The following is a 72,089-nucleotide window of genomic DNA, read 5'->3' as shown; positions in this document are numbered from 1 at the left end:
GTTTCCAGCATACCCCGATTGCGTGTCATATAGTGGGTAATGGGTTGCCCTAAAAAATGATGACTCTCACTACTATTACCTCTACCTCTACCCCTTGTTCTCATTCTCTGACCTCCTCTCGCTCTTCTCCTATCCCCATGACCACCTCTCTTGGAATAATCGTAGGTAGAATGGTCACTTTCAGATGAGCTTAGTTCACTTTCTGTTGGTTGTCTCATCTCGTATGCCCTATTCTCTGTAAAGTCGCGCAGGTCTCTTTGGTATTGACTATGTTTGCGCTCCTTGAGGAAACCTGTGTATCTCTCTATTGTCAATTTTAGGGAGTTCTCTCTTTTTTCATAGTCCGCCTCAGAGGAGAACTTCTTTCCCTCTTTAATCAATTCCTCAAGGGCTTTGCCTGCTTTCTCTAGGTTGATTTTTTCCTCTTCCAGGAGGAGATTCATCAATTTGAGTGAGCTATCGGTAGATTCTTTCTCCCATCTACTCATAAATTCCATATTCCGCAATTTAGGGGGGGGGCATAATGTGAATACGGAGGCCTCTGGGAACAATCTTATTTTCAAGATAATTAGTGAGAGCCTGCACTTCCCACCAGACTCTAACAAAGTCTTTGTACGCTCTAGTGATATTTTTAAAGGCCTGATTTAAAGAAGTAATCTGTAATGTGGTATCCATTTCCCTATCTGAAAACACCATTTTCGCCTCCATAAGCCAGGAGGCCGTATTGATAGAACTAGATAGAAAACCTGCCATTTTTTAATCAAATATGTCACCGAGACAGAATAAATTCCCTGAAGGAATAACTAGGTCACCGAGGGAACCACTAACTGATAGGTAAAATATAACCTTTATTAAAGAAATTTAAAAAGAATTTTAATATATATACAAAAAGGACGTGTAGAATTTCTCGTAGGTAATGAGCCTGTCACGATCAATCGGCACTATTACCAATAATAATTTTCCTTGAAACACTAAATGTTAGATGGAAGCATTCATAATGTACTTGCGTATTAACATTCGGCTATATACACCAAACGATAGACACCAGTGTATATGCTCTGAATGGACATAGTCATACTCTTATCACCATATCCCCATTCCCAGATCGTGTGTCCCAATGGAGATAACCGTGGCATGAGATATATATCCCTTCTGATAGAGCAATGATAGAAATACGTGTTCAGTATTTTATGCACGATTTCTAATTTTGATAGAAAAAACGCTAAGTCAATTGTTCAAGGTATGGGTACATCTAGTATGGGATAGGTGGCTGGAATATACTGCACACCATATCCACTAGATTGCTGCTCACAATTGTAATCAAGAAGCACTCACTAATTATAGCTCAATCAGTGGTTATCCACAGTCATCTATATGGACTGAAAGAACCCACTTACTAGTGAGCTATATGTGACTTTAAGGGAAGATCCAATAAAGAAGGCTGGACTAATTCATTGTCCATAAGCAATAGCCTTATAATCGGACTTCTACCTGGTGCTAAGACCCGTGTAGATAGTACAAATAGAGTCAATGTCAGGGTCAGGACTGGTTATATAATGTCCAAAAACCTACAGACACTTAGTCTATTAGTAAATTAATTAGCTCACTTAATAGCAGGATGACCCCAGTAAAAACTGCGTATGGTCACACTACTAATCACTTAGTGAATAAAGGACACCATCTACGCGTTTCAACAGCCTATGGTGCTTAGGCTGTGTCATCAGGATGGTTTACTAGATTTATGGATGTCAATCACAAGATGAAGAGATTGCATCAACATAACTAACTAAGTGTTGCAGCAGTCATAGATAAAAGTGACAAAGCTGCAGCATTAGCTAGTATCAGCGTTTAGCCAGCAAAGTGTTGCAGCAGTCATGGATGTATGAGACAGCGCTGCAGCCCTTGGCTAATAAGAACGGGTAGCGATACGAACAGCCTGACCGGCTGTCTACAAATGAACAGCAATGGTCCGTAGCCCGACTGACAGGGCTTAAAAAGAGCAAGCCACGCCCCCCCTGTGTAGGGGCTCGTCCCCGCTCAGCCAATCGGCTTCATTTCCTCATCTGTCACTTTTCTTCTTGGGATCTCGCGATGATAGAGGTCCCGCGCATGCGCAGGACCACATAGCGTTAGCGGGTGCCAACCAACGCCAACCAGCAGGAAGACGTAGCGGCATCCGGACACTAAGCAGAACAAGCGCACGTAGTGTACAGCGGGATGCAGGGCAGCATAGAGTCCCCGAACAGGACGATAATTATGGAGGTGTAGAACAGAAACTTAGGGAAAAAGGATAAATTATCTCAACTGTATTGAGAATCTATCTGCAGCAGTAAAACTCAATAAAGGTATAAGTGCTTGCAACAAAAAAGGTAAGTATAGGTGTGTATAGTAAAATGCAACAAATTGCAGCCTGGTAAGGTTGTGTAATGAACTTTGGACGACTGTGACCACAATTGTCACTGTTCCTGGATATAATAAAAATAACAACCACTGCCAAACATCTGTCAAACATCTTCAGCTGCATTATGAATAACACAGCATCCTTGGAGATCAGTAAGAACATGGATTCATAAATGGAGGAAGGTAAGTATTAGTATATGTAGATCACAATGATTTCACTAGATTGCAATATAATAGAGCTAAATTTTAAGACTAGAAACTGCATATGGTTCTAGTATCGGGACAGAGTGTTTGTTAACGATCACCCTATTTTATCAAAGATACCCCGCAATATAGGCAAACAATTACCACAATGTAGATGGTAATGTATGTATCTAGTGATACCCCTAGATGCATATACCTCAAACATTTCACGAAAATATGACGGAATGTTGACATGCACCTATGTTATTACAAACGTTGGTGCCCAGCCTCTATGGTGCCTAAGGGCTAGGTAAATATGTGCAATTCATTCTACAGGACAATAGTGTCACTGAGAACCAGATATTCAACAACTGCTCAGTTCGATGGTGCAATCAAATAAATGCTGTAAAAGATAGTTGGTCATTCAGACCCTTAGGACTACAGCAGTCCAAACGATGAATCCACCGGGTTTCTTTTTGCAGCAACATTCTATCTATGTTACCTCTTCTTCCATTTGATCTAATGATCTCAACTCCCTGAAACTGGATGCAATCTGGATCGTTATTATGTACATCCCTAATATGTACTGCCAAACTTGTCTTATCACCTCGATTAACGTTGCCGATGTGTTCCAGTATACGTCTACGTAATTGGCGGATGGTTTTGCCTACGTAGTCGAGTGGGCACGGACAAGTGGCTTTGTATACGACACCACTGGATCTACAATTTATAAAATCCCGTATTTGGTAAGTCGTACCAGTGGAAGAGCTAGAGAAACTCCCTCCCCGTTTGATGTACTTACATGCCTTACATCCAGTACACCTAAATGTACCTTTAGGGAGATCTGAACCAAGCCATGTTCTTGTCGATGTCTGGACTGAAAAATGGCTATGGACTAATCGATCCCTCAGATTGCGTCCCCGCTTGTAGGTGATCAGGGGTTTTTTTGGAAGATGTTCAACAATATCTGCATCTTTACACAGTATATGCCAATATTTATTCAGGATGTGCCTGACTTCATAGGACTGATCATCAAAAGTGCCAATAATCCGGATTTTTGCATCTCCCTCCACTCTCTTTCTTGGTCTTAGACAATCTTCTCGTTTAAGGTTCTTAGCATAATTATCAGCTTTCTCTATTACCTCTACAGGATAACCTCGGTTGGTAAATCTCCTACTGGTCTCCTGAGATTTAACCAAGAAGTCATTGTCAGAAGAACAGTTGCGCCGAGTGCGAATCAACTGTCCCTTAGGTATTCCGCATTTAAGGGAGATAGGGTGATGACTCTCCCAGTGTAACAGAGTGTTTGTTGCGGTCTCTTTTCGAAATATTGACGTTTGCAAAGATCCGTTTGGCATCTTAGTGATGGTCAAATCCAAGAATGTAATTTTGGAAAGATCAATTTCAGCCGTGAAGTACAATCCTAGATCGTTGGTATTTAGATGATTTACGAACCGATGGAAATCATCAATCTCACCTGTCCAGAGAATAAACACATCGTCAATAAACCGGACCCAAAGATCAATAAATGGGGTCCAGGTCTCATTGTCCTCACTGAACACGGTGGTCTCCTCCCACCAGCCCAGGTACAGATTGGCATAGCTGGGGGCACACGGGCTCCCCATAGCCGTGCCCCTGAGCTGGTGGAAGTACCTCCCCTCGAAGAGGAAGTAGTTTTTCGTGAGGACAAAGGACAACAGAGTCATTAGCAAACTGTTGTGTTGTTTTAAGTGTGTGCCTCTCTGGCGAAGGTAGTATTCTACGGCTTGCAGTCCCCCACTATGGGGTATCGAACTGTACAGAGCCTCAACGTCGAGGCTTGCCAGTTTAGTGTTTGGGGACACGACGATGTCCTCCAATTTTTTAAGGACATCGGTTGTATCTTTGATATACGCCGGTAGAGACTCAACGAAAGGTCGTAATGCAACGTCTAGGTATGTACTGATTCCTTGTGTCAGGCTGTCATTGCCTGCAACAATGGGTCGGCCTTTTAATGGAGTAAGGCCTTTATGAATCTTAGGTAAACCATAGAATGTCGCTATTTGAGGCGTGGGAGAGAATAGATACTGAAGCTCTTTGTCATCAATCAAGTCATCCGTTTTAGCTTGCATTAAGATTTTTCTAAGCTCCGCACGAAAGGTGTCAGTAGGGTCCTCCTTCAAGATATGATAATTGGATTCATCCAATAGTATCCGAAGGCACATTGCCCTATAATCTTCACGATCCATCAACACAATGTTGCCCCCCTTATCGGAGGGCTTAATAATTATCGTCTCATCCTTCTCAAGCATTTGTAAAGCCGTTTTTTCACCAACGGTAAGATTTTGATGTTTATACTTCTTTTCCTTGGATAGCCTCTCAAGGTCCTCAATCACCATTGCTTCAAAGATCTCAATATATGGAGAATCACCTGATATGGGTGAACTCGTGCTCTTTGGTTTTAAACTAGTGAACGGGCCCTTGCTAGGATCTTTCATATTCTCGTTCTCAAGGGCTTCCAGGGCTAAAATGGCTTCTAAATCCTGATGGTCCAGACCTAAATCTGCGCATTTTTTTCTATCACGAATGGCAAAATGTTTTTTCCATCGCAATTTTCTAACAACTAAAGCGATGTCTTTTGTCCATTCGAACAGAGAGAATTTGTTGGTAGGGATAAACGATAAACCCTTCTTAATCACGGATTCTTCCTGTCTGGTCAAGTTTCTGGAAGACAGGTTGATGACTTGTAACTCATTCTCTTTAGTGGTTAGCTCAGCGACATTTTCGGTATTACCTCTTACAGGCGTAGATGTTATGGCTAGGTCTGGTGGTGTACTGATGTTTCCAGCATACCCCGATTGCGTGTCATATAGTGGGTAATGGGTTGCCCTAAAAAATGATGACTCTCACTACTATTACCTCTACCTCTACCCCTTGTTCTCATTCTCTGACCTCCTCTCGCTCTTCTCCTATCCCCATGACCACCTCTCTTGGAATAATCGTAGGTAGAATGGTCACTTTCAGATGAGCTTAGTTCACTTTCTGTTGGTTGTCTCATCTCGTATGCCCTATTCTCTGTAAAGTCGCGCAGGTCTCTTTGGTATTGACTATGTTTGCGCTCCTTGAGGAAACCTGTGTATCTCTCTATTGTCAATTTTAGGGAGTTCTCTCTTTTTTCATAGTCCGCCTCAGAGGAGAACTTCTTTCCCTCTTTAATCAATTCCTCAAGGGCTTTGCCTGCTTTCTCTAGGTTGATTTTTTCCTCTTCCAGGAGGAGATTCATCAATTTGAGTGAGCTATCGGTAGATTCTTTCTCCCATCTACTCATAAATTCCATATTCCGCAATTTAGGGGGGGGGCATAATGTGAATACGGAGGCCTCTGGGAACAATCTTATTTTCAAGATAATTAGTGAGAGCCTGCACTTCCCACCAGACTCTAACAAAGTCTTTGTACGCTCTAGTGATATTTTTAAAGGCCTGATTTAAAGAAGTAATCTGTAATGTGGTATCCATTTCCCTATCTGAAAACACCATTTTCGCCTCCATAAGCCAGGAGGCCGTATTGATAGAACTAGATAGAAAACCTGCCATTTTTTAATCAAATATGTCACCGAGACAGAATAAATTCCCTGAAGGAATAACTAGGTCACCGAGGGAACCACTAACTGATAGGTAAAATATAACCTTTATTAAAGAAATTTAAAAAGAATTTTAATATATATACAAAAAGGACGTGTAGAATTTCTCGTAGGTAATGAGCCTGTCACGATCAATCGGCACTATTACCAATAATAATTTTCCTTGAAACACTAAATGTTAGATGGAAGCATTCATAATGTACTTGCGTATTAACATTCGGCTATATACACCAAACGATAGACACCAGTGTATATGCTCTGAATGGACATAGTCATACTCTTATCACCATATCCCCATTCCCAGATCGTGTGTCCCAATGGAGATAACCGTGGCATGAGATATATATCCCTTCTGATAGAGCAATGATAGAAATACGTGTTCAGTATTTTATGCACGATTTCTAATTTTGATAGAAAAAACGCTAAGTCAATTGTTCAAGGTATGGGTACATCTAGTATGGGATAGGTGGCTGGAATATACTGCACACCATATCCACTAGATTGCTGCTCACAATTGTAATCAAGAAGCACTCACTAATTATAGCTCAATCAGTGGTTATCCACAGTCATCTATATGGACTGAAAGAACCCACTTACTAGTGAGCTATATGTGACTTTAAGGGAAGATCCAATAAAGAAGGCTGGACTAATTCATTGTCCATAAGCAATAGCCTTATAATCGGACTTCTACCTGGTGCTAAGACCCGTGTAGATAGTACAAATAGAGTCAATGTCAGGGTCAGGACTGGTTATATAATGTCCAAAAACCTACAGACACTTAGTCTATTAGTAAATTAATTAGCTCACTTAATAGCAGGATGACCCCAGTAAAAACTGCGTATGGTCACACTACTAATCACTTAGTGAATAAAGGACACCATCTACGCGTTTCAACAGCCTATGGTGCTTAGGCTGTGTCATCAGGATGGTTTACTAGATTTATGGATGTCAATCACAAGATGAAGAGATTGCATCAACATAACTAACTAAGTGTTGCAGCAGTCATAGATAAAAGTGACAAAGCTGCAGCATTAGCTAGTATCAGCGTTTAGCCAGCAAAGTGTTGCAGCAGTCATGGATGTATGAGACAGCGCTGCAGCCCTTGGCTAATAAGAACGGGTAGCGATACGAACAGCCTGACCGGCTGTCTACAAATGAACAGCAATGGTCCGTAGCCCGACTGACAGGGCTTAAAAAGAGCAAGCCACGCCCCCCCTGTGTAGGGGCTCGTCCCCGCTCAGCCAATCGGCTTCATTTCCTCATCTGTCACTTTTCTTCTTGGGATCTCGCGATGATAGAGGTCCCGCGCATGCGCAGGACCACATAGCGTTAGCGGGTGCCAACCAACGCCAACCAGCAGGAAGACGTAGCGGCATCCGGACACTAAGCAGAACAAGCGCACGTAGTGTACAGCGGGATGCAGGGCAGCATAGAGTCCCCGAACAGGACGATAATTATGGAGGTGTAGAACAGAAACTTAGGGAAAAAGGATAAATTATCTCAACTGTATTGAGAATCTATCTGCAGCAGTAAAACTCAATAAAGGTATAAGTGCTTGCAACAAAAAAGGTAAGTATAGGTGTGTATAGTAAAATGCAACAAATTGCAGCCTGGTAAGGTTGTGTAATGAACTTTGGACGACTGTGACCACAATTGTCACTGTTCCTGGATATAATAAAAATAACAACCACTGCCAAACATCTGTCAAACATCTTCAGCTGCATTATGAATAACACAGCATCCTTGGAGATCAGTAAGAACATGGATTCATAAATGGAGGAAGGTAAGTATTAGTATATGTAGATCACAATGATTTCACTAGATTGCAATATAATAGAGCTAAATTTTAAGACTAGAAACTGCATATGGTTCTAGTATCGGGACAGAGTGTTTGTTAACGATCACCCTATTTTATCAAAGATACCCCGCAATATAGGCAAACAATTACCACAATGTAGATGGTAATGTATGTATCTAGTGATACCCCTAGATGCATATACCTCAAACATTTCACGAAAATATGACGGAATGTTGACATGCACCTATGTTATTACAAACGTTGGTGCCCAGCCTCTATGGTGCCTAAGGGCTAGGTAAATATGTGCAATTCATTCTACAGGACAATAGTGTCACTGAGAACCAGATATTCAACAACTGCTCAGTTCGATGGTGCAATCAAATAAATGCTGTAAAAGATAGTTGGTCATTCAGACCCTTAGGACTACAGCAGTCCAAACGATGAATCCACCGGGTTTCTTTTTGCAGCAACATTCTATCTATGTTACCTCTTCTTCCATTTGATCTAATGATCTCAACTCCCTGAAACTGGATGCAATCTGGATCGTTATTATGTACATCCCTAATATGTACTGCCAAACTTGTCTTATCACCTCGATTAACGTTGCCGATGTGTTCCAGTATACGTCTACGTAATTGGCGGATGGTTTTGCCTACGTAGTCGAGTGGGCACGGACAAGTGGCTTTGTATACGACACCACTGGATCTACAATTTATAAAATCCCGTATTTGGTAAGTCGTACCAGTGGAAGAGCTAGAGAAACTCCCTCCCCGTTTGATGTACTTACATGCCTTACATCCAGTACACCTAAATGTACCTTTAGGGAGATCTGAACCAAGCCATGTTCTTGTCGATGTCTGGACTGAAAAATGGCTATGGACTAATCGATCCCTCAGATTGCGTCCCCGCTTGTAGGTGATCAGGGGTTTTTTTGGAAGATGTTCAACAATATCTGCATCTTTACACAGTATATGCCAATATTTATTCAGGATGTGCCTGACTTCATAGGACTGATCATCAAAAGTGCCAATAATCCGGATTTTTGCATCTCCCTCCACTCTCTTTCTTGGTCTTAGACAATCTTCTCGTTTAAGGTTCTTAGCATAATTATCAGCTTTCTCTATTACCTCTACAGGATAACCTCGGTTGGTAAATCTCCTACTGGTCTCCTGAGATTTAACCAAGAAGTCATTGTCAGAAGAACAGTTGCGCCGAGTGCGAATCAACTGTCCCTTAGGTATTCCGCATTTAAGGGAGATAGGGTGATGACTCTCCCAGTGTAACAGAGTGTTTGTTGCGGTCTCTTTTCGAAATATTGACGTTTGCAAAGATCCGTTTGGCATCTTAGTGATGGTCAAATCCAAGAATGTAATTTTGGAAAGATCAATTTCAGCCGTGAAGTACAATCCTAGATCGTTGGTATTTAGATGATTTACGAACCGATGGAAATCATCAATCTCACCTGTCCAGAGAATAAACACATCGTCAATAAACCGGACCCAAAGATCAATAAATGGGGTCCAGGTCTCATTGTCCTCACTGAACACGGTGGTCTCCTCCCACCAGCCCAGGTACAGATTGGCATAGCTGGGGGCACACGGGCTCCCCATAGCCGTGCCCCTGAGCTGGTGGAAGTACCTCCCCTCGAAGAGGAAGTAGTTTTTCGTGAGGACAAAGGACAACAGAGTCATTAGCAAACTGTTGTGTTGTTTTAAGTGTGTGCCTCTCTGGCGAAGGTAGTATTCTACGGCTTGCAGTCCCCCACTATGGGGTATCGAACTGTACAGAGCCTCAACGTCGAGGCTTGCCAGTTTAGTGTTTGGGGACACGACGATGTCCTCCAATTTTTTAAGGACATCGGTTGTATCTTTGATATACGCCGGTAGAGACTCAACGAAAGGTCGTAATGCAACGTCTAGGTATGTACTGATTCCTTGTGTCAGGCTGTCATTGCCTGCAACAATGGGTCGGCCTTTTAATGGAGTAAGGCCTTTATGAATCTTAGGTAAACCATAGAATGTCGCTATTTGAGGCGTGGGAGAGAATAGATACTGAAGCTCTTTGTCATCAATCAAGTCATCCGTTTTAGCTTGCATTAAGATTTTTCTAAGCTCCGCACGAAAGGTGTCAGTAGGGTCCTCCTTCAAGATATGATAATTGGATTCATCCAATAGTATCCGAAGGCACATTGCCCTATAATCTTCACGATCCATCAACACAATGTTGCCCCCCTTATCGGAGGGCTTAATAATTATCGTCTCATCCTTCTCAAGCATTTGTAAAGCCGTTTTTTCACCAACGGTAAGATTTTGATGTTTATACTTCTTTTCCTTGGATAGCCTCTCAAGGTCCTCAATCACCATTGCTTCAAAGATCTCAATATATGGAGAATCACCTGATATGGGTGAACTCGTGCTCTTTGGTTTTAAACTAGTGAACGGGCCCTTGCTAGGATCTTTCATATTCTCGTTCTCAAGGGCTTCCAGGGCTAAAATGGCTTCTAAATCCTGATGGTCCAGACCTAAATCTGCGCATTTTTTTCTATCACGAATGGCAAAATGTTTTTTCCATCGCAATTTTCTAACAACTAAAGCGATGTCTTTTGTCCATTCGAACAGAGAGAATTTGTTGGTAGGGATAAACGATAAACCCTTCTTAATCACGGATTCTTCCTGTCTGGTCAAGTTTCTGGAAGACAGGTTGATGACTTGTAACTCATTCTCTTTAGTGGTTAGCTCAGCGACATTTTCGGTATTACCTCTTACAGGCGTAGATGTTATGGCTAGGTCTGGTGGTGTACTGATGTTTCCAGCATACCCCGATTGCGTGTCATATAGTGGGTAATGGGTTGCCCTAAAAAATGATGACTCTCACTACTATTACCTCTACCTCTACCCCTTGTTCTCATTCTCTGACCTCCTCTCGCTCTTCTCCTATCCCCATGACCACCTCTCTTGGAATAATCGTAGGTAGAATGGTCACTTTCAGATGAGCTTAGTTCACTTTCTGTTGGTTGTCTCATCTCGTATGCCCTATTCTCTGTAAAGTCGCGCAGGTCTCTTTGGTATTGACTATGTTTGCGCTCCTTGAGGAAACCTGTGTATCTCTCTATTGTCAATTTTAGGGAGTTCTCTCTTTTTTCATAGTCCGCCTCAGAGGAGAACTTCTTTCCCTCTTTAATCAATTCCTCAAGGGCTTTGCCTGCTTTCTCTAGGTTGATTTTTTCCTCTTCCAGGAGGAGATTCATCAATTTGAGTGAGCTATCGGTAGATTCTTTCTCCCATCTACTCATAAATTCCATATTCCGCAATTTAGGGGGGGGCATAATGTGAATACGGAGGCCTCTGGGAACAATCTTATTTTCAAGATAATTAGTGAGAGCCTGCACTTCCCACCAGACTCTAACAAAGTCTTTGTACGCTCTAGTGATATTTTTAAAGGCCTGATTTAAAGAAGTAATCTGTAATGTGGTATCCATTTCCCTATCTGAAAACACCATTTTCGCCTCCATAAGCCAGGAGGCCGTATTGATAGAACTAGATAGAAAACCTGCCATTTTTTAATCAAATATGTCACCGAGACAGAATAAATTCCCTGAAGGAATAACTAGGTCACCGAGGGAACCACTAACTGATAGGTAAAATATAACCTTTATTAAAGAAATTTAAAAAGAATTTTAATATATATACAAAAAGGACGTGTAGAATTTCTCGTAGGTAATGAGCCTGTCACGATCAATCGGCACTATTACCAATAATAATTTTCCTTGAAACACTAAATGTTAGATGGAAGCATTCATAATGTACTTGCGTATTAACATTCGGCTATATACACCAAACGATAGACACCAGTGTATATGCTCTGAATGGACATAGTCATACTCTTATCACCATATCCCCATTCCCAGATCGTGTGTCCCAATGGAGATAACCGTGGCATGAGATATATATCCCTTCTGATAGAGCAATGATAGAAATACGTGTTCAGTATTTTATGCACGATTTCTAATTTTGATAGAAAAAACGCTAAGTCAATTGTTCAAGGTATGGGTACATCTAGTATGGGATAGGTGGCTGGAATATACTGCACACCATATCCACTAGATTGCTGCTCACAATTGTAATCAAGAAGCACTCACTAATTATAGCTCAATCAGTGGTTATCCACAGTCATCTATATGGACTGAAAGAACCCACTTACTAGTGAGCTATATGTGACTTTAAGGGAAGATCCAATAAAGAAGGCTGGACTAATTCATTGTCCATAAGCAATAGCCTTATAATCGGACTTCTACCTGGTGCTAAGACCCGTGTAGATAGTACAAATAGAGTCAATGTCAGGGTCAGGACTGGTTATATAATGTCCAAAAACCTACAGACACTTAGTCTATTAGTAAATTAATTAGCTCACTTAATAGCAGGATGACCCCAGTAAAAACTGCGTATGGTCACACTACTAATCACTTAGTGAATAAAGGACACCATCTACGCGTTTCAACAGCCTATGGTGCTTAGGCTGTGTCATCAGGATGGTTTACTAGATTTATGGATGTCAATCACAAGATGAAGAGATTGCATCAACATAACTAACTAAGTGTTGCAGCAGTCATAGATAAAAGTGACAAAGCTGCAGCATTAGCTAGTATCAGCGTTTAGCCAGCAAAGTGTTGCAGCAGTCATGGATGTATGAGACAGCGCTGCAGCCCTTGGCTAATAAGAACGGGTAGCGATACGAACAGCCTGACCGGCTGTCTACAAATGAACAGCAATGGTCCGTAGCCCGACTGACAGGGCTTAAAAAGAGCAAGCCACGCCCCCCCTGTGTAGGGGCTCGTCCCCGCTCAGCCAATCGGCTTCATATCCTCATCTGTCACTTTTCTTCTCGGGATCTCGCGATGATAGAGGTCCCGCGCATGCGCAGGACCACATAGCGTTAGCGGGTGCCAACCAACGCCAACCAGCAGGAAGACGTAGCGGCATCCGGACACTAAGCAGAACAAGCGCACGTAGTGTACAGCGGGATGCAGGGCAGCATAGAGTCCCCGAACAGGACGATAATTATGGAGGTGTAGAACAGAAACTTAGGGAAAAAGGATAAATTATCTCAACTGTATTGAGAATCTATCTGCAGCAGTAAAACTCAATAAAGGTATAAGTGCTTGCAACAAAAAAGGTAAGTATAGGTGTGTATAGTAAAATGCAACAAATTGCAGCCTGGTAAGGTTGTGTAATGAACTTTGGACGACTGTGACCACAATTGTCACTGTTCCTGGATATAATAAAAATGACAACCACTGCCAAACATCTGTCAAACATCTTCAGCTGCATTATGAATAACACAGCATCCTTGGAGATCAGTAAGAACATGGATTCATAAATGGAGGAAGGTAAGTATTAGTATATGTAGATCACAATGATTTCACTAGATTGCAATATAATAGAGCTAAATTTTAAGACTAGAAACTGCATATGGTTCTAGTATCGGGACAGAGTGTTTGTTAACGATCACCCTATTTTATCAAAGATACCCCGCAATATAGGCAAACAATTACCACAATGTAGATGGTAATGTATGTATCTAGTGATACCCCTAGATGCATATACCTCAAACATTTCACGAAAATATGACGGAATGTTGACATGCACCTATGTTATTACAAACGTTGGTGCCCAGCCTCTATGGTGCCTAAGGGCTAGGTAAATATGTGCAATTCATTCTACAGGACAATAGTGTCACTGAGAACCAGATATTCAACAACTGCTCAGTTCGATGGTGCAATCAAATAAATGCTGTAAAAGATAGTTGGTCATTCAGACCCTTAGGACTACAGCAGTCCAAACGATGAATCCACCGGGTTTCTTTTTGCAGCAACATTCTATCTATGTTACCTCTTCTTCCATTTGATCTAATGATCTCAACTCCCTGAAACTGGATGCAATCTGGATCGTTATTATGTACATCCCTAATATGTACTGCCAAACTTGTCTTATCACCTCGATTAACGTTGCCGATGTGTTCCAGTATACGTCTACGTAATTGGCGGATGGTTTTGCCTACGTAGTCGAGTGGGCACGGACAAGTGGCTTTGTATACGACACCACTGGATCTACAATTTATAAAATCCCGTATTTGGTAAGTCGTACCAGTGGAAGAGCTAGAGAAACTCCCTCCCCGTTTGATGTACTTACATGCCTTACATCCAGTACACCTAAATGTACCTTTAGGGAGATCTGAACCAAGCCATGTTCTTGTCGATGTCTGGACTGAAAAATGGCTATGGACTAATCGATCCCTCAGATTGCGTCCCCGCTTGTAGGTGATCAGGGGTTTTTTTGGAAGATGTTCAACAATATCTGCATCTTTACACAGTATATGCCAATATTTATTCAGGATGTGCCTGACTTCATAGGACTGATCATCAAAAGTGCCAATAATCCGGATTTTTGCATCTCCCTCCACTCTCTTTCTTGGTCTTAGACAATCTTCTCGTTTAAGGTTCTTAGCATAATTATCAGCTTTCTCTATTACCTCTACAGGATAACCTCGGTTGGTAAATCTCCTACTGGTCTCCTGAGATTTAACCAAGAAGTCATTGTCAGAAGAACAGTTGCGCCGAGTGCGAATCAACTGTCCCTTAGGTATTCCGCATTTAAGGGAGATAGGGTGATGACTCTCCCAGTGTAACAGAGTGTTTGTTGCGGTCTCTTTTCGAAATATTGACGTTTGCAAAGATCCGTTTGGCATCTTAGTGATGGTCAAATCCAAGAATGTAATTTTGGAAAGATCAATTTCAGCCGTGAAGTACAATCCTAGATCGTTGGTATTTAGATGATTTACGAACCGATGGAAATCATCAATCTCACCTGTCCAGAGAATAAACACATCGTCAATAAACCGGACCCAAAGATCAATAAATGGGGTCCAGGTCTCATTGTCCTCACTGAACACGGTGGTCTCCTCCCACCAGCCCAGGTACAGATTGGCATAGCTGGGGGCACACGGGCTCCCCATAGCCGTGCCCCTGAGCTGGTGGAAGTACCTCCCCTCGAAGAGGAAGTAGTTTTTCGTGAGGACAAAGGACAACAGAGTCATTAGCAAACTGTTGTGTTGTTTTAAGTGTGTGCCTCTCTGGCGAAGGTAGTATTCTACGGCTTGCAGTCCCCCACTATGGGGTATCGAACTGTACAGAGCCTCAACGTCGAGGCTTGCCAGTTTAGTGTTTGGGGACACGACGATGTCCTCCAATTTTTTAAGGACATCGGTTGTATCTTTGATATACGCCGGTAGAGACTCAACGAAAGGTCGTAATGCAACGTCTAGGTATGTACTGATTCCTTGTGTCAGGCTGTCATTGCCTGCAACAATGGGTCGGCCTTTTAATGGAGTAAGGCCTTTATGAATCTTAGGTAAACCATAGAATGTCGCTATTTGAGGCGTGGGAGAGAATAGATACTGAAGCTCTTTGTCATCAATCAAGTCATCCGTTTTAGCTTGCATTAAGATTTTTCTAAGCTCCGCACGAAAGGTGTCAGTAGGGTCCTCCTTCAAGATATGATAATTGGATTCATCCAATAGTATCCGAAGGCACATTGCCCTATAATCTTCACGATCCATCAACACAATGTTGCCCCCCTTATCGGAGGGCTTAATAATTATCGTCTCATCCTTCTCAAGCATTTGTAAAGCCGTTTTTTCACCAACGGTAAGATTTTGATGTTTATACTTCTTTTCCTTGGATAGCCTCTCAAGGTCCTCAATCACCATTGCTTCAAAGATCTCAATATATGGAGAATCACCTGATATGGGTGAACTCGTGCTCTTTGGTTTTAAACTAGTGAACGGGCCCTTGCTAGGATCTTTCATATTCTCGTTCTCAAGGGCTTCCAGGGCTAAAATGGCTTCTAAATCCTGATGGTCCAGACCTAAATCTGCGCATTTTTTTCTATCACGAATGGCAAAATGTTTTTTCCATCGCAATTTTCTAACAAATAAAGCGATGTCTTTTGTCCATTCGAACAGAGAGAATTTGTTGGTAGGGATAAACGATAAACCCTTCTTAATCACGGATTCTTCCTGTCTGGTCAAGTTTCTGGAAGACAGGTTGATGACTTGTAACTCATTCTCTTTAGTGGTTAGCTCAGCGACATTTTCGGTATTACCTCTTACAGGCGTAGATGTTATGGCTAGGTCTGGTGGTGTACTGATGTTTCCAGCATACCCCGATTGCGTGTCATATAGTGGGTAATGGGTTGCCCTAAAAAATGATGACTCTCACTACTATTACCTCTACCTCTACCCCTTGTTCTCATTCTCTGACCTCCTCTCGCTCTTCTCCTATCCCCATGACCACCTCTCTTGGAATAATCGTAGGTAGAATGGTCACTTTCAGATGAGCTTAGTTCACTTTCTGTTGGTTGTCTCATCTCGTATGCCCTATTCTCTGTAAAGTCGCGCAGGTCTCTTTGGTATTGACTATGTTTGCGCTCCTTGAGGAAACCTGTGTATCTCTCTATTGTCAATTTTAGGGAGTTCTCTCTTTTTTCATAGTCCGCCTCAGAGGAGAACTTCTTTCCCTCTTTAATCAATTCCTCAAGGGCTTTGCCTGCTTTCTCTAGGTTGATTTTTTCCTCTTCCAGGAGGAGATTCATCAATTTGAGTGAGCTATCGGTAGATTCTTTCTCCCATCTACTCATAAATTCCATATTCCGCAATTTAGGGGGGGGGGCATAATGTGAATACGGAGGCCTCTGGGAACAATCTTATTTTCAAGATAATTAGTGAGAGCCTGCACTTCCCACCAGACTCTAACAAAGTCTTTGTACGCTCTAGTGATATTTTTAAAGGCCTGATTTAAAGAAGTAATCTGTAATGTGGTATCCATTTCCCTATCTGAAAACACCATTTTCGCCTCCATAAGCCAGGAGGCCGTATTGATAGAACTAGATAGAAAACCTGCCATTTTTTATGGTTCTTTCAGTCCATATAGATGACTGTGGATAACCACTGATTGAGCTATAATTAGTGAGTGCTTCTTGATTACAATTGTGAGCAGCAATCTAGTGGATATGGTGTGCAGTATATTCCAGCCACCTATCCCATACTAGATGTACCCATACCTTGAACAATTGACTTAGCGTTTTTTCTATCAAAATTAGAAATCGTGCATAAAATACTGAACACGTATTTCTATCATTGCTCTATCAGAAGGGATATATATCTCATGCCACGGTTATCTCCATTGGGACACACGATCTGGGAATGGGGATATGGTGATAAGAGTATGACTATGTCCATTCAGAGCATATACACTGGTGTCTATCGTTTGGTGTATATAGCCGAATGTTAATACGCAAGTACATTATGAATGCTTCCATCTAACATTTAGTGTTTCAAGGAAAATTATTATTGGTAATAGTGCCGATTGATCGTGACAGGCTCATTACCTACGAGAAATTCTACACGTCCTTTTTGTATATATATTAAAATTCTTTTTAAATTTCTTTAATAAAGGTTATATTTTACCTATCAGTTAGTGCTTACAGAACTTGGAATACTGATGTAAGAAGTGTGTTGACATCAGTGGAGAGTATATGGAATAAATGTAAAGTTTCATCTTCCTATCTCGTTTCTTTCTGGGCCAAGCCAAAGACGTATCAGCAGCCCCTCGTATTGCTCCACAACCAATATTGTACTCTACATTATCAAAGGTCCACAGCATTCCACCCTCGTGGCTTAATGAACCATAGGTACTAGAATACGCCACTAAACCTTGAAGCTCTGCGCACCTGAGGTGCGAACATCAACTCACGTACACTTTTATCTCATATTACACCATTGCAGTCTCTCATCTGCACATAACGCGTGTATAACAAAAGTGCCCTGTCACAATACACTTTGCTCAAAGCCAACACAGGTAGCGCCTCCCTGACGTGGTTTTTGTACAATACACTTTGCATCATAAATCCGAACACATTACCCTGCTCGCTAACTGTACGTAGCATACACTACCTAATACAACTGTCATCGTGTGAACCTCCTAAAACTACAATTCCCAACATAACTGTGAACCCCCTTGGGGAGATACTCCCCCAGTCCGAAATTTGTCTGCTGTCACTGTCTCTATAGTGTGCATACACTAACTGTCATGTTGGACCAGTCTTACACCATTCTTGCAGCACTTGCTTTTCGCCGGGTCAACGGTACTGTTGGCGACTTTCAGGGACCAAATTCCCTGTGAGAAGGGAGACTCTGGTCGTCTAGCCCCCTGGGTCATCATGTTGATTCACATTGTGTCTTGCATGTTGCCCTTCCCCAGCATGAGGGGCAGTGCTGTTTTGTAGCCCCCGAAATGGCAACCGCTGTGGTTGCTGCTGCAGTCTCTGCCGTCTCAGGGTCTGCCTGCTCTGAGTGCTGCTTCTCACTCAGGGTCTGGAGCTGTGACAAAGTTTCAGCCTTTTTTTAATATTGCCCCTGTAGGTTGACAAAATCTCTCCCTCCCTTAAGAAGGTGGGTAGGGGCCGGATTTTTTCAGCGGTGATATGCTAGTTGCATCGTGGCTCATGTCACTATGGGAGACAGAGCCTCTGTGAGGTTCACCCAAAATGGCATTGCCCAGCGGCTTCAACGTGGCACCAGCATTCTCTTCTCCCTGGCCATAGCATGTGGAGAGCAGATGGAGAGCACATAGCGCCACAGTCCTGGTCTCTTGTTTCTCCTGGATGGGGCGGGGCTTGAACTGAGCTACATTGACACAGCAGCTGCATTTTTGTAAAGAAGAGTGTAGAGAACCCGCCTTACATGCCCCCACCCCCTTATACCCCCCACCCCCACCCCACACACACACTCTTTTTCATTGCCCATCCCTAGTCAATCAGAGACATGCTTTGCCCTCCTCTGTGCCTGCTAGCGCCATCCTGCCAAAAACTCCAAATTCCAAATTTATGACGCGATAGGGGCAGGTGACACAGGAATTGGGAGTATGATGCGGACATCACACTTAAAAAAATGTATATATTGTTATTTTAACAAACTTGAAGATGAAGTTGCCACAGAAGCTTCTGTTAATAGATAAGTAATATGCGGTTATTCATAAGACATCCTAACGGACTCTAACTGAGTATGCTTAACTCTAACGTGAGTGGGGTACGGTAACAATCTGTTATAAGTCACTAAGATCTGAAACACACATCAACTGAAGAACACGTGGCAGCACCATCCAAAGTTTCAACCTATTAATCGTGGTAACCCACAAGTGTTGTCCAATGACTTGTCCACAACTGGCAGATGAATATGTATGCCTCTGGTGTCAGCTTGAGCTTGCGTATTTTAACTGTCAGGCTTACGTTTAAGTCACTACCAATGTGCACACACCGGCCTTTTCTTGAGGGCCCACCTCACTTACATATCTCCAGCATGTTCAGTGCCGTAATGTCAGTGATGCCTCTTTAGACATCTGTTGGAGGTACCCCGATTTGCAAAGCTGCAGGACAATGCTAATCTTTTGTAGAAGTCTGTCTAGCTGTAGTCCCTGCAACTTTGTTCTCTCAGTGACTTCGGTTCTAGCATGTTATGGAGATGCGCTTCTTAAAGACCAGCTGCCTGCATTCATGTGCCACGGTCCCTCTCTAACAGGCACAGATTCTCCAGTTAATGTCTCATGCAGCTCCCCAAGCCAACTACTCATTCCTTTGGCAACTCTGTCCAGCCAATGCAGTATCTCTTAAAGCTCAATACCAGCTTGCAGTTCTTTACACTCTCAGGTCCACCCAGATTTCCCACCTGACGTCTGCAGCCAATGGGAAGTTGTATAAAACACTCCATAGAGAAATACACAAACTGCAGTCGCCTTTATGCCATCAAAAGTCGTAGGAACCATATCAGAGCTCATCACAAACCCGAACCTGAGCGATTCAACTGAATATTAGATGTATACATATATGCAGCATATGTATTTAATTTATCCTTTGGTGAATATCTGTACGAAAACTAAATGGATTTCCGTTATAGTCAGTGGGGTTCAGCTGGTGCCATTCGATTAGATTGCCACCTTTTTTTTTTTACCAAAAAATACCTGCCACGCTAAAAGTGGGTGTGGCTTAACATAACATGTGAGTCTTATCTCCTTTATTTCACCAGGATTCCCTCTTCCCCCTAAAAAAGAAATACATTTATTTCTTTAAAAGACAACTTATATAGCAACAGGCTCAGCTCTAGGACACCTGTAAATAATGCAGTTGCCGTTTAATAGTTAATAACCAACTATATACAATTATATTGATTACAGTGCAATTACCTCCAGTGATCACAGGTGGCATTGTCCATTTTCGTTTTACTTTTGTATCTCAGACCAGATTGCCATGAAGAATTTCTACACACTTTCCTCATTCTACTTCTACACAAAAATGAACTTATCAGTACCCCCTCAAAGTACTAGTGCCACCTCTGGGGCTCCATAAAGTAATATTGTGCCCCCTCTGTGGCCCCAATTAAGTCATATGTTAGAGTTGGAAGGGACCTCCAGGCTCATTGGGTCCAACCCCCTGCTTAATGCAGGATTTACTAAATCATCCCAGACAGATGTTTGTCCAGCCTTTGTTTGAACACTTTCATTGAAGAACTCAGCACCTCCCGTGGTAACCTGTTCCACTCGTTGATCACCCTCACTGTCTAATATCTAATCTGTATCTCCTCCCTTTCAGTTTCATCCCATTGCTTTTAGTCTTTCCTTGTGGAAATGAGAATAGGGCTGATCCCTTTGCAGTGTGACAACCCTTCAGATATTTGTAGACAGCTATTAAGTCTCCTCTCAGCCTTCTTTTTTGCAAGCTAAACATTCCCAGATCCTTTAACCGTTCCTCATAGAACATGATTTGCAGACCGCTCACCATCTTGGTAATTGCTCTGAACTTGCTCCAGTTTGTCTATGTCTAAGTGGGTTGCCCAGAACTGGACACAGTATTCCAGATGGGATCTGACTAAGGAAGAGTAGAGGGGGGATAATTACCTCACGTGATCTAGACTCTATGTTTCTCTTAATACATCCCAGAATTGTGTTTGCCTTTTTGGCTGCTGCATCACATTGTTGACTCATGTTCAATCTATGATCTATTAGTATACCCAAGTCTTAGCCCAATTCCTCCCATTATGTATGTGCCATTTTCATTTTTCTTGCCCAGATGTAGTACTTTGCATTTCTCCTTTTTAAATACCATTCTGTTAGTCGCCTCCCACTGAGAAAAGTAATAATGTCTCCCTCTGTGGCACCCAATCTTCCTGATATCCAAGTTTTGTGAGCAAGGAGGCGGATAGAAGGGTCCAGTGCTGCCACCCAGCAATAGAACTAAATAATTTTTTACCAGCAAATTCTGGTAAAAAATAAGTACCAACATAAGCCTTTACAAGTAATGACCAGCTGGGTGGCAATCCTATGTACGGTTCCATCATAAGACGGATCCATTAGACCCAGGGATTCTATTTTTCTGCCTAAATAACAGCACAAGTGAGAATGAGCCATAAGACAGTGGGTTAGAGTTGAAGAGAAATGAGTCCATGTGAACAGTATGTTATGTCCATGCACTTGTGAGGAGATCACAAAGTCCTCTTGGCTTGGTGGGTTAAATGGGAAAGGACATCCAAAGATGCCCTTTTTTTTTTTACCACAAATGAGGCACAGACGCAGCTTGAGGCAAGAGGAACAGTCCTCAGAAACAAAATGGCTTTTCCACATCGCTTTAGCTCTTCAGATTTACACAAGGTGACTGGAATAGTGTTAAGCGTTTGTTGAAATTGTCGGGTTGGGAGTGACCAACCTAATTAAAAAAAAATAATTGTGAATCTGGACTTGCAATTCTGACTTATAGGAGGGTCATTCCGTGTCAGTTCAACCAACGCTCCCGGTCGACCATCTCAGATTTCAATGAAACTTTGCACAAAGATAGACCCTGACCCTAAACTAAGATAGACAGAATATTAGGCTTCAAAGTGCTTTGGTTCACGAGCTACAGGTCTTAATCTAGGGGGTTGTCATGTGATTACAGCGCGCAACCTGAAAAAAGGGGCCATTTCAATCCATTGCCAAGCCAGTTCCAATGACTCTAGAGCAATGAAACTTCACACACTAGGAGAACTTTTGGTGCTGAATCCAGCTAAGCTACTCAGACTGCCACTCTTATCATCATTCTGCCACCATTGCATGTCAAAGTAGCTGAAAAATTCTATCGCGCAAAATAAAACTCATATTTTAAGCAGTAATAACTCATAATCAATGCAATCCAACTCAGCTATGAATTTATCAATGTGTACTCCATAGAAATGTTTCTCATTATTCCCATTATGGACCCAAAAGGATGCATAGCTCTTAAGATACAAGGAGTCAAAAATGGCAAAAAACACTTTTTTGCTAATTTTTCCCTTTTTCAAAGGCGAAAATCGGAATGTACTCCATTTTTATTTTTTTTCATTTTTGTTCTATTTGGAAGAGAATTTTTCGCTCTACAAGATTCGATGTTTTTCATTTTGTTCCCAGACCTTCTAGATGGGAAAATATCAATGCCTGTGAAGGTCCTATGCACTCGCGGAGGTCAAATAATAAAATAAGTGTAAGTTTTGCATGGATGTATAATTAGTTTAGAAATCATGAGAAGGTAAATTATTTTTGGAATGAGACAACTTTTTGTGCTCAAGAAACTTATGTGATCAAAAATTGCATGGTGAGTTCAGGTGAGCCACAAGCTTTGGCCTAAGATGGTCAGAATATCATTGAGTGTTGCATAATGATTGTGGTATATTACAGTGATCACTGGGCTTATTTAGCACTCTATCCATATTGGGTACTAAGATTATCTAAGGCTAGCATTTCTGTAATAAATAACTAGTTCAGGCTCACCTGAACTCGCCATGCAATTTTTGATCACATAACTAGTTATTTATTACACAAATGCTAGCCTTAGATAATCTTAGTATCCAATATGGATAGAGTGCTAAATAAGCCCAGTGATCACTGTAATATACCACAATCATTATGCAACACTCAATGATATTCTGACCATCTTAGGCCAAAGCTTGGGGCTCACCTGAACTCGCCATGCAATTTTTGATCACATAAGTTTCTTGAGCAGAAAAAGTTGTCTCATTCCAAAAATAATTTACCTTCTCATGATTTCTAAACTAATTATACATCCATGCAAAACTTACACTTATTTTATTATTTGACCTCCGCGAGTGCATAGGACCTTCACAGGCATTGATATTTTCCCATCTAGAAGGTCTGGGAACAAAATGAAAAACATCGAATCTTGTAGAGCGAAAAATTCTCTTCCAAATAGAACAAAAATGAAAAAAAATAAAAATGGAGTACATTCCGATTTTCGCCTTTGAAAAAGGGAAAAATTAGCAAAAAAGTGTTTTTTGCCATTTTTGACTCCTTGTATCTTAAGAGCTATGCATCCTTTTGGGTCCATAATGTGAATAATGAGAAACATTTCTATGGAGTACACATTGATAAATTCATAGCCGAGTTGGATTGCATTGATTATGAGTTATTACTGCTTAAAATATGAGTTTTATTTTGCGCGATAGAATTTTTCAGCTACTTTGACATGCAATGGTGGCAGAATGATGATAAGAGTGGCAGTCTGAGGAGCTTAGCTGGATTCAGCACCAAAAGTTCTCCTAGTGTGTGAAGTTTCATTGCTCTAGAGTCATTGGAACTGGCTTGGCAATGGATTGAAATGGCCACTTTTTTCAGGTTGCGCGCTGTAATCACATGACAACCCCCTAGATTAAGACCTGTAGCTCGTGAACCAAAGCACTTTGAAGCCTAATATTCTGGCTATCTTAGTTTAGGGTCAGGGTCTATCTTTGTGCCAAGTTTCATTGAAATCTGAGATGGTCGACCGGGAGCGTTGGTTGAACTGACACGGAATGACCCAGGAGTAAAAATCTGATTCTCTAATTTGGCCTACTTGAACAACAGGCGGTAGTTGTAGTGGCGATCCAGTGGTTAACGCTGCTACCTTGCAGTGGTGGGGTCCCAAATCCAAATCCCCATCAAGGTTAGACTCAAACCCAGATCTCCAGCACTCCAAGGCAGCAGCGCTAAGCTAATACATCTGTCCGGTCAGTTCAAAGCAGAAAGCCAGTGTTTTGACAATTTTTTGCTCATAATCAGATCAGCATGATCGAATTTAGCAAAAATTGTCCCAATTTTATTGCCCTGCCAATCACTAGAAGCAACACTAAACTAGAGCTTGAAAGTCAAGCACGGGTATCCTGTTGTCTCTCCTATGACCATTACTGAAAACAAACAATAGGCGTGGTGGCTCGTTGCATGTCCTATTCTAGTCCAATTCTCAGATGAGATTAGGATATGCACATGGCGAGGGTATTTGTATGTTCTACTCTGTGAGTTGCATCTGAGAATCTTAGGCACAACTGGCTCTTGGCCATGTGAATACGGCCTTTAACACACTGTTCAGGAATTTACAAAAACAAATTACAACCCAGGCCCTAGTGAGTCTTTTCTTGGAGCTAAAATGCAAGCAATTGACAATACTACTTTAAAAACACAAGGTGGCGCCAAAGCACCAGTCCAAGTGCTGATCAGGAAAAACTTTTTCTTTGTACTTGTATAGGAGAGCGCACACAGAATTCTGAAAAGAGTTCGATTTTCAGCCGACACGCAAACTTCAGCCGTGGGTACAGCGGGAACCAGGAAATCATATGAGTATGAAAAATATATCACCCGGCTCCCTGTTACCTGTCCTAACAGTACCATAAGTTAGTTTATGGTGTTTTATGCAAATTACAGGTTCCTTTTAATAGAATGGAGACATGGCAGACACGATTTACCTTGTCTGCTTCTCCTTAATCACACATTCTGTAAGATCTCAAGTACAAGATGCTCCTCTGGGCGCTAAACCAAATATGTTAGTCTGACATCAGGTGAAACGGGTAATAGTGAGTAGGGGGTGGGTGATGTGCCCGCTCTTACACTGAGTGTTCTTGAGTAGTGCAATGAATGCAGGAGGACAAGCGGCAATATCAGTGTAGGAGTGGTTGAAATTAACTGTTTCTGTACTGTAGATTGGTCAGTAACTAATACAGCAGCCAAAGCGCACAGCAGTGTAAAAATAACTATTTTGAATGTAGATAGAATTTAATGAACTCTGCAAAATGCAACTTAGAATATGGCAAAATCTCTAGTGAGTCTATTTGGCTGTTTAACAGTAATCACCATATCAGTCACTTCTTACACCAGGTGCCTTTGCTCTCTTTTAGGCTCACACTATCTTTTATCTCTGTTCCAAGACTAACTTTTCTCTTGAGTTGCTGCTGCATTTCACACCTGTTCCTGTCTGTGTCAACACTCCAGAAAAAGGCCGGCTTCCCCTTCTTGATGCAACTCTGCAACTACTCCTGGAATACTGCATTTGGTGACCAGATTACTGTACCACATATGGCAAGCTGTCACGTTCCCAGCAACTGCGCTTTTCACTTCCGAATACTCTCTCATTACACCAAACATCCTCAGACCATATTCACACAGCCAAGAGTGAGTTGGAATTGGAATTCTCACTTGTGTGAATACAATCTTATCCTATCTGGGATGAAAAACTTCAGTGGTCGGCTGGAACAGAACTCTGGCGCCCTCTTATGTGGGGAAAAGGAATGCTTGATCTAGGTGTTACAGCAACAGTATAGGTGGCAGCATGGGCATAGCTAAATGCTCATGGGCCTAGATGCAAAAGTTTATCTTGGGGCCCCCAACTTCTCTTAACCCCTTAATACAGAGGCGTGACTTGAAGCTCCTGGGCCCCAATGCAAAACCTGTAACAGGGCCCTCAACTATAATGCTCTGTTCATAGTACTGGACTTACTATATGGAGAAGAGAAGCCTTATGGGCCCCCTAAGGCTCCTGGGCCCAGGTGCAACCGCATCCCCTATAGTTACGCCAGTGGGTAGCAGTGATGAGCCACATTTACTATGATTTTCACAGTTTTTGAGCATAGAAGATCTTACTGTTTCTCATAGGGGTATGGCCTGCCAGGTCACTGCTGTGGAAGTTAGCAAAAATGTGGTAATGAAACAGATATTTTGGTTTGGAAAGCCAAATGTCAATGCAAGGAGCTGCAGTCAGAATCTGGAAAAAGGACCAGTAAAATCCAAAACAGTTAAAGTCAATATCAAAGAGTCCAGCAAAAAAGGTACCAGGTGTAAATCTAAGCAAGTGAGAATTGGGACATAGCATAGATTGAAAACCAGGATCAGTAAATGCAATACAATTGCAATCCTGCGAGCAGGTGGGAACACGAATCTGAAGTTCAAGTGTGATCTAAGGGGTCAGGGGGTGTTCAAATAGGCCTCCTGTAGTGATTGGGCCACAGTGGTTATAATGTGTTGCGGCGGTTCTGGGATTGCCACCTTGCTGATAGTCTGATGCTGGTTTTGGAGATGTTTCTACATTTTCTGGCTCAGTGGGCATGGTATTAGCGTGTGACGTGTTTAGTCACACCTGTGGGTCATTATTAGGGCTATTTAGCCTGGCCTGACACTGGGCTGAACAGCGGTTGATTTCAGTCTCTATCTGACTGGGCTGACAGTCAGAAGCTTACTCCTGGATTGCTCAGTTACTTGCTGCATCTCAAGCTAAGTACTGCGTTTGTTTTCATTTATAGTTTTGGTTTTCTTGTGTTGTTTCCCTTTCCCACATAGGGTCAACTAGGGGCCGAGGCATGCGACCAGGGCCGTCTTTTCAGGCAGGGGCCTTCCCAGGGTTTGGTTGTATAGGGACATTGTTTTCCATATTTTGATTCCTTTCTTGCTTTATCTTTATTTATTTTGTATTTGTGGGAGATCTGCGAGTGACAGACCCAGAGCATCCAGGTTGGATGTGACATAAAGGTAAACAATCACTAGCTTTGCCACTGGACCATTGCAAGGGGAGCAAAACTAGTCCTCCCCCCCTGTTGGAAGGTCTTCCAGAGACTAATCTTGTAGAGTTCTGTTTGATGTTGACCATCTGAAGATTTGTAGACCATCTTGAAAAAACAGTAGGTGAAGGAGAACCATATATTTCTGAAGATAGATACTGTATTTTGATGGCAAATCCGAAGTGTTCCTCCATTGCAGGTTCATTTACCTTTGGTAGGCAGAACAGCAGTGAAAGGGATGCCCATAGGGCTGGAAGTCATCTTTTAGAGTTTAGGAGTAGAGATGAGCGAATATACTCGTTTTGAGTAATTACTCGATCGAGCACCGCGATTTTCGAGTACTTCCGTACTCGGGTGAAAAGATTCGGGGGGCGCCGGGGGGCAGGGGAAGGCGTGGCGGAGCGGAGGGTAGCAGGGGGGAGCCCTCTCTCTCTCCCTCCCCCCCCCACTCCCCGCTGCAACCCCCCACTCACCCACGGCGCCTCCCGAATATTTTCGCCCGAGTACGGAAGTACTCGAAAATCGCGGCGCTCGGCCGAAAAAGGGGCGTGGCCGAGTAGGTTCGCTCATCTCTAATTAGGAGTTTACTATACTAGATTGAGCCGATGTTTGCTACGCTATGTTTGGAAAAATGGTTGTTCTGAACTTCTTAATCTGCTTGGTTAGGTGATTATTCAGAGTGTCACTTTGTATTTCGAGCAGATATCTAATATAAAAAAGCCTACAGGTGTCTCTCAGTCTCTCTCTGTCGGTTGGTCTGTCTCTCTCTTTCTGTCAGTCTCTGTCTGTCTGAGCATCGCTTCACTCTCTGTAGCGGCACTGTTGGCTGAAGCACAGCAGTGTGAATAGAGATAGAATGAATATATATATATATAGAGAGAGACTATAGCTATCTATCTACCTATTTCATGTCTATCTGTCTACCACAACTCTATGTATCTACCGATCGATCGATCGGCAGAGGAGCCGTCACAATAGAGGCCGGTATGTGCTGGCAGTACAGTATATAGTCCCATCCGCTCCCGGCTGTGTTCCGGCCCGGAGGTTAGACAAGGGCTTCCCGGGCACCCCGTACTCTGGCTGTGTAGTGTATGTGTCTGTCTGTGTCTCTTGCTTCTTTTATAGCAGCGCCACAGCTAGCAGTGACATTCCTAGTTTCACGACAGCATCATAATGGCCAGTATAAAAGATTGCCCAAAGTCTTCCTACCACCATCAACAACCAGACCTACTTCACTACCAGCCCTGCTCCCAACCCGGTATGGCATGAGCTAGCGCATGAGACCTTGATAACTTCCCTCCCCACTTATGAGAATAAGGGACTACGGCGACATTGAGGGAGTTGGGCCTGGCGCTTCCCAAACCAGAACTAAGCCTGTATGTCTATGAGGTTGCAGAGCCCATGTTGCCAGGCAGGGAGCCTTAAAGACCCTCACTCTCCCTCCAACTTCAGCTGCAGGAAGTCAGAATTTTATCATTCAGCTCCATAAAACGAATCAGCCCAGAATTTCAGCACAGCATTATTTTTTTATTATTTGAGTAAACCTTTAGTCGATCACTTGAAGACTCGGCACAGTGCGGCCAATTATATTTTATGGCATAGATACCTCCAAATTAGTTTCTCAAGATGTTGAATTCAAAATGCAACATGAAAAATGACTGTATTTTCCTTACTGTCTGTGTTTCCCTGTACTTATTGTTCTCTACCGAGGGGGATGGAGCCGGAGAGCTGTGGACAGACACTTGTATTTGATATGGATATGAAGTTGGATTTCGCAGCGGAGCTTTGCCTCATTTGCATGGCATTAATCGCCGTTTCTGTAGAACAATTGTGCATGTGACACTAAATGGGAGAAATATGCCAGACGTGCGGGAGATAAACACTTCTCTAAATCTCAGGTAAATTATACAAGTTTATTTTATCTCACAATGATCATGTTGTGACTGCAAATACTAAATAAAAACATCAGCTGTCAGGGAGGGACGGATTTACCGCCACACAGCGAATGGAGATAGATGCATTATTTAAGCTTCATATTGCAACCTCATGTATGTTTAATTGTGCATAATCAATGTTTGACGCGTGTCCACTCCGTGCATGAAAATACACTTAAGGGTGGTTTCACATCTGCATTGGGGGGTCCATTTTCCTTCTGTGTTTGGAGAGTAGGAAAGGGGAATCCCCTGGCTGAATGAGTCTGTCATATGACGGAAACAAACAGCGCCGAACGGACCCCATTAACTATAATGGGGTCTTTTGGTTTCCGATCAGCTGTCCGGAATTTCGCAGTGACATAAATGATATCTGACAGTGAAGCAGATGTTGTCTTCAATGGAGAAGAACAAGATTTTATGAATTCGTGTCACACCGCATGTGTCTATGAAGCAGAATGGACCTTCAGAAAATCAGCGATTGAAGATATCAGAAATAATGCAACATTCTGGAGTACTGGGCTGAAGCCATATACTGCACATGAAATGGCAGTTCAGGGAATGAATCGACAGCTGGGCAGAGAAGTGTAGTGACCTGAACTGGTGCTACAGTTAAAAAAAACACTTAATTGCAAGTTAAGAGCAACTGTTCTAACTACTGTTTCATTTAACAAAGGGTAGTTATGTTGGGCTTCATTTAATAAGAAGAGGGAGTCAGGATAGGGTACTAAAGAGTTAATAGTGATTAGGCAGTTCACGGTCATAAATCAGATAGCTGCTGAGCTGTGAAAAGCCCCACCACCACTGGAGTGAGAAAAAAAAGAGGGGGTTTCTGGCTCATTTCAGTGTTGTGCAGTTAGAAATTATAACAGTGTTAGAAGGCGTAAGTGAGTTCAGTTAGAATGGAGAGATGGAGCAAGAAGCAGAGGGAAGAAATGGCCACAGCGAGGTTTCCTTCTCCTCTGTCCTGTTGTAATTAGAGACACATTATGTAAATGTTCAAGCATTCCTGTGTGCAGCAGCTTATCACCCAGACACTGAGAGAAACTGTCCAAACCTGATTACCGTTCAAGCCTGCTCTGCTTTCTACCATACAGCAACACAGACACAAGCTTCAAACAAGCAGCAGAGAATCTTCATAGCAATTTTGTGAGTACTAGAGAAATATTAGCTAGTGTTTCAGGTTGGCAAAACTGTTAGTGGGGTTTATAAGGGGTCTTCAGATTCCATCAGTCTCTCTCTATAGCTCCCCCTTATCTCAGATGATGCCTTCTCAAGGCTTGTTTATCATAAAGTAGAAAAACTGTGTATATGCAAGTTGTTTATGTAATTTGCTGGTGTTTAATATTATGGCAGATAACCACATGCCTGAAAGAAAATGGCGTGCCTGTGATTTACCTGCATACGTATGTTAGTCTTATTTCGCTACCAAGTGCTTTTAATCCAGGCACTGGCGTCACGATCACCTAATTCCATTAGTCATCCAGATCCTGTTGTATACCTTCAATGGTGTGCAAGGTTACAAGGAGTGTGCTGCACATCTGTGCGACGGCTCCTCAACCACATCTTAGAAACCACTAAGAGAGTGCAGGCACCTTCCCGCCCATCGCACGTTGCAGAAGATCACTTGATCAGGCAGAGTTTGGCAGGGAATGCAGGTTATGAACACAAAAGATACATTGATAATTAATATCACACTGCACATTACAATGCCACTAGGTTAAAAAGTAACTGGCAACCTCTTTAAAGCAGCAAGTATATTGATAGGTGGCTTCCCCTTAACAGTAGTGTCCATCCACTTCCCAGTACTCGCATCAGGGCATAATATACTTAAAATCCAGCTCTCTGCTAGTAGAATGCTCCATGTAATCAGCCTGTAACAAGAGATGAGCGAGCATGCTCAGAAACAGCAGTTACTCGAGCGAGCATCACTCATCTTAAGTAACTGCTTACTGGTCCAAGCGTGCTCGGCCGATCTCTCTCTCTCTCTCTCTCTTCCCCCCCTCTCTCTCTTCCCCCCCCCCTCTCTCTCTTCCCCCCCCTCTCTCTCTCTCCCCCCCTCTCTCTCTCCCCCCCTCTCTCTCTTCCCCCCCCCTCTCTCTCTCTCTCTCTCTCTCTCTCTCCCCCCCCCCCCCCCCGTGCATGCTCGGACCAGTAAGCAGTTACTCGAGATGAGCGATGCTCACTCGAGTAACTGCTGTTTCCGAGCGTGCTCACTCATCTCTACCTGGAACATGTCTGGGTGATATACCAGTCACACCACAGGTTGCTGCACATGGCAAATAGGATAACTTTGACTCCTGTGGTGGATACAACATTGCAACATAATGAACAGTCTTCAGGCTTTGCCACCTTACAACACAAAGGAGGTATTCAGCACTGGGTTCACTTAGGCTGTACAGACTTGAGCTCTCTTGGGTGGCATTGCCTGCTTAGAATCATCTCTGGGCACACTCCCTGGCAAGATGCAGACATCAACTATTCCCGCTCTTCGGACTGCCTCTGGATTCAGCAGCTCTGTTATCAAGTCTAGCAGGACTTGCTTCTTGTACTATGCAACCCATGCAAATCATTCAACTTGAACAGGACCTTTTGGGACACATGCGTAGTGTGACCGGGCATCTCTAGTGCCTGCACAATGCCCATACCATGGTATAATAAAATGGCCTACAGGTACCACCGCCTTACATATACTTTGTTTTTATCTGTTTGGACCCGCACACCTCATTACAATACAGGCGATCTTTCTCCCGTACTTTACAGCTCTATTTCTGGCTGCTGCATTAAGCTTTCTGTTTCTTAATCGATCTGCTGCTAAATCAATGCAAGACAAAGAACTGGTATTATCTGCAGCCTTTAAGCAAAGTTGACCATAAGTGTGCTTCTAAGGGAAATCTAGCCATGCATTTAATTGATTATTTCGTTATTGACTAGTTACAATGGCATTGCTAAGTAAAGTGAATTGACATTAGTTTTTCTAGTATTTATCTGCAATGTATGCCTGTTATTAACCCTTTCTAATCCACTGTCTGACATCTTCCTACGTTCTGATTGAAGCCTGTGCAGCTCCGATGTCAGAAGATGTCCAGCAGGGTATTCTTACTATATATTGCTGGCCGCTTTGTTGTCGTGGCTTCTCTGGCATGTCACATACTGCAGTTCTGGCTCTAGCCAGCAGATGGCACCATTGTATAATGACAGAAAAAGAAAGCCCCCTAGGAAACCCTGAATCCAAAAAAGAGTTAATACAGCAGACGATTCTTGGTCATTGATGTTATAGAAGTTGCCAGCAGATTCCACAGCTGCCACCAATTTGTCACCTCATGTGACACTTTTCCAATACGTGACTTGGGAGCAACTGCAATTCCCACTAGCTAAATCACGTACCCGTTGAAAGATGAAGCATAAATCACACCCAACACAGCCCTGCACACCCCAAAATGCACGTTGCCTTCACTGACCTTCTTAAATGCGTCAATTCTTGTACCAACCAATGCACAGGCGCTCACTGCGCTCCAGCAACAGTTAATACTCTATTAAAGAGTATAGGTTCTATAGGACATACAAAGACAGAATGTATTGAAATGTTAAAGGGTTTGTCTGAGTTGTAAGAACTCTGGACATCTCCCTCCCCAAGCATTAAAATAAGAAATTGCGATATTCTTACCTCCTCCACCATTTGCTGTGTCCTGCGACAGCGCTCCATCCCCCACTTTTATTTCTATTGACAGCTGCAGTCCCATTTGATTTATGGGATGTCATAGGGGCTGCAGCCAATAGTGATTGATCACTGAGCTCTGTTATTGGCTGCAGCCCCTGTGATGTACCGTACACTGGGCGGGACAGCAGCTGTCAACAGAGACCAGAATAGGGGACCAAACACCATTGTGAGGCATAGAGTGGTGAGTACATCAGCTATTGAATGACAGCTGAGAGCTGCCCCTGATTGGTCCCTGCGCTGAGCCAATCAGAGGCAGCACTCACTCACCCATTCATGAATTCATGAATGGGTGAGTGAGAGCTGCCTCTGATTTGTGAGGGCTGTGACCAATCAGAGGCAGCCCATTCAGCAGGCAGGGATTTTAAAGCCTGGCCTGCTGAATACTACTCAGAGCAGTTCAGGAGAACTGCCGGCCGGCCGCGGCTGAACTCCGGCTGCAGGGACAAGGTGAGTATATACATATATTTTTTTTATTTTTACACATTTTTGGATGATTTTCAAGGAAGGGCTTATATTTTTAAGCCCTTTCCGAAAATTCATCCTGTGCTCGCCGGCAGCCCATTGCTTTCAATAGAGCCGGCTGTATTGTCGGCTCCATTGAATTCAATGGGCAAACATCATTCTTCTCTGCCACAGCTGTTACAGCTGTGGCAGAGGAGAATGATTTGTGTAGTATATGTTCTCAATGGGGTCGGCGCTGCAGCCGCCGGCCCCATTGAGCGCATACAGAGAACACAAGGAATCGCAGGTCGCAGATAGGCGCGATCTGCGATTTCTTGTGTCCTATAATTTATCGGACAAGCGCATAAAAAGTGGCCATGTGTCCAATACCATTGCAAAGCAATGGTTCTAAAAAAGCGCAGATTGCATGCGCAAATCGCAGGAAAAACCGCCTGTGTGACTGAGGCCTAACAGGTTGCGTTCATCACGTTCCAGAGCATATTTCACCAATCGGCTGGCACCAACCATGAGTTGAGCCAATATTGACTTTTGGGGTTCCAGAGGCCCTTTGTCCTGGCACTTGAGACATACAATTAATCTGACTTTCCTGGTCATAAAAACCTTACCTGTGGTTACCCAAAAGTGAATTATGTAAGGGATGTTTTTGAAATATTACTCTTCCTTTGTCCTATTCAGACATTGCTCTTCACATGGTGTGCGGAGATGAGTAGACTGACATAGACCCTCTTTCATGTTTACATTAGTTATAAATTCTTTACAATACAGATGAGTGTCGTTTACTCGCCCTTACAATTCAGTGGGGAGATGTTGAGAACATAGATGCATTCTGTGAGCCAATTAAAAAATCTGTCTGACTAGAATCTTGTTAATTGAATCAGTGGACAAAAATATGGAAACACTGTAGGAAATGCATGCCTTAAGTTACATGGGATTATAAATCATATTTCACAATTCTGCCAGTAAATTTTATCCATATCAAAGGGGCAGCTCAGGGCTAATGATTAAAAATCCATGCGGGTCCCCCTTAATTGTTCATTATCCATACATGTGTACTACAGTGGAGTTAGTAGGCGGTGCTGTAGTTGATGCGTGATGCAATGATCTGTAGAACAGCGCCAACACGTGGTAAACGTCATTTATCTTCAAGACAGCATTATGCTCAGTGGTGAGGGAATCATGCAGAGCTGATGGAATACCAATGTGGTCAAATTGTTGGGGCCCGTATGGTGGGTGCCTGTGTAACAAAGGTAGCGGACGTTTTTGCTGTAGCACGAGGCACAGTATCCAAGATTATGACTGCATACAGTAAGACTGGAAAAACCGCATCCAACAAACACCAGCGTGGACGGAAATGTGTGTTAAGTGACAGAGACTGATGATCAATTCGTAGCGTTCTAATGAAAAAGAAACAGCTTTGGTGTTTCCATATTTTTGTCCACCTCCCTGTATATAAATCCTACACGATTGGAGATAGTCATAACAGAAGTAAAGTTAAGCACTATTCAGATGACTGTTATAAGAGTAATTAAGAGGCATTGTCCTATTTCAGCACCTCCTAACTGAGATGAGAAGCCCACGGCTGATTTCCCGACTACCTCACAAAAAAAGCTGAGGCAGCAGCCTTAGGGTGCATTCACACGAACGTATATCGGCTCGGTTTTCACGCCGAGCCGATATACGTTGTCCTCGTGTGCAGAGGGGGGAGGATGGAAGAGCCAGGGCCAGGAAATGTGCTCCCGCCCCCTCTCTGCCTCCTCTCCGCCCCTCTGCACTATTTGCAATGAGAGGAGGCAGGACGGGGGCGGGGCTAATTTCCCGGGCCTTAGCCCCGCCCCCATCCTGCCTCCTCTCATTGCAAATAGTGCAGAGGGGCGGAGAGGAGGCAGAGAGGGGGCGGGAGCACATTTCCTGGCCCTGGCTCTTCCATCCTCCCCCCTCTGCACACGAGGACAACGTATATCGGCTCAGCGTGAAAACCGAGCCGATATACGTTCGTGTGAATGCACCCTTACACTGTTTCTGTAACTCGTATTGAAGTGAATGGGTTTTACGGAAACAGGATAGCACAGTATGCTATTCTTATTCTCTAACACATGAGTCAGAAACACTGTCTTTTTTCCTTAGGGAGAGCACCTAGAAGGTGAGTGAGTGAGGAGACTTATAAGGCCATTCATGCTCCTCTGGGTAATATGCAAATAAGGGAGATGGAACAATATCTCTGCAGCGCCACCTATTAGAAGGCAGCATTACTGCAAGACAATGTTAAAGGGGTTGTCCGGCGCCGAAACGTTTTTTTTTTTTTTTCAATAGCCCCACCGTTCGGCGCGAGACAAACCCGATGCATGTGTTGAAAAAAAAAAACGGATAGTACTTACCCGAATCCCCGCGCTTCGGTGACTTCTTACTTACCTTGCGAAGATGGCCGCCGGGATCTTCACCCTCGGTGGACCGCAGGTCTTCTGTGCGGTCCATTGCCGATTCCAGCCTCCTGATTGGCTGGAATCGGCACACGTGACGGGGCGGAGCTACGAGGAGCAGCTCTCCAGCACGAGCAGCCCCATTCAACACGGAGAAGACTGGACTGCGCAAGCGCGTCTAATCGGGCGATTAGACGCTGAAAATTAGACGGCACCATGGAGACGGGGACGCTAGCAACGGGACAGGTAAGTGAATAACTTCTGTATGGCTCATAATTAATGCACAATGTACATTACAAAGTGCATTAATATGGCCATACAGAAGTGTATACCCCAACTTTGTTTCGCGGGACAACCCCTTTAAACAAGGCTTGTATAAAGAGTCTAACATTGACTTGCAGGAATGCTGCCTTCTAATAGGTGGTGCTGCAGAGGTAGTGTTCCATCTAACACAAGAGTTATGCAAACTCCTTCAATAGGAGTTACAGAAACAGTAAGGCTGCCACGTTCAGTTGCTTCACCTGTTTATGTGGTAGGTAAGCAATTTGCAAGTTTCTAATCTCAACCAGGAGGTGCTGAGATGGGACAACCACTTTAATAATTGGTCTAGAAGAAGTCTATTGGATTTACCATTATCTCTGAATTAGTCTAAAGGGTGGAGCTTATAGAGTCGCTCATTGACCACTCATTTTCACACTTGGGCTGGAGTAAGCTTGAAGCCACATGATAGGCCAGTTGAAGGTCAGTAAGTAGAAAGTTGTTAAAGGGGTTTTGTCATTAAAAAAAATATATCCAAACTTACCTATTCTTCCCTGTTTGTCTCCTTATCACATCTTCTCCTGGTTGAGCTTCTCCAGTGCCCCAGGTCAGCTCACTGCAGGCTGGGCCCAGCTTGTTATGAAGGCTGCTTTATCACAAACTCTTTCCGGCTGGGTCAGTGAAGGTCAGGTCCCTGTGCTGTAGCTTCACTGCCTAGGAAGGAATTGTAATCTACTTCAGAGACAGCTGGCATGAGTAATCTCTGAAGAAGATAGGCAGTCCTCCTGCTGGCCTGTGAGCTGTGACGTAAGTACATTGGCAGACTGCCAACCTAATGTACATAACCTCACAGGAAGGAGCAGAATCAGGCAAGTGGAGGTGAAGTGACCCGCCGGACTGCAGGAGACAGGAGAAGATAGGGGAGGTGAAGATCTGGTAAGTAGACTGATGGGGGAGGAATGGATAAGTAGAGCATTTTTCTTTTTTAGTGACAGAACCCCTTTAATGTATGCATTACTACGAGGACTGGGAAAGTGGAAACTTTATTTTTCATGAGGAGTCTTTTTTGTTAAAATAAATTCCCATTAAAAACGTATTTAACGCGTTGTTCTAAAATGATTTATACAGAAAGTTCCAAAAACGCCACCTTTTATAAATTGTTCTTTGCTTCTTTTATCTGAAGGCGATGGATGTGAATATCAATGTACTGTATGCATGAGGGCACATCCAATTATAAGTTACAAGTGTCCTTCAATTACTGCCCTCAGTATAAATGTAATAACGAACACTACTGACACAGCAAACCATGCATTATACAGTTACTGCAGCCTTGTTATAGGGAGAAAGTTTATATGTCCTCGGTAGAGTATCAACTTTCCATAAATGCCCTTGACTGAAGGGGGGGGGGGGGGGGGAGGGAGTCAATGGGGCAAATTAAGAGAATGACTTACGTCCAACGGCTATGATGCTAAACTTTAGAAACCATTTACAGCAACCCTCCATGCCCAGGCTGGATATCTATCTATCTATCTATCTATCTATCTATCTATCTATCTATCTATCTATCTATCTATGTCATATCTATCTATGTCATATCTATCTATCTATCTCATATCTATCTATGTCATATCTATCTATCTATGTCATATCTATCTATCTATGTCATATCTATCTATCTATGTCATATCTATCTATCTATGTCATATCTATCTATGTCATATCTATCTATGTCATATCTATCTATGTCATATCTATCTATGTCATATCTATCTATGTCATATCTATCTATGTCATATCTATCTATGTCATATCTATCTATCTATCTATCTATCTATGTCATATCTATCTATCTCATATCTATCTATCTCATATCTATCTATCTATGTCATAGCTATCTATCTATGTCATAGCTATCTATCTATGTCATAGCTATCTATCTATCTATCTATGTCATATCTATCTATCTATCTATCTATGTCATATCTATCTATCTCATATCTATCTATCTCTCTATCTATCTATGTCATATCTATCTATCTATCTATCTATCTATCTATCTATCTATCTATCTATCTATCTATCTATCTATCTATGCCATATCTATCTATCTATCTCATATCTATCTATGCCATATCTATCTATCTATGCCATATCTATCTATCTATCTATCTATCTATCTATCTATCTATCTATCTATCATTTTCTAGATGTGTCCCTCATGGTCACTATTTATATGAACAGATAACTGATGGACAGTTTGGTAATAGGTGCTTTAGAAAATGTACCAAAATGCAATGCACTAGTACGAACAACCTATACTCGGGGCTACGTTCACTTTTGTGAGGGCTACGTTCACTTTTGTAACTCATTTTACATTGTTCCAATGCATCTAGAATGAAATATAATTTAACAAATAGTCTTGATAAAAATGCCCTACTACTTTTTCTCTAAAGCTCCAATGCAGACATGTGTATCCATCTAGATCCTCGCTACATTCCGTACTCCTGGCTCACCAACTAGGGATATGATAATAAGAACTAGAGGGCAGATAAAAGGGAGTATGACAGCAGGATCAGACTACACTGAGTTTGTTTGCAGTCTGTAGCCACAGAGACATGTTACGTCATTCACACTCACGAGCTGGCGAACCCCCAGCGGAACTCAGAAACAGTGGACATAACACACTGACTGAAAAGCGCCCAAAACAAGACCAAGCATACTCGCACACATAAACAGATGTAAATAGATAAGATGCGAGGTATTGATTCGTATTTTGGCCATGATACTTAAGCCCGTGAGCCCACTTCAAGGGTCCTCGTTGTCTCGCGGGTCCCCTACTCTAACGAGACAACTTCCACACAAAACCTGCCTGCATGCGGGGTGATTGTCTCGACAGGGATGGCCCCACGCTGGAACCTTGCAATCTACCTAGATCTAGATGAAAAACAAAACACAGCCAGGGATTTGCATGCAACACCAAAACCAAGTACCCTGAACAGGACTGCCCACACCTCATGTCTGGCACCCTGCACAGACACGCAGAAATATGACACTGAATACACTGAACAAACAGAGAAAAGATCAGCAGCTTCTAGCAGAGAAGCAGGTATATATGAGCAGCAGGCTGGTGGTGATTGGCTGGCTGGAGAAATCCACAGTCATGCAGCCAATGAACACCACCTGTGGGCTGTGCTGCTGGAAACCCGTGTAGGACAACAGATCCCAGTAGCATACCCTAACAGTACTTCCCCTTTAAAGAGGGGCCTCTGGAGACACAGGAACCCAATACACAGGTGTCTGAGACCCAGGGGACTGGTTGGCTGGAGAAATCCACACCTAGCTTGCTCAATTAACCCCCACCTGCACTGGAACCTGGAACCTGACAATAGGTCTACATAGAACAAGAATGGTAGGACATTTTCGAAAAGGTAAATTTAAATGGTAAATTATAACATTATGTTGGGTTTCACCTTGCCCTGAGTTCTCAGTTTCTGCTCAAAACGACATAATCATATACCCCCAGTAGCCGTATGTAGTACAGACAGAATTATCGACCCAACCTTCGATATCTCCATGGGAAACAAGCATTGCCAAGAAAATGCCAGCAGCATGCTTGAGTTTTCTACAAGAATTAATTGATTGCGTTTCTTGCTCCCTTCAACCTGAAATTCGCAGGTGGATATTTTAAGAAAGTGACGTCAGAGCTTGTGGTCCGCTCCTCCAAAAGCTGAATTCACTGAGCTCAGAGATGGAATGTCACATAAGGACAGTGACAACACAAGAAATCCTGCCCAGTGTTCCCCGCCAGCCAGCTATCCGTAAAAAAGTGGATATTAATTGAACACGACTGTTTTCAAGAAAATAAACATTTGCTCACAACCAGAGGTTCTGCCGATAGGAAATGTTCATTGTGTGATTAGCTATCTGGTCTAAGGACAAATAAGACCTGCACTTAACCCCTTCAAGGGGTTTTTCAGAGACTAAAAAGAAAAATATCAGGGCAGGGTAAAATAAAGAAATAAGCTATACTCCCCTCCATGTTAAGCCAAGGACCCCCGCTGCCCATCACTCCGACCCCTGAAGAAGCTGCAGCCGTCACATACTGTTAATGACAATACTGAAGCCTATGACTGGCTGAATGATCACATGCACAATGAATGACACATAGCCACTGTAGATTCTCCAGGATCGGAGCATCAGGGACCAGGACTCCCATGTGGAATTGGGGGAGGATGGGGGCACTTAAGGAGCTGAGTAGGTATATTTCTTCATCCTATACCTTCCCTGTCCCTATTTTTTTTTTTTTGCAGTCCCAGGAAACCCCTTTAAGGACAAAGCGTTTTATAGGCTTCCAAGCCACAAGTTGTTGTTTTTTAGTTGTTTTTTTTGCCTCACTGTATTCTGACAGCTCAAACTTTAATTTTTTTTTGTTTTTGGGGTATAAATAATATTTTTTGTTGAGGAGTTGGAAGAATAATCAATTTTGATACATTTTTAAATAATTTATTTTAATATTTTCACTAAAAATGACTAAGTAGCTTTTACTGCGCAGGTTGTTACGGTGATATATGTGTGCGTGTGGTTTTTTTTTGTGAAATGTATTAAATAAAAAAATAGTTTCGTTTTACTTTTTTAATAAAATTTTTTATTTTGCATTATTTTCTAATTCTTTTTTTTTTTTTTAATTCTTTTCCAACTTTGTTAATTTTGTTTTTAACTGTAATATATTGGAATATCTGTATATAGCAATACATTATTACCTGTACATATGAAATACACAGTCGTCAGTTAAGTAGGACCTGTCATCTTCTCATATCAGCAGGGCTGGCTACATAGATCGGTGCAGGTCCGCCACCTAGGCACTCCGCAATCAGCTCTTACTCTGGACCACTATCTTACAGCAGTAAAAGGTCTTGCTGCAGGAAGCAGACAGCTCTGTAGATTGTTCAGTGGCCTGGGTTGGTATTGCAGGCTGATTCCTATTGAAGAGAATGGAACTCAGTCTGCAATACCAACTTGGGCCACTGCATAATGTATGGAGCTATCTGCTTCTAGCAACAAAATAGCTCTGCAAACTTAGACACTGGCTTGGGGTATTAGCTGAACACCAGGGTTCCCAAGCAGCGGGCTTCCACCAACATATTATTGATGGCCTATCCTGAGGAACCTCCCCTTTAATTAATACTCAAGCGCAACAATCCCTTCAATTTATTTCACTGTAGTCAGACTTGGCAGTGCAGTTGTAAGGGATGACGTTTTAATATTGACAGCTCTGGATCTAGAAGAATAGCCCTAGAAGTCTCTAATAGGTTTTACCGATCTGTTATTGATGACCTACCTTAAGGTTACAGCATCAACAGATAGAAGTTGGATGCTGCCTTTAAAGGCATCAAAAGGATTAAATAGCCTGGATTGAAGGTTTTTTTGCAATTGCAGGGGCCAATGCCAAATCTATACCAGCCTCCACTTACCATGTACCACTTATAATCCTGGTATCTACTTATGTAGCATCCTGACACCAAGGTGCAACTGCTACCTGCACCCCCTATAACTACAAGCCTGTCTGCTCAGCTGCTTTCTTCTGAAATATTCTGGTGGACTATGAGAACTTCTGGATTAAATCAATTCTCGCTGTACCTGGAAAGCTGTTGTACACGTCAATGAAGAATGATGACATTTCAATGAATAGTTTATATAGAAACCAGTCCCGGATAGCAGAGACAGGAAACGCAGTAATTGTATTAAGTATAAAGCACATTCTGCTGCATTTCATGAAAGCCTATTACCAGTTAATTAAACTGCAGCAGAACGCGCCGTGTACCGCCGCTCATTGGATGCATCTGTTCTGCAACTTGCTATTTGCTGTGAGAAACTTAATTAAGATAAATTTTAAATATCTGTAATTTCAACCAAAATTATAGAACATTCTAATCAAATGAAAATGAGCAGGACATAGCCGGCTGTGAGCAAGAGCCAGCACGCTGGAGAGGCAGTCCATGTAGCTGCTATGGGACCCCTGGAGGAAGGGGCTCAGCCATGGTTGGTCTCACGCAGAGTGTAAGAAGAATTTATAGAATGCCATAGCAAAATGAGATGGATGTGGAGGGAGAACTAAACAACGACCCTTCTGTCTTGAGTGGTAAAGCTTAGCACCATAATAGGGGGTCATTTTGATATTTGCTATGGAGACCCCTTCCTTCTTTAGATGCGACTAGCTGTTAGGAAGAGGATTATCTCAAGGAGTTATTTCTGTGCCCCACCCATTCACTTGTAAAATCCAATTTTCGGCTTTCAGGTTTCTTTCTCCGGATGGGAATCAAGCCAAGGGTCAGCATTAGATTGAGATCTTCCTCCCAAGCAGCGGGCTTCCACAACATATTATTGATGGCCTATCCTGAGGAACCTCCCCTTTAATTAATACTCAAGCGCAACAATCCCTTCAATTTATTTCACTGTAGTCAGTCTTGGCAGTGGCCAACTCAACCAGGAACTCCCTCTCATTCCACATTTGGATTTGCTGGGAACAGTCTTTATTGAACGTAGCATCAACTACTCAGGTTCTATATCTCTTTAATATCTTCAAGAGGTGGGCAATATGGCATAGAGGGAAACTGGCGGTACAGGGGGCACGAGGAAACTGGCAGCAACTGCAATTCAGCAAGACCAGCTATTTTATTCTTGTGCATCTCAAAGGTTCAAATGCTCAGCATGTCGCAGCATGGAACTTTTCTGACTTGTCCGCCACACACTATGGAAGCGTGCCCAAAGAAAGATAATAAAATCAGACTTTGCCATGGAGACAAGATGGAGTCTAACCCAGCAGCATACAAACTGCGCCACAATGACATGATGCCTTCCTATTTCCGGCATCCCTCACCATCTTAAATACACAGGTACAAAGAACTTGCATGAAACAACATATAACATTTTAAAGTGATGCACCTTGCTGTAAACTCTGGAAATCTCTATCGGAGGATTGGTCTTATTAGTCATTTATCAGGACAGATTGCTTACAATCCAAGAGTACTTTTTTAATTCTTCGGTCAGATATGCTTTTTGTCCATTGCTGTCAAACCAGGAGTCTCCTCAGCCCATCTTGCGGTGCTAAACCGGGTGTACTGCTATTGCAACACTCACAGCAGGTCCCTCAGACTGTCCATGCGGCTCCAGCCACACTCTCTGATCCTTCCTGTTACCTCTTCCTTTTATCACCTTCTTCAAGCTCATCCCAAGACACTGCCATGGCCAAGCGCTCAATGCTTTAAGGCTACCCCTGCATTACCGTCCGGTTCTTCCATGGCCGGCACGGACATCAGACTCTTCCTTCTTGCTGCAACCTGGGAAACCTGTCACATATATGTGTTTCATGGCCAAACCTACTCACAGCAGCCCATTGAACAGAGAAGAAGATGTGGGGTATAGACAAACATAAGGAGGGAAAGAGAAAACCTAACATTGTAGGTGGCAAGACTTACCCTACTTAAAGGGGTTGTCTCGCGGCAGCAAGTGGGGTTAAGCACTTCTGTATGGCCATATTAATGCACTTTGTAATGTACATCGTGCATTAAATATGAGCCATACAGAAGTTATACACTTACCTGCTCCGTTGCTGGCGTCCCCCTCTCCATGGCTCCGTCTAATTTCGCTGGCTTCTTGCTTTTTTTAGACGCGCTTGCGCTGTGCGGTCTTCTGCCTGGTGAATGGGGCCGCTCGTGCCGGAGAGCTGGTCACCTCGTCGTCATCGTAGCTCCGCCTCCATTACGTGGTGCCGATCAGCCAATGAGGTGGCTGTATCGTCAGTGGAACGTGGAAGACAGAAGAAGAAACTCCACGGTGCACCATGGGAAGACCCACGGTGCACCGTGGGAGAAGACCAGCGGCGCCATCTTTAAAAGAAGAAATGAAGAAGCTGCAGAACGCTGATGCAGGTAAGTGCAATGTGCTTGTTAAAAACTAACACATGCTTTCTTTTTCACAGGGCATAAAGCAGGGGTCCATTTAAAAAAAAATTGCTTTCGCCGCGAGACAACCCCTTTAAATGATATGCAATTGAAATTCCAGTGTATGGAATATTCTATATAGGGAAGGTTTTCCAATACATCTGGGCAGGATTGTAAGGGTTAAGCCATCCTTAAATATCTAGAGCTCTCACCTAGGCAAATGCGGGGTCTGGTACATAAATAAAAATGACATAAATGTGAAAAAAATATTACTTCTGGTCCGGTGCACTCCTGAGTCATATGCATTATGTCGTGGGAATGCCAGGGTAATACAACTCTGTTAAATACTGTATAAGGCTGCCGAAGCTATTCCTGCAGGTACAAGATGTTCAACATGAAGTATTAGCCAGCAGACGTCTTCAAACAGTTGAGGAGTTACAAAAAAAACAACAAATATGAAAAAATTGCATAATTATAATACAAAAATCTAAAACTTGTTTCATGGAATCTTTCTTTGTCATAAGTATTAGGGTTCATGAAGATTACTGTATCACGCCAAGGAGGTAGAACTATGATAAGGCACCTATAGATATTTATGGGTGAACTATTGTCACAGCACACTCAGGCAAAAAGGCATTTGCCAGGCTCCTCCACACCCAGATACATCCATCTGATTCGAAGATGGAGTAGTGTGATTCGTCATGCCATAGAACATTTTTCCATTGTTCAACAGTCTAATGATGACGCTCCTTCCACCATTGTAGACAGGCCAATGCATCTTCTTTAAGAGAACTTGCCAGATGTTTGCAGGATGAATGGAGGGAAACACCAACTGAAGTGTATCAGACGTTAGTAGAAAGCATGCCATGGAGAGTATCCAATGTCATTAGGGCCAAAGGAGCCCCACTATGTATTAACATATGGAAATAAATACTACTTCTGATTCTTTCTCAAATGTCCAATTACTTTTAGTAGGATAGTGCATGTTCCCGTAGGGACTCTGTGTGCTGTCATAGAAGAGGCAAAAGAAGCGATTGCCTAGGGACCTTTGCTCCCAGGATTCTCAAGCACTATGATATAACACTACATAACCAATTACTGTATGCACTTTAATGTAATTAAGCCGAAAAATCAGTGATGTGAATTCAGAAAAAACACGATCTTGTCTATATTCTCCAGCTTCTCCTTTCAGTCTAATACTTGAATCTACTTCTGAGGAAGATGATTACTTTGATGATAATTCAATCGAATTTCTGAAATAAGCGTCTTACGGTTTCATTTTATTTATTCTTCATTTGGAGGCTGAAAAGTCAATTTAGTTTCAGATGAAAACAGCATTTATTGCTCGTGTCATATCAGCCGTCAAGGACTGTAATACTAGCTGTACTTCACCAAATAATGCTACCATATTAACCTTACTGGGGGCTCGTAGGTGAATAGCCGTGTCTGGGTACATGAGCATTCAGAGCCTATAGTGAGGCCTTTGCAGAGGCTACTAATTAAATGCCAGATGAAATAGTGTAGCATGCTGCGCTATTTTGTTCGGGAAGATTTCTGCCCGCCTGACAAACCTCATTATAGTCAGTAGTGTCTATATAGTGCCATCCAGGTTCAGCATATGCTTTATCCAGCAAATCTGTTTTTCTGTTTTCCTAGGACAGATCTGAACAATGAAACAAGTGCATTGGGTAATCCGTCGCTGGCGCTATCCAAGGGGAAATCTCAGAATGGCATTATTAATGGTAGTTAGCACTGCTAATGTAGTACTCCTGAGTTGGGGTCCCACAGCACTGCTATTGTTACATAATGTAAACGTATGTGTATATATTTGGGAATATGTGTAATTATGTGTATATGACTTTAAATGGTAAGGAAAGTGTTAATTTTTGGTGTTCTTGCTACCTAACACTGCACGAGACACCCTAACCTGCTCTCAAACCTATCAGTCATCCCTAGCTAGCCTGGGATTAGATAGTTTCCCTAGCTCAGGATTGGTAGACAATAAAGGTCTAAAAGATAGAGAGTAGGCGGGGTTAGTCAGGCTAGTCCACACAAGCCTGAGATAGAGACCAGGGAGGAACCAGCAGAAGATCTTATCCACTCATCAGCAAGAGTCTAGTACTGGAGATAGCTGAGAGAAGACAGCCAGAGAGAGACCAGGGAGTTACAAGGAGAACATCTTCACAAAGTCTTCCACAGGGATCATCTAAAACAGTCAATGCGGTGGGAAGGAAACATCAAGTGTGAATACTAACAAGCCAAGTTTACCCTGGAGTGTCCATAGGAGAGAGAGACATAAAAAAAAGTCGTCTTAAGTCAACAAGCAAGTCACCAGTTAACCTGTTACAGTGCAAGTCAGCTAACTGAATCAATAGTCAATGATGTAGGTGGAGTCTGTAATCTAAATAATAAAACCATAAGGAGAATGATGTAACCACTGTTGAGATGGAGAGCTCTCCTAATAAAGTCAGAATTGTTTTTCATCTAAAGTCTGCTTCCTGAAGTGCTTCCCATCACCTACAACAACTGCACTGAGGTACCACAGAACACTACAGGAGAGCAAGGACTACTACCCCTATTTTTGTTTAGTTCTCCACTTTTTATACTTTATTATTTTTCTACGGAATAGGTCCCTACCCATATACGCATTGGTGTCATGACAAACTAACATCTTCCCCTACCCGACTCTTCAGGTAGCAGGCCATAACAGCTGCCTACTGTTTATTTTAGTTTACTATGTTTACCACTGGTCTAGCTTGACCCTAAGACCAGCATTTTTCCACCCTGCCTGGAAAAGCAGCAGAGCCACCGTGACTACCATCTCATTTTTCCCTCACTGATTCATACCTCCTTTGTCTGGATCACTGCACTAATATCTGAGGTTGGCTTTATCCTCGATTTTCTTCAGAGGTTGCATACTCAAAGGTTTTATTGACTTTCACTGGTACCAGCAGTTGGCGCTTTGTTTCCTCTGTATTGCCTTTGATCATGAAGTTATGTGGGGGAGTTTCTTAAAGTAGTTTCACCTCTTAAAGGGAGGCATGGACATAGAAGGAGAGGACTAGTCCACTTATCTTATGCATGTACGCGCAGTGCACCAGACAGCAAGAACTGAGTGAATGGTAGGGAGGGTAAGTATAATACTCACCTCAAAATTCTATGTTAGTAACGGCAAGTCCATAAGTTTAATTTATGGGGCTCATAGGAGCTGATAGACTCCTGTTAATAAATTAAGCCTACTTCACTCCAGGGCACTCTTTACTGGTGTAAGTAAATTTTCCCCATAGCTACCTCCATTCGCCTCCGCTTGTTGCATATGTACATTTCATAGGCTGTCAATATGTGAAGGGCAGATAGAAAGGAGTACAACTGCAGGATCAGACTACAGAGGGCTGTTTGTAGTCTGTAACTATGGAAACATATAGGTTTGCTTGAAAGCTGTAGACACAAAAAGGCTTTTTTTTTTTGTTAAATCAAGTCCAGTTACAAAATTTTTAATTTTATATACATAAAAGCAATAAAATGATTGCAAAGGTGGACATAGCTATTACATGTGATATGATGTAGTTCACATACAATACATCATACTGCTGAGGAAATGGAAATGTTGAATTACAATGCTAAAACCTTCAGACATGTTATTCTTAGATTTGTGTATTTATCAGTGATGCGGCTGGACAGGACGGTGAAGAGCAAAGTCTAATCACTCAAATTAATGGAATGTGATTGGATTCCCTGAAGACATCAATGAAGAAATCCTCTATTTCCAAGTCTCCGCATTAACTATTATGATGCCAATCTAGCCTCAATTTTCCGTAGCTTAGGAATTTGTAATTCTGAAATAATGAGAAATACTTAGCTGTAGTATCGCGGTTGTGTTGTCCGAGCAGTGACTCCCCAACACTGGCACCAGGGATTTCCTAATGTTACTAACATGATCAAAGGTTCAGGTGCACTGACCCTTTTGCAGTATCAGAGTCCCTACTAGTCCATAGAGTTTGTATTCATGGGGAAAACATTTGAAAAGTTTGGTTTAGCTGGTAAAAAGTTGGTTTTGGTCCGAATTAGTTCTATTCTGAATTTATAGCGCACTTTCGAACCTATTTAGGGTTCCTCCTGTTAGGGTATGCAGGCTGGGATCTGTTGCTCTACATGGTTTTCCAGCAGCACAGCCCCACCGGTGGGGGTTGATTGAGGAGGCTGGAGAAATCCACACACAGCCAGCTCAATCAACCCCACCTGTGGGACTGCGCTGCTGGAAACCCATGTAGAACAACAGATCCCAGCCAGCACACCCTAACACCTCCTAAGGCTTAATGGAATAGATCCGAAGGAGTGTATATACAGAACTCTCACTCATCCTGTTCACTTTAAACAATACCTAAATACTTAATTAGTCCACTGATAAGGGGTGTGAAAATTTTATAGTCTCTAAATTGGTGTTAGGGGGTCACCAGGCTGGTGTGTTATGTCTGCTATAGATTTCTCATAATCTACAGTCATGCATGAAACCACTTGCAATGTTGATTCCTGTCAAAGATGTGTCATAGATGCTTATAAACTCCCAAATTCTTCTATGAAGCTGAGATTTGAAGTTGCCTTTTATTATAGTAACTTGAATATGTTCTATGTTGTGTCCGTGACTAGAAAAATGCTTGGCCATAGGTAATTTGGCCTTTCTTTAATCGTGTGGCGATGAGATCTTATCCTCGCTTTCAGTTTCTGTCCTGTCTCTCCAACATAAAGGCCCCCAACAGGACATTTACTGCACAGGATCAGATACACATCATCAGACGTGGAACATGTGAATGTCCCCGGGATCTTATAGTCCTGCTGTGTGTTGGGGATTTGTATCCTGTGTCCGGTCCGTATATGTGAGCAGGTCTTACAGCTCCTTACATTACAGGAATACGTTCAGAGGGCAATGCACTCCTGATTATAAAGTTCCTCAAATTTGGAGGTTGCCTATAACATAGGAGGGGAGGGTCCGGGAATATGGTTCTCAGACCTTGTGTAGGGTATGATGGGGTTTCTTTGCAGTCTTCCTTCGTACCTCTAGCTGTGAATTAAAGGTCACTACTAGAGGCACACGTCCTTTTTTCTCTTTCTCCTTGTATTGGAGTAGTTGTTTCCTGGGTATCCTGGTGGCTCTGGTCATTTGGTCATTAATTGAGGTGGGATGGTAGCCCTGATTTACAAATGTCCTTTTAAGATGGTATAGATGTTCCTCTCGGTCTGTTGGGTTGGAGCAGATCCGGTTATATCTGATGGCCCGGCTGTAGACGATGGACGTTTTGATGTGTTTGGAATGGAAACTGTCCCATCTGAGGTATGTGGGCCAATCAATAGGTACAGGAATGTCTGTATTGAGTTGTTAATAATTGTTATTTTGGTGTCCAAAAAGTTGATTTCTGTATACAAGTAGCTCAATGTCAGGTATATGGTGGGGTGGAATGCATTGAATCTCTCATGGAATTGTATTAGTTCCTGTTCGGAGTTGGTCCAGATGATTATGATGTCATCAATGTAGTGAAAATAGGCCAATCTCTTACATTGTATTCTACTAAACAGCTTAATAAAAAGGAGCTCTGCAGTGACAGAGAGGAATATTTCAGGAGAGTAAGACTGAAAAAATTCTTGCATGACAAAGAGGAGACAGGACTTTTAAGTACCCAAACACAGAAGAAACAAGGAGTCAGAAAGATACCTAGAAGTCAACTACTCTGATACACAGAAAAGGAAGAAAACGATTGTGTACCTCTAGTGGTGACTTACAATCTGCAACTAGAGGTACTAAGGAAAACGCATCCTCAACATCTCAAGCGTCTTCATTCAACAGTGGAGAATATAAGAAATCTATAGCAGAGATAGCATGCTGGCCTGGTGACCCCCTAACACCAATTTAGAGATCATAAAACTTTCTCATTCTCATCAGTGAACTAATTACTTACTCCTCTATTCATCCTGTTCTAGTATTGTTTTATGCGCAAATTAATCACATAATTTCTGTGCCTTTTTATGTGTGTGTGTATATATATATATATATATATATACACACACGAAGGGTGGACAAAAATATGGAAACACCGTATAAAATGCATACCTTAAATTACATGGGATTATAAATCATATTTTAATAAGACATGTAGAGACTGATTTTAAGTGGAGGTAATATGACAGAGATGCAGCCAGGCAGAAGTGAACATCTGCTCCCAAAACCACCTAGAGCAGGGCAAGAGGTGAAGGAAACACAAATTCGTTGGGAAAGCTCTCAGCCAGGCAGGGATCCAAAGGGTATGTTCCCTGAAGGTGATGCCGTTTATCAAGACAATAAATCTCCTGTTCACACAGCTCACATCGCCCAGGACTGGTTTTCGGAGCACGAAGATGAAGTGCCACATTTGCCATGGCCTCCACAATCGCCCAATAGCAATATCATTGAGCCATTGGGGTCAGTGTTGGAAAGAAATGTGTGTTATCCACCTCCATCATCATTACCAGAACTTGCCAATGTTTTGTGGGAACAGTACATGATCCCCTTGCAAACAATACAGGACCTCTGTTAATCCTTGGAAAGACTTCAAAAGCCTAAATAGAGGCACCTGTAAGCTTTTCCCAGCATTGGATGCTGCCTAACTGCCTCTCCTCCCTTTTTTTCCAGCTCCCATAGGAGTCTATGAGTCCCGCCAGCATACATCGGTCAATAGATAGAACCAAAACTATCTTTTTAACCAGCGTATAATAGCAAGCGTGCATTTCGGTCGCTTATGTTCCATTTTTTACGGTGCAACATTTTTACGTGCCATAAATTCGCCCATGTGAATGAATGCATTGGAAACCAATGGCTCAGATGATCGCGCATATCGCCCGCGTGTGAAAACATGGCTACATAAGCGCATATATGCGCTTGTGTGAATAAAGCCTAAGAGCCATAAAAGCCCTGTATAACACTCTTAGGTCACCTAGGAATGTATCTAAGCTAACTTTTCTCCTTAGGAAGAGCACCTAGAAGGGGAGTGAGGAGACTTATAAGGCCATTGATGCTCCTCTAAGTACTATATGCAAATAAGGGTGATAGAACAACACCTCTGCAGCGCCACCTATTGGAAGGCAGCATTCCTGCAATTCCCTGTACTATGACATCACTGCATTCAATCTCATCACTCCTGAAACATTCATGTTATTGTACTCCCCTTCCAACAGCTATAATTTTTTTTCCGTTTTGCTACTTTTACAAATATCACCTCACCTCTCTTTTTTATTGCTTTCTGTCACCATAACTTTCAATTCTTCTGTTGATGTGGCTGTATGAGAGCTTTTTTTTAAACATGCGACCTTTAGTTTTTACTGGTACTATTATGAAGTACATCAGACTTTTTGATCACTTTTTATTCAATTTTTTAAGGTAGTGTGTTCAGAAAAAGCAATTCTGGCACTGTGTAATTATTATTTTTTTACAGCGTTTACTATCCAGGGTAAATAATACAATATTTTAATAGTTTACTATATTTACTAACCCTATAATATGACATCACTGTATATATTATCCCTGTACTGTGACATCATTGTGTTTATTATCCCTGTATTATGACATTACTGTATATATTATCACTGTACTGTGACATCACTGTATATATTATCCCTGTACTGTGACATCATTGTGTTTTATTATCCCTGCACTATGACATCACTGTATATATTATCCCTGTACTGTGACATCATTGTGTTTATTTATTATCCCTGTACTATGACATCACTGTATATATTATCCCTGTACTGTGACATCACTGTATATATTATCCCTGTACTGTGACATCATTGTGTTTATTATCCCTCTACTATGACATCACTGTATATATTATCCCTGTACTGTGACATCATTGTGTTTATTATCCCTGTACTATGACATCACTGTATATATTATCCCTGTACTGTGACATCATTGTGTTTATTATCCCTCTACTATGACATCACTGTATATATTATCCCTATACTGTGTCATCACTGTATATATTAACCCTGTATTGTGACATCACTGTGTCTATTAACCTCTCTCACATAAGAGTATACTATACTATGAATAGGATGAGGATCGGCGCTGTCAAGACAGGAGCATGATGGATATAGACGGGAAATCTTAGAAAAGGGTTATGGAAAAGAGATGTCATTTCATAATATGTAAGCTTGTAGTCTAATCATTCCTGTTGCTTAACACGCAGTGATATATCACCTAATGGATAAATCATGCAGGTGCCCAGACAGGTGGTTGCCTCTTCATCAGCAGCTGGCGCAATCTGTGATTTCCATCGACACCTGCACATTATTCTCATTACAGTAAACACTAATAATGAAAAAAGTTAGCCAGTAGAGCAAAATGTGATTGTTCTCAGCAAGAGAAACCACGTAATCTTGTGGATATGATACCTTTTAATGGCTAACAAAAAGTCATGATGTAATAATAGCGAGCTTTCGTACCAACGCAGGGTACTTCTTCCGGCTTAAATGGATTGGATCTGAAGAGGCATGCATATTTATACACACTTATAACATACATACTTATGACAAGGCACAGATATGGATGTGATTGGTTCGCACTTAGGGCGCCCACCCACTGGCGTTTGCGTTTTCCGCCGGAAAAAAACGCAGCGTTTTCACCGCGTTTCACGCGATTTTTCTGCGCGTTTTTCGCGGCGTTTTCGCGGCTTTTCCATTAATTTCCATTGACTTTCATGGGTGCATTAGGAGAAAAATAAGGACACATATGCAACTGACAGTTCCTATGTTAAAAACGCAAACGCAACGCAAAAAAAACGCCAGTGGACAGGAACACATGTTATCTCTATGCCTGTGCAGGAAAAACGCAAAACGCAGGTAAAAAAATGCCAGTGGGTGCTCGCCCTTAAAAGGAATTCTGCAAACCAGAAAACAAACTTTTTTTGTCTAGGCACTGATAGCGGAGTGAAAGTTTTATGGTCCCTAAATTACTGTTGGAGGGGGGGAAAAAGGTCAACAGGCTCGAATTGTTATAAGAGATACACAAACATTTTTAGCTAAATACTGATAAGGGAGTGAAAGTTTATGGTCCCTGAATTACTGTTGATGGGGGTCTTATCTGTGCAATCAAGTCTCACACTTCCCATTCACGCATAAATCCTGGGGAACCATTTAACCCAGTATTCAGCGTGTCAAAGGTTGTTATCAATTTATATTCCCAAATTCTTCTCTGGTTTTGTGACTTGAAACCACCCTTCAATATCAAGGAGATATGTATTTTTGCTAGCCATTAAAAGGTCTCATATCTACAAGATTGCCTGGTTTTTCTTAGTAAGAACAATCACAGTAATCACTAAATGACACAAAAGTGACTCAAAATGTATTGGGGGGTTCATCAGCGGAATTCACCGATCACCCCACAACCGGCAGCTGAACTCTGCTGCTACCTAATGTAATGTAGAACACCCAATGCACTAATCAGCCATAGGCTGCACAAAATTAACTCTTTAAGGCATAGAGTCTATATGGAATCCAATAGAAGAAAACCTCTGTATGCCTTAATACATGATGCACGAGGCCTTAAAAAGGGGCAGTATTTATAACCAGAAGAGTCTTACCAACTTCTAGTCTAACTTTAGTATTTTTTCACTTTGGTACTTATAAGACTTTATTCTTGTAGTTAATTGGAGCAAAGTTGGTTTTCTGCTTCATAGTGAAATTTCACACAGATACAACACTTCTTAAATTGCATTTTGTGGGTCCCTATGTTGTTAACATAGCGGTCCTACACTATGTGGGCAGTTCAACAGTCATTGACTGTGAATGGCTACGCAAATAGCCAAATGATCATTTGGCAAATTAAATTCATAGATTTGGCGCTTCAAACTCCAGTTTGGCAAACTTTTCATCAGTATATTAAAGTGGTTGGACAATCCCTGCTTGATAGGTTACTTGATGATAACTTATTGCAAGGTGTGCTGCTGCTGGAACCTACGGCAATCAGCTATCATCTGTTGGGGAATCCAGCACCAAGTGTTTCTTGCAGCACCACCGCAGGTGAAACAAAGTATTACATATTTTTAATTATTAGCAATGGGCCTTCTGTAAAATGCATGGACTTGTTGCAATCTCAAATGAGTATTAGTCTCTGTACTTCCCTTGATCTTAGTTACTTCTTACACCAGGTTCCCTTGTTCTGTAAGTCTCAATTTGACTCTTATCACCAATAAAGCCTTGGTCTTAAGCCAGCTCTTCCTTACACCAAGTATCCTTGTTCTGTAAGCTTTATGTCGCCTTTAATCACTGCTGAAACCCTGGTATAAGTCTCTGCTTCTTTATTACTGCATTGATTAATGACCTTTACCCCTTTGCGACACAATTCGTACTACTCCTGGAATGCTACAGGCAATGGTCAGTGGCTAGTTACTCCAACATACTCGCCAAGCTGTAACTCCATCATACTACTACAACACACCGCTCTTCTTTTTCCTTTCCGAAGCTGAAACAGCATCTTAGGACTTCTTGACCAGGACACAGACATACCCAATTTAGATTCTGCTGCCGCGTCTGTTACACCCCTGAATATAGTAGTTTGCAGTAGGAGAAAAAAATTACAAGACAAAGAGGAAAACTCACAATTTGTTATTCATTGTTTCCTGACATAGAATAGTAAAATAAGAAAAAGTTGATGTGATTTTCCAGACATCTGTGTCTATGTCTTTTATTGTTTTGCTGTGGGAGGAAAGCATTCCAGTAAATTACTTTCTCCCTACCTAGCGTAGTATTCATGTTGTCAAGGAAATGCCTCAATTCATATTGTACTTTAGGCTTTTAAATCCTTTGTGAAAATCTGCTCTTGCAACTGCTGAAGTGGATTCCTTCTACTTACTGTGCATAGCACTTCATTAAACGCTACAGAAGTCTCTATAACACCAGTGTCGGAGGTTTCTTCTCAGGTCCGGCACAAAATACTCGAAGAAAACGCACTGCATAAAGCGCTTTTTCTTCCAATAAAATGCTGGGCAGCTGAGCGGAAACTGAACGGACCCCATTATAGTCAATGGGGTCCATTTGGCACTGTTCGGTTCCATCATATGACGTAGCTGCTCGACTAGGAGATTCCCCTTTCCTGCTCCCCAAATGGAGCAGGAAAACAGAACCCATGACACAGATGTGAAACCACACTAAGTGATGTTTTTTTTATATAAATGTATAGACAATATTGTTATTCCGTCATACAGTACGTTGCGACACTCACCAACAATACAGAGTGGACATCTAGACAGCAGAATGCATCAATTCCCTTCAAGATGTGGCAATTATGACATTATCATGTAGCAAGTTTACTTTTCCCATTGTTTTATCATAGTTGCTCTTTAAAATTTAATCGGTTTTCCAACTTAAAAAAAAAAACTTGCACCAGGGTAGGGAACGGAAGCTTTTTTAAAACAAGTTTTCTATAATACACTAGGTTGTCCTCACTCTCTTGTTTGCTACTGTTTGTACCGTTTCATGTCTGTAAGTCTGATTTTTCAAGTGGTCTTATCCATTTTTCTGCTGCCCTGCTGTTTGCAATCCACTTTCAGTCAGTGGTTGTGTCACAAGCCTACCATTCTGCCATTCTGACAGCAGTTCACTGTCCTGTACTTCCTTACCTCGTTTCCCATGCTTTATTGCTGTGTCTCTGGTCCAATAAGCAGGGAGGTAGTATCTGAATCCCTTTCCCTTTTTGCTATCCCAGATTGATTGTACGAGTTGAGCATTTAGAGGCATTCTGGCCAACTGATCAGTAAACCCAAAGTAATATCCACAGACAGAGGCTGTAACAGCAGGAGTGGCAGAGAATGTGGAGATTGTTTACACAGTGTCTGCAGATCTGTCAGCCTGTGAGTGCCCAAGAGCAGCCTGTAAAAATTCTAACAGCTAAGAAAATGTTCCAGTTAATATAGAAGTTCAATACCTAACAACAGACAGTGGATTGCAGATGAGCTGGGAAGAAAATCACTAGGGGCAGACACTTTACACTTGATTTTCAGTGGTAAAACAAAACAACAAGGTTTTTAATAAAAGTATATTGCAAGATTAATGAGACACACGCAGGTTGTTATATGAGCCTTAGATTGTTTCCTCCATAACATAATCCTCGAGTCCTTATGTATCTCTATGCTAATACAGTGTCTAACTAGGTCTGGGTAAAACATTATTCCATTCTTGCAAAGGGATACTCAATCATAAGAAAATAAATTGTGTCATGCGTTATCACATGCTCTATTACAAACATGGCTGTCCTAAAAAGTATTGCTGGACACATCATACTGGTATATAGGTCTGCTCTGTAGTACAGTCATAGGGATTACTAGTGTGGCTGTACATAGCTTTACAATGGTCTTGAGGCATGAAACTAATCTAAGGTGTAGATTGCTAAATATCTAAAAAGAAGTGTGCACAGCAGGAGACCGGCGAAGATCAACCCATGTGAATTGGAACATCGTCATACCACCACGTTTCCAATGAATAATTGTATATACCTTATGTTGAACATGATAAGGCTTGTGTTGTCCAAAGAATTTCACATTTGACTCATCTGTCTGTACATCATTATCCGTAATATATTGGTGGCCACCTTTAAAAGTGGAGACTTTCTCTGGTTTGTGCTTTGCCGTTCTTTGAGTTCCTTAGATAAGTATACACTTCTCAGGATGTTTTTGTTTTGACACCCATGATGAGTAATTGATGCGCACTTGGAATAGTTCTGGCATGATGACCACTGCTGAAAAGATTTAGCACTGTTTTGTATTCTATCGTGTGAAATAATTGCCGTCACTGTGGTTCCGTGAAGTCTGAGAGCCTTAGAAATGAAAAATTTGTGAGCCCTTCCAGACTGATATATTACAGCGTTTTTTGAACATCCTCAATTTGCTGGTAGTTGGCATTATTTTCTGATCAATGGAGGTACAACAGCTTTATAGTTTTTTCCAGGGAACTTCAACACAGGTCTATTGAGGTCCATTAATACGACCATACAGTTGGTGGCCAGAAGCACTGCTAACTTTCATTCTCAGAATCAGTGGAGGTCGTACGAGGCAGTCTAAATAATAAATCTTGTTATTTGTATAGCGCCAACTTATTCTGCAGCGCTTTCAGGTAATTTAATTATTACCCCCCACCAAGCTGGGTACTCATTTTACCGATCTCAGAATGATGGAAGGCTGAATCAACCTTAAGCTGGCTATCTGAACCATGCAGGAATTGAACTCACAACCGTCACAACCTTCAGGTTGTGAGTGAGAGCTTAGAACTGTATTTCCACAGCCTTAAAGGGGTTGTCCCGCGCCGAAACGTTTTTTTTTTTTTTTTAAACCCCCCCCCCCCGTTCGGCGCGAGACAACCCCGATGCAGGGGTTAAAAAAACCACCCGCACAGCGCTTACCTGAATCCCAGCGGTCCGGCGTCTTCATACTCACCTGCTGAAGATGGCCGCCGGGATCCTCTGTCTTCATGGACCGCAGGGCTTCTGTGCGGTCCATTGCCGATTCCAGCCTCCTGATTGGCTGGAATCGGCACGTGACGGGGCGGAGCTACACGGAGCCCCATTCAGAAAAGAAGAAGACCCGGACTGCGCAAGCGCGGCTAATTTGGCCATCGGAGGGCGAAAATTAGTCGGCACCATGGAGACGAGGACGCCAGCAACGGAGCAGGTAAGTATAAAACTTTTTAGAACTTCTGTATGGCTCATAATTAATGCACAATGTACATTACAAAGTGCATTATTATGGCCATGCAGAAGTGTATAGACCCACTTGCTGCCTCGGGACAACCCCTTTAACACTCTGCACCACACAAGGCATATGGGAACCCTCTGTTCTTGGGATTGGTGGGGTCTTACTGCTGAAACCCCCACTGATACAGAGAATGGTGATTCTATGTCCTCCTCTGTTATTGCGAGCTCTCTGCACCCACCCACGGTGATGTCAGATTGAATGGAGCGATGGCAGAGAATGTGCAGCGCTGCTCCAATAATTTCAATCGGGCTCACTAAAATAGCCAAGTGCTATCCCATTGCAAGTGAATGGAGTGCCAGGGTGCTTGCGTAATCAGCACTCCATTCAGTCTCCTCACTGCAGGAGTTCCAGTAACCCCACAGTGAGGAGTACGGAGGACACAGGACCTCCATTCTTGAGATTGTTTGGGGGTCTCATCTCTGAGACCCCCACCGAACAGCAAACTATTCCTTATTTTGTGCATAGGGGATAACTTGCAATTGTCATACAACCCCCTTAATGTCAGTCAAACCCAATAATTTTGGCAGGACCAGCTGACTAGCTAATGTATATGGAAGATGGCTAAATAGCAGATTTGGGTGGAAAAGGGGTTGAGTATGTTGGACGTTCATGCCCGATCCTCTTGTTCTCAGCTGCCACCAGAGGTTTTTGGCAGTATTTTTTCCCCTCTCTCCATATAAAATGTTTATATGCTCAGCTGCATGTGCATGCGTATTGGGTGGGGTGTTGGCATGGCTAGCTTTAGTAGAGGCTATCAATGTTTGATTAGTGGGGTCCAATGCCTGGGACCTCTGCCACTTAACAGAACAAAGGAACTGTCACACTCTTACTGATAGATAGGCCATCAATGGTTTAGTTCCAAAAAAATCTTTAAGATCCACTTGTTTACATTATATCCGCATAGAAAACCTATTTTTTATTAGTAAAACTCCTCATCGTTATGTGATAATGAATAATTATAATTTTCTTCTTTTTTTTCTGTTTTCTCTTCTTTTTCTTTTTTTGCCTTTTGTCTTTTTGTTTAACCTTTCCCAACGGGCTCCTTAACATTTGCTTTCTCTCCTTTATTTGTTCATCTTTTCCATACACTTTAGCTAGTTGATAATTGATTGTGTCACTAATATTCTCCCTGATTTTCTGTAATAATGAGGCGGGATATTAAGATCTGCTTTTATTCTAGTTTCTCTGTGACATTTCAATGAGTTAAATATACATCGGTACACTTGACCTTTTAAAGCAGAATATGTTAAGAACAAACTTTGCCTGTGAGCTTCAACAACTTGTAATAGGCGATCAATGAAAATTGTCATACATTCTAATTGCGGAGTCAGGCCTAAAGGGCCACATGACTCAGAAGAGTCACATGACATTCACAGTCTATGAAAAATGGAGCATGAATTTATCCAACGATATGTATGTAGATGAAACATGGTTATGTATAGAGATGAGCGAGCACCAAAATGCTCAGGTGCTCGGTACTCGAGTCGTACTTTTCGTAATGCTCGAGAGCTCGTTTCGAGTAATGAACCCCATTGAAGTCAATGGGGGACTCAAGCATTTTTGTATGGGACTGATGCTCCGCATAGGGGATGATTTGTGAAACACCTGAAAACATCAGAAAGTCATGGAAACACCATAGAAACGGATAGGGAATGGCAGGGGCAGCATGCATGGCTGCCTCTGAGGCTCCCAGGTCCCACTATTAAGCCAAAATGGGGGCAAGAGCCTGGCGGTCACCCCCCTATAAACTTACTTGGGACAGACCCTCATTAGCATGCCACAGGCGCTGGCACATCTTAGCTAAACACCACACTAGCTGCAACCAAGGACAATCACTGCCTGCAGGTGACACCGCTGCCTCTTCTAAAGGGTTACATGCTGGCATTGCAGTCCAACCTCCCCGCACAATCCTGCGTCCACAGCGCACACAAAATTTTCCCTGCGCAGCGTTTATCTGGCCTCATTGCACACGCTGGTTTCATAGTCACACGACTCTCATGTCTATTTATAAGCACGTACTGGATGAGGAGGAACCGGAGGCACACACTGCAGAGGGGTGGCAGGGCCAGGCAGCGACCCTCTTTGAAAGTGTAATCCAGGGACCCAGGGACAGCATAGCCCACAATGCTGATGAGAATTGATGATAAATTGACGTACGATCATCATTCCAATCCCGTGCCACCTCCGTCACAAAATTGTCAGGAGCCGGAAATGTGGGCATAACGGGGACTCGGGTGCCAGCACTTCTACACATCTCCACAATGCAGCAGCGCATGCTAACACCAAAGATTGGTTTGAAGCCGGAGGTATCACAAAAGTAGCCACCACAGGTGTACAGTGACCCTGTGAAAGTCTCATGAAATCCGTTTTGCTTCCTGTGAATGCTCCAATCCTGTATCTCGGATAACTGTGGTAATTTGTAGCACGAGAGATAATACATGTCACCCAGCGCTGATCCCCAGACCCCAAGCAGGAGGAGGAAGTGGCATAATAAGCCCGAGAAACCATGACTGAGGTCGGACCTGCAATACTCTGTGTGGGAAGCACGTTAGTGAGCCCAAGGTCGGGCTCGGTCCCAGCCTCCCGCTTGTGTGACCCAAGGTGCCGTGAGTTACATAGCTATGGGAAATCCATGTGTCCCCACACACTTCATACTGTGTAGGTGTCAGATAGCAGAACATCACAATGGGGAAAGCCTTCTGCGCCTAACCCAAGTCAATCAGTGTATTTGTTCCAGATAGCTAAAACACCCCAATGAGAAATCTTTGTGCACCCACAGCATAGGCGAGCCCCTGCAATCCAGCGAAAGTATTAAACAGGAAAAAAAGAGAGTGCCCAAACATGGCAGAGTTTCACCCCGCCCAGGACTTTGGCCCACACTTGTGCCCTAGTCATTCAGTGTGTTCGTGCCAGATAAATTAAACACCGCAATGGGAACGACGTCTGCACCCTAAGCAAGTCAGTCAGTGCATTTGTGCCAGACAGGTAAAACACCGCAATGGGAAGTCTTTGTGCACCCACAGCATAGGCAAGCCCATGAAACTCAAAGATAGTATTACACATAAAGAAATCAGAGTGCCCAAACATAGCAGAGTTTCACCCCTCCCGGAACCTCGGCCCACACTTCAGCCCTAGTCATTCAGTGTATTTGTGTCAGATAGGTAAAACACCGCAATGGGAAAGCCATCTGCACCCTACCCAAGTCAGTCAGTGTATTTGTGCCAGACAGGTAAAACACCGCAATTGGAAATCTTTGTGCACCCACAGCATAGGCGAGCCCAAGGAACTCAAAGACAGTATTACACATAAAGAAATCTGAGTGCCCAAACATAGCAGAGTTTCACCCCCCCCAAGGACCTTGGCCTCGGCCCACACCCTCTGCAATCGTGGGCATAAAACGGACTCAGATGCTAGTACAGCTTTGAACGTCTCATCGCTCCAAAAACTAGATGAACCACAAAGAAGTTCCACAAGCCAAACCTGGCGTAGTTGATTCTCCCCCCCCCCCCCCCCCCAGGAACTCGGCCTCTGCCCACACCCTCAGTAATCGTGGGCATAAAGCGGGCTCGGATGCTAGTACAGCTGTGAACGTCTCATTAATTCAGTAACGCTTCTTTTGTTTGGTCCAAACCAGTGTTTCAGATAACTGTGGTAACATGAGAGCAAATACATGATGCCCAGCGCTGATCCCCAGACCCCAAGCAGGAGGAGGAGGTGGCATAATAAGCCCGAGAAACCATGACTGAGGTAGGACGTGCAATACTCTGTGTGGGAAATACGTGAGGGGGCCCTGGGTCAGGCTTGGTCCCAGCCTCCACCTTGTGTGACCCAAGGTGCCGTGAGTTATATAGCTATGGGAAATCCATGTGTCCGCACACACTTCATTCTGCGTATGTGTCAGACAGCTGAACACCGCTATGGGAAACCTTTGGGCACCCACAGTATAGGTGGACCCCTGAAACCTTTCTGTTGCAAGAGTATAGGCAAACCCCTCAAACTTTTCAGTAGCAAGTGTATAGGCTGAACCCTCCAACCTTTTAGTAGCAAGTGTATAGACGAAGCCCTGAAACCTTTTAGTAGCAAGTGTATAGACAAAGCCCTTAAACCTTTCAGTAGCAAGAGTATAGGCGAACCCCTCATACCTTTCAGTAGCAAGTGTATAGGCGGACCCCTCATACCTTTCAGTAGCAAGTGTATAGGCGGACCCTGTAACATTTATGTAGCAATAGTATAGGCTGCCCCTGTAACATTTCTGTAGCAAGAGTATAGGCGAACCCCTCAAACCTTTCAGTAGCAAGTGTATAGGTGGACCCCTGTAACATTTATGTAGCAAGAGTATAGGCGAACCCCTCAAACCTTTCAGTAGCAAGTGTATAGGCGGACCCCTGTAACATTCCTGTAGCTAGAGTATAAGCGGACCCCAATAACATTTATGTAGCAAGAGTATAGGTGGACCCCTGTAACATTTCTGTAGCAAGAATATAGGCAAACCCCTCAAACCTTTCAGTAGCAAGTGTATAGGCGTACCCCTGTAATATTTATGTAGCAAGAGTATAGGTGGACCCCAGTAACATTTTAGTAGCAAGTGTATAGGCGTACCCCTGTAACTTTTCTGTAGCAAGAGTGTAGGCAAACCCCTGAAACATTGGTGTACCAAGAGTATAGGCGAACACCTGAAAAAATTTGGTTACCAAGAGTGTAGGCGAAGGCTTGAAAAATTAGTTTGATAACAGTATAGGCAAGGGTCTGAAAAATTGATGTACCAAGAGTACAAGTGTACCCCCGAAAAATTGCTGAACCGCGAGGGCGTGTGAAACCCATAAACATTTTTTAAAGATACAGCTCGCTGTTGCTTAATTTGTAACAGAGCCTGGAGGCAGCCCTCCGAGAAAATTTGGTTTCAGTTAAAGTATAAAAACTTTTGAAACTTTGAAAAATTGTAAAACTTTTAAACAGGCTGCAGAAAAATTGGCAGTTCAGCGTGATGACATGCTGTTTTAGGAGGAGGAATAGGAGGAGGAGGAGTAATAATATCCGAGAGGGATTAACAAAGCTAATTCTCCCTTTTTTTGTGGTGATAGAGGATGCATTTTTCTCCTGTGGCAGCGAAGATAATCATTAGATTCCACTGATTTCCGCTGGTGGAGAAGAGAAGTCTGGGGAAATCCAGCCTTTGTTCATCGTTATGAGTGTAAGCATGTCGGCACTGGCAGTTGACAGGCGGGTACGCTTATCCATGATGATTCCCCCAGCTGTACTACACCCTCTCCGACAAGACACTAGCGGCAGGGCAGGCCAGTACCTCCAGGGCGTACAGCGCAAGTTCGTGCCACGTGTCCAGCTTTGACACCCAATAGATGTATGGAGCAGAGGCATCACGGAGGATGGTGGTACGATCAGCTATGTACTGCCTCACCATCTTTTTACATTGCTCCCTCCGACTCAGCCTTGACAGGTGAGTGGTGACACAGTCTTGCTGGGAGCCATAAAACTGGCAAAGGCCTTGGAGAGTGTTCCCTGCCTGCGCTGAACATTCTGCCTGATCCCCTCTCCTCCCCTGCTAGTTGTCCCTCGGAACTGCGTCTTCTGCCGCTAGCGCTGTCAGATCAGAAATTTAGCATCACTTTTTCCACCAGGGCCCTGTGGTATTGCATCACTCTCATACCCCTTTCCTCTTCGGGAATGAGAGTGGAAAGGTTCTCCTTATACCGTGGGTCGAGAAGGGTGTACATCCAGTAATCAGTGTTAGCCAGAACGTGTCTAACGCGAGGGTCACGGGAAAGGCAGCCTAACATGAAGTCAGCCATGTGTGCCAGGTTCCCAGTACGCAACACATTGCTGTCCTCACTAGGAGGATGACTTTCAGGATCCACCTCCTCCTCTTCAGCCCGTACACGCTGAACAGATGAGAGGCAAGCAGCATGGGTACCTTCTGCAGTGTGGCCAGCAGTCTCTTCCCCTCCTCCTCCTCCTCCTCCTCCAAAACACGTTGAGATATAGACATGAGGTTGGTCTGGCTATCAAGTGACATACTGTCATCCCCCGGTTCCTGTTCTAACCACAAAGTGTCGGCCTTTATGCTTAGCAGCGAACTTCTCAGCAGGCAAAGCAGCGGGATGGTAACACTAATGATGGCCACATCGCCGCTCAATAATTGGGTAGACTCCTCAAAATTTCCGAGGACCTGGCAGATGTCTGCCATCCATGCCCACTTCTCTATAAAGAATTGCGGAGGCTGACTACCACTCCGCCACCCATGTTGCAGCTGGTATTCCACTATTGCTCTTCGCTGCTCGTACAGCCTGGCCAACATGTGCAGCGTAGAATTCCAGCGTGTGCGCATGTCGCACAGCAGTTGGTGCTCTGGCAGCTGAAACCGACGTTGCAGGGTCCTCAGGGTGGCAGCATCCGTGATGGACTTGCGGAAATGTGCGCAGACGCGGCACACCTTGCCGAGCAGTTCAGACAAGTGGGGGTAGTTTTTTAGAAACCGCTGAACCACCAGATTGAAGACGTGGGCTAGGTATGGCACGTGTGTGAGGCTGCCAAGCTGCAGAGCCGCCACCAGGGTACAGCCATTGTCACACATGACCAGGCCCGGTTGGAGACTCTGTAGCGAAAGCCAGAGGTCGGTCTGCTGTCAGACCCTGCAACAGCTCGGGGGCTGTGTGTCTCTAGTCACTTAAGCTGATTAGTTTCAGCATGGCTTGCTGACGCTTGCCCACACCGCGCTACTGACTGCTGGCAACGTGCTCACACTTCTTAATTGAGAGGTGGAGGTGATGGAGGAGGAGGAAGGGGGGTCTTTGGAGGAGGTGGCATAATACGCCGCAGCTACCAGCACTGAGGTAGGACCCACTATTCTGGGTGTGAGTAGAACGTGAGCGGTCCCAGGCTCTGACTCGGTCCCATCTTCCACCAAATTCACCCAATGTGCTGTCAGGGAGATATAGTGGCCCTGACCACCAGTACTTGTCCACATGTCCGTCGTTAAGTGAACCTTCTTAGTAACCACGTTGGTGAGAGCACGGTTATTGTTGCGGGAGATGTGATGGTGTAGGGCGGGGATGGCACACCGGAAAAAATTGTGGCGACTGGGGACCGAGTAGCGTGGGACCGCCACCGCCATCATGTTTTTAAAAGACTCCGTTTCCACAAGCCTGTACTGCAGCATCTCCAGGCTGATTAATTTGGCAATGTGCATGTTTAAAGCTTGTGCATGCAGGTGGGTGGTGGCGTATTTCCGCTTTCGCTCCAACGCTTGTGTTAGCGACAGCTGAACGCTGCGTTGAGAGACATTGCTGGATGGAGTGGAGAACTGTGGAGGTGAGGGTGTGGGTGCAGGCCGGAAGGGCTCATGCCTGCATCCTGGGAGGGGGATTGGATCTGTGTGGCAGGTTGTGGCACAGAGGGAGAGGCAGTGGTGTGACCCAGAGGCGATGAATGGCCTTTGTCCCACCTTGTGGGGTGCTTGGCCATCATATGCCTGTGCATGCTGGTGATGGTGAGGCTGGTAGTGGTGGCTCCCTAGCTGATCTTGGTGCGGCACATGTTGCACACCACAGTTTGACGGTTGTCCGCACTCTCACTAAAAAACATCCACACCTTTGAACACCTAGCCCTCTGAAACAGTTGAGGGATTCTTCGCTCTGGCCCTGCCTCTACCCCTGGCCACTCCACTGCCTCTTCCAACCTGTCTTGCTGCTGCACTTGCCTCCTCCCTCTGAAGCCCTGTCCTCAGTTGGCTTAGCAAGCCAGGTGGGGTCAGTCACCTCATCGTCCAGCAGCTCTTCCTTCAAATCCTCTGTGCACTCCTCCCTCGCTGATAGACAACTGTGTCTCATCATCCTCATCCACAAAAAGCTCTTGAAACATTTGCCGGAAGTCCCCAACCTCATCACCTGGACTCCGGGAACTTTCCAAAGGTTGGGCATCGGTCACGACAAACTCCTCAGGTGAGAGAGGGACCATTTTTCCCCACTCAGGGCAGGGACCCGAGAACAGTTCATGGGAGTCTGCCTGCTCAGAATATGTCATTTTCATGGAGTGAGGTGGCAGGGAGGAAGAAGGAGCAGCAGCCAGAGGATTCAGAGTTGCAGTCCCTAGGCCGGGAGTAGTGGACTGCGTAGAAGACTGGGTGGTCGATACATTGCTGGACACGTTTTCTACCATCCACGACAGGACCTGCTCGCACTGCTCTGCTTGTAATAATGGTCTACCACGCGGACCTGCAAATTGTGATATGAATCTGGGGAGCCCAGAAACGTGGCTCTTTGCTAATCCCTCAGCAGCCAGCTGTGATTCACCTGGACCAGGAACTCGGCCTGTGTCCCCACCCTCATTTGGATGTCCGCGTTTACGTCCACGTCTTCGACCCTTACCCCTACTCCTCATCATGGCAGATTAAGGTTAGAGCAGGGCCCAAATAAATTACTCCACTGTACAGCTCTGACAACTGTGGCTTAATTCACTGCACACAGAGACTTGTAGATAGCGGAGGCTCTATGCTGTGAGTTAAAAAAAATTAAACTGCTGTCTTGCGCTGATACCTAGGGGTAATTTACCGCTCGCAGAGACTTGTAGATAAGAGAGACTGTGTGGAGTGGGAGAAGACTCTAAAGCCAGTGGATAGTGCTGGTAACTGCGGATATCTCAACCCCCCCAAGGAAAGGGTATTGTGAGACGCTCTGCACAGCGGCAGAGCTGAAATACTTTGCAGTGGCCTAGGAAATATTACAGTACTGTTTCACAGTGAAACCTCTGTCTAATGCACAGCAGACTGAGAACGGTATAACTGAAAGGCTTTGCAGAGGCCTAGGAAATATTAGAGTACTGTTTCGCGGTGAGACCTCTGTCTAATGCACTGCAGACTGAGAACGGTATAACTGAAAGGCTCTGCACAGGCCTAGATGCTTTAATAAAAAAAAAGGGTGCACTACTGCTCCCAGCCAGCCACAACTGTAATGCACACGGTCAGATGTAGCCCTAAGGAGGACCGTTGGGGTTCTTGAAGACAGCACCTCTGCTAACACTTTCCCTATATCCAGAGGCATAACTTGAAGCTTCTGGGCCCCAATGCAAAACCTGTAACAGGGCCCCCAACTATAATGCTTTATTCATAGTACTGGGCTCCCTATATGGAGAAGAGAGGCCTTATGGCCCCCCTAAGGATCTTGGGCCCGTGTGCAACCACATCCCCTGCACCCTCTATAGTTACGCCCCTGCCTATATCAGCAGCAGCACTTTCCCTATACTCTGTATAATAGACTGCGGACTGAGAACGCTATAGCTGTAATGGCCAGCCACAACTGTAATGCACACGATGAGGAGTAGCCCTAAGAAGGACCATTGGGGTTCTTGACGAGAGGATCCTACACTCACACATTCCCTGTATAAGCATCAGCACTAGAGATGAGCGAACGTACTCGTTTAGGGCGATTTTGCACTCGAGCACCGCTTTTTCCGAGTAACTGACTACTCGGGCGAAAAGATTCGGGGGGCGGAGAAAGAGAGAGAGCACCCCCTGTTCCCCACTGCTACCCCCCGCTCCACCATGCCACCCCCCCCCCCCCCCCAGCGCCCCCCGAATCTTTTATCCGAGTAGTCAGTTACTCGGAAAAAGCGGTGCAAAATCGCCCTAAACGAGTACGTTTGCTCATCTCTAATCAGCACTTTCCCTAACCACTGCCAGCATGCGTCTGAGGCGAGCCACGGGCGGGACCAGTTTAAGTACTCGGCGGTCACCTGATCTGCCCAGCCACTCATTACTGTGGGGGGGGGGGGGGGGGGGCAGGCACGTCACAGCAGGAAGTGGTATTGCCTTCCCTACATGTTTATTGGCTAGAAAATGGTGCTAAACCTGATTTAATAGATGTAATAGATACAATACTTGCTTGATAATCTGATGTCACCGCTTGACAGTGAGCAGTGGGGACGACGCAATTGACACATTGACAGCACTATGACCTGGACCTAAAAAGAGCCCAAGGAGGTAAGTATGGGAAAAAATGGGTGTAGATTCAGCCGAGCAGCAGCTGCAGAGCTATGCACCCAGCCCTGCTGACTTTATCCCATGAGATGTCCTCTTTATCCCCTTCCCGACGTACTCAGCATATTTACAGCACATGTTGGGTGTCTGTGTATGGAATGGGCTTCGCAGCCAAGCCAACTCCATACATGGTGGTTGCAGGCATTTTTTGACAGCCGACACCTGCCAGTAATAGCTGCAATTGGAGATAACACTGGTTTAGGCTGTTAACCCTTTAAAGGCCACTGTCTATACTACCTTCTAGAGACTGTGTGTGTGAGGGGGTCCCATCCCTTTGATGATGATAGTGCTAACATGACTATTGTGTAGGTGCTGGGAAGTACTTCCCCACCATAGGGAACAATGACATCATGGCCGGCAGTCATCTTGGCCGGATAAAAGGAACGTCTGGTGGGTGTGCCATCAAGGCAGTACAGGAGGCACAGCAGACAAGTGAGGAGGAGTGTGCCCTGCTCCCCAGCACTTACAATGTGTTGTTGCCAGCACAGGCGGCAGAGAAATTGATGCCAGTCGTTAGTGATGTGAGCAATATCTTCATACTGAGAAGTAGTGTCAAGGAATGGCAAAATCAAAAAGGCCAGATGATCAGGGGCCTAACTGATGAAAAGCAGCGTAGAAGAAGGAGAGGGAGTCTTACCACAGGGACTTGGTCCTTGAAGTAGATGATGATGCCATGACCTAGGATCTGGATGAAGGAGCAAAGATCTAGAAACGTAAGACTAGTCCAACAACATTAGTCTGTGCACAATAGGGACAATGATGACAACGGACAGGTTCGGACTGGAGGAATACCTCCTTGAAGGGACTATGGTACACGGTTTGCAACATGATATTGATGGTTACCAACTAACTGTTAGTGAGTAACACTGGTAGTAGGACAATTAGTGAGCAGTGATGTAGGGTGTACTGTAACGGGGACAGGGCACTTCATGCGGTGGTGCTCCGTGCTAATTCGAGTAGTGGTGTTATGTACCAGTTTAAAATGATGTGAGATGAAAGTGTAAGTGGGATGACATTGCATCTATGATGTGTTTGAGTCTGCAGTGATGCGGAACAAAAAAAATTTGTGATGCGCTCTGGTACCTACGGTGTGTGAGGCCATTTGGTTAATCATGCTATGGACCTTCAAGAACTGGTGTGAAGTGCAAGTGTAGATAAGGACCATTATGATGAAGATGGGTAGTGAAGTTCAAAGTGCCTTGTACTGCTGAAGGGAATCTCTTATATGGTAATATATAATGTACCTGGTGGTGAGAGACGCCCAAGTGATGAAAGGTGTATTTTGGGTTGCAGTAGAAAAATGAGTTATTGTCACTTTAAGAGAATTCATGCTGCGTTATTATGCAACATTTAAATTAGGGTGCCCTTCTATGGAGCGTAACTAGTAAACCAGTTCATTAAGTTAAAGTTCATTCTTGAATAAAGTATTGCTTCCGCCTCTGCCTGTCACCGCCGCACCATAAAACCAGCATCAACTTCACAAACACGGAGGTGTACCGTGATATTCTAGATAATAATGTGATGCCGACAATGTGGCAATACTCTGGGAATAATCAGCAATACTTCCAACAAGACAACGCGCCTTGTCATAAATCTACGTTCGTCTGAAAATATACATATTCCACGGTTGAATCAGCCTGCACAGACCTGTGCCCCAATGAACATCTGTGGGGCGAACGGGAACGTCAGGTCAAGAAATATGAACAGTGTTAATCTTTAAGAGAACTCGCCGGACATTTGTAGGATGAATGGAGGGAAATACCAGCTGAAATATATCAGACATTAATAAAAGTATGCAATAAAAAGTATAAAATGTCATTTGGGCCAAAGGAGCCCCTCTAAGTTATAAAGAGGTATTCCCATCTCCACTTTTCATAGCCGAGATGGGGAACCAATGTCATGGCTGCTGGCTACCTGGTGGGAAACTACAGGCCAAGAACTTAGCGCTGCACTCTTTTTGTAGCTCTCATTGAAGTGAATAGATGCCACAGAAACATAGAAAATGAATGAGTATTTGCCGACTTGTTGGTTGATGCTAGCCATTGTACATTGGACGATGATAGGTGAAACATACATGGGCAAACGTTCCTGCCCCATCATTGGCTGGTGTAAAAGGATCTTTTTTGGGATTTCTTGTGACGCTGTGAGCCTGACTTGTGGGAGACAGGGAATTATTTGCGATCACATTATTGAGGTGCAGTATAGTGAATTCCTTGTTATTCCCCCCTGACCCCATCGGTTTGGATTCAGACTCCGCTGCCGTGAATCGCATTTTTTCAGTTTAGCTCTCAAACAGAAATCTGACGGGTTCCCTTTAAGGTAGCCAAATGACTAATCTGTTTGTCCAAACCTTCTCATGCAAAACCAGATGTGACAGCTCAGATGGCGCTCACTGCGTTATTTATGAGACTTCCGAAAATAACTTTTTTTTATTGATCAAGGTCAATTGTAGGAGTGTGGTTGAAAGAATAAATGGCATATAACATGATAAACATGAGGCGTCCGTACGTCCCCGTCTCGTGCTCCCAGATGACTTTACGTATCAGTGTGATGGCTGTCATTTTTTTTTTACCTTTGAAACTATGTGACAAGCATAACATCATCCTGATAAACACCGCGACCCGACGTCTGATACACCATCTTCGTAGCGTTATTCCATTTAATCTAACTTCATGGCCGCAGGGTAATGGGTTCTTTAATAACGTCTCTTTAATGTATTTCTTGCATAAAGCTAGTAATACAAGTACGTACCAGATAGGGGCGCTATATGATAGGTCTACGATTCTGTTCCCGTCTGCGTTAGGGCTTCAGCCATAATTCTGTTTCTTTATTCCGTTTTTGGATGCTGCAGCTGAGCTATTAGTTCCTTTACAAAAAACAGAAATCTTACTATTTAGCCCTTTCCAATCCACTGTCTGACATCTGAAGACGTTCTGATAGAAGGCTGTATATATAGCTCCAATGTCGGAAGATGTCCGGCAGGGTATTGTTACTGTATATTACTGGCCACTATGTTCTCGGGGGCCTCCCCAGCATGTCCCATACCGCAGTACTGGCTCTACCCAGCAGACGGCACAATTGTATAATGGCAGAAACAGAAAGCCCCCTAGGAAACCCAGAATCCAAAATTGGATTGCAAAGGGTTAATAAAAACGCCAGTGGAAAAAAACATATCTGCTTATTTCTATTGTAATTCCCTTTTTCTGCTTCAAAAACGGAACACAGAAATGGAATTATGACTGAAGCCCTAACATACCGTATATACTGGCGTATAAGATGACTTTTGAACCCCGAAAAATCAGCTCTGAAGTCGGGGGTCGTCTTATACGCCGGTAATACAAAAAAAAGAAAGTGTCAAAAAAAAAAAATCATTACTCACCTCCCCCGGCGTTCTGCGGCGCTGCTGCAGGCTGTCGCTCCCTCCTGGTCCCTGGCAGAGCATTGCTTTCTGGACGCAGGGCTTGAAATCCCCGCCTCCAGAAAGCTAATACTGTGATTAGCTAACACACGCTGTCAGCCAATCACAGCCATTCAATGACATCATTGAATGGCTGTGATTGGCTGAAGGCATGTGTGTTTTCTGGAGGTGGGGATTTCAAGCCCTGCGTCCAGAAAGCAATGCTCTGCCGGGGACCAGGAGGGAGCGACATCCTGCAACAGCGCCGCAGAACGCCGGGGGAGGTGAGTAATGATTTTTTTTTTCTCCGCTGTATTCCCGGCGTATAAGGTGAAAATTGGGGGGTCGTCTTATACGCCCCGTCGCCTTATACGCCGGTATATACGGTAGGTGTGAACTGAGCCCCAGGCACATTTGAGCATTGCGTATTTGTGTGTGCAACTGTGTTTTTGACATAAAAACGCCTTGCAATCAGGGAAAATTTACATGTTGGTGAGCGCGATATGAGGGCGGGATTCGCGGCTCCATATCGCTCTTGCCCGTGTAAAGTTAACCTAAGAGTGTGTACATAGTTGCAACTTTTTTATTGCTCCTGTGTATCTGAAATTATAAAGCAACTTTGCAAGTAACTTGTTTACAGGAACCATGTAGATCTTCACTGAATGGTGACTATATTAGAGGCCCCGGTCCTTTCATAATTGGCTTTTCCCTGTATGGAAATTAGAACGGTGACCCCGGAGCGCAGCATCAAGCCATGGGGTAAGTTTTCTGTGAATTAGTTTCCATGTGGCTCCACATTAGAAGGGAATGTGGGAGAATGACTATGAGAGGATCGTCATTTTGTGTATTTTCTGTTGTAAGCTGTGAAGATGTTAAGATGGCGGTGTAGTAGACATGATGATTAGTTAGCGTAAAATGTCTATTGATTTGTATAAGCTAGATGTATTACGCAGCTGTAGTGACTTTAACTCTGTAGAGGTTAATAGCCATACAATTTCATTATGGTAATTGCTGGACAATGGCATGGTGAAAGATGTGTGCTATAACGTTAGCCTAGTGTAAAGCTCCTCTGCAGCCTCTTAAGGGTTAAAGTCACAATGCTATACTGTAAGACTGAAGAACTGTATCCACTTTGGGCGTTTTCACAGCCCTGCCCCACGCTTGACTTCTGAGACAAAGAAGCTGCTTTTGCCTGACCACTTGTTAAGGA

The sequence above is a fragment of the Eleutherodactylus coqui genome, chromosome 3, assembly GCF_035609145.1.
Source record: "Eleutherodactylus coqui strain aEleCoq1 chromosome 3, aEleCoq1.hap1, whole genome shotgun sequence".
NCBI classification, from domain to species: domain Eukaryota; kingdom Metazoa; phylum Chordata; class Amphibia; order Anura; family Eleutherodactylidae; genus Eleutherodactylus; species Eleutherodactylus coqui.
This window is presented reverse-complemented; position numbering follows the sequence as displayed.